Source organism: Hevea brasiliensis, chromosome 14, assembly GCF_030052815.1.
Source record: "Hevea brasiliensis isolate MT/VB/25A 57/8 chromosome 14, ASM3005281v1, whole genome shotgun sequence".
Classification (NCBI taxonomy): Eukaryota; Viridiplantae; Streptophyta; class Magnoliopsida; order Malpighiales; family Euphorbiaceae; genus Hevea; species Hevea brasiliensis.
The window spans coordinates 87,182,876-87,254,964 of NC_079506.1; the positions used below are offsets into that span (position 1 = coordinate 87,182,876).

Sequence of the window (72,089 nt, forward strand, 5' to 3'; positions counted from 1 at the left end):
AGGATAATGGCAATAGGAGACTTTTTGTGTTTCTTTCGCTCGATGGGGCAAGCTAGTAGTTGCAGTTCTGGGATACCTCCACAAAGATTTTTGTTTCCAACAAGTGAAACTGCTATCATATTGCTGAACACTCCATTGATTGGTACCTCACCCTCAAGATTATTGAAAGAAAGATTTAGATATTGCAAAAAAGGAAACTTTTCTATCTCTTTTGGAATATTTTCTGATAAGTTATTTCTTAACAGTTCTAAGGATTAGAGACCCCTCAAGGAAGTAAGGGGTGAAGGAATGGGTCCTTGGAGAAAGTTACCCTACATGTAAAGGAATTCTACTCTCAAACATTCACCTATTAACCCAAGAATTTCACCATACAATTTGTTCTCTAAGATATCTTATGCACCAATATTTTTCAGGTGGCCAACTTCTTGGGTTAACGGACCTGTCAATGAGTTATATGACAAGTTAAGAAGTTGTGATAGAAAGGACAGACCAAGAATTTGTTGGGGTATGATACCAGTCAGGTTATTTTTTACAACATTTAGCCAAAGCAGATTTTTACAGTGAGCTATACTTGATGTTATATTCCCTTCTAATTTGTTTTTTTCCTAATTGTTGCAGGAATCCGCAAGTATACGGGTCGTCTCAAGTAATAGGATGATGAGTCAAGTATCGTTCCCATGAGGATTTACCGTTTGAGTACCAAACTATAAATGAAGCGATTGTTTGGGCTAATGATTGATGAATAAATGGTAAATGTAAATGAGCAAAGTAAATTGATTAATCTAATTGGAATGGGTAAAGAGCAAACAAATAAATTCTAAATCTAGTTTTCAATTAAACTAAATTAATAACGGGTAATTTAAATCAAAGTCTAATTATGTTAAAAGTGATTCTAGAGTTGGGGGTTTATGCATAAATTAATTGGGATTTGTCTTGGGTATTCCAATTTTTAGGGAAAAATAGAGTTTGAAGGCGATTTATTCTAAATTTCTTTGATATCTTTTTCAAGCAAATCAAAGTGTGTTATAAAATAACCAAACCTACTTTCGTATGTTATTTGATTACTTTAAAACCCATTAAGTTTTGTAACCAATAATTAATTCCTCTTAAAATCCTAGTTTATTTCTAAATCTAGGTAATTTTAAGTTTCAATCCTTGATTATCTATCAATGACATTCATCTTTTGGTCTTTCAATCAAAGATTAACACAATACCTAATGGGTACCAACATTAGGCAAGTAAATCAAGCATACAAGGAAGGAATCAAAACTCATATTTATATAAAATATGGAAATAACCAGTCCAAATCTACAAATTAATCTAAAAAATATTTCTCCAACTTTGAAATCCAAAGAGTTTACTCACTCATGTTGGTATTTACAAGAGAAATTGATGGAAAAGTAAAGAAAAACATAATAAGAGGACTAAAAATAGAAAAACCCAGGTAGAAGAACCCAAAACTCTGATTTTTGGAGCTTCCAGAGATTGTTGCAGTAACTGCTCTTCCTCAGAAATAATGGCATCCTCCTCCTCTCTATCTTTGTAAACTTTTTTTCCCTTTTGTTTCTTATTGTTTCCTCTTGTGGCAAAAGCTAGAAAATGATGCTTTTATATGGTCCCAAAGGTTACCCTAAAAATAGATAAGAGCCAAAGAGTGGATAGGAAATGAGGTGTAAAATTATCCAAGTCAGCAGTATTATTCACATCTGGGCAATCTACTTAGGGTACTACTTAACCCTAAGCAGCTTCTTCAACAAATTTCAGCCTCTGGTTGCACTGTCTGCTTAAGGTTAAGCAGACCCTTAGCAAATCTCAGCAGGCTTGGAATAAAATGGGTTTTTCTACTCATGCTTGACTTTCAGCTTGACCTGTGCTGCACCTTAAACACTGCTGCTTACCCTAAGCAGGATCTTAAGCAATTCTTGGCAGGTTTTGGGATGAAAGCTTGAATGTGTAGGATTTAAGCCATGCTTGACTTGCGGCTTGACCAGGCTTAAGGTTAAGCAATATGACATATCCTAAGCAACATCATAAGCAAAGTCTCAAGCAAATTTCGGCTAACTTGATCTTTCAAGGCTTGATTTCTTTAACTTTCTTCCATACTCAAGGAGCTCCAAATTTCTTCAAATCACTTTCTAATGTACTCATTGACCCTCAATTTGCCACAAAAACCTATTAAAAATAATAAAATTACAAAAATCAAATATAAAGTAACTAAAGTTAACAAATAAGCTAAAATAAAGCTAAAAATATAAAATATACTAAAATATAAGGGCAAAATGGATGCAAAACTACCATAAAATGCCTATATGAAATGAGTGCAACACTAACCAAAGCTGATACAGTTGGGTGATGTTACCTGTGGCTGGAGTGATTTGTCCTAACAACTTGTTTGAATGCAAATACAATCCTTCAAGCTTTTGAAGCCTCCCGAAAGAAATGGGAATGCTGCAAGAAAAATGATTTTTCTCGATGCTTAATCGATACAAATTAACAAGATTCCCAATATCTACTGGAATTCTATTGGAGGTTTGGTTTCTTCTTATAGTTAAATCCACACGGGTAGACATATTAACTATGGTGCTAGGTAATTCACCATCAAAATTATTATCAACAAGGGATAATTTTTGGACATTGCTGCAGTTTGACAGAGACGTTTTGAAAGCCAAATCAATCCTGACTTGAATTATTGCCCAGAAAATTGAATTTCAATTTCAGCCGTTGAAGACCATTCAAATCTCCCAGATTGATTGGGATCGCTGTGAAACTGTTGAAAGAGATGTCAACTATTTCAAGCTGAGAAGCATTCATCAATGAAACTGGAATACTTCCATAAAATTGGTTCAAGCTGATTTGCAAAATTTGCAGGTTAGGAAGAGTGAGCCCTATGTTTGCTGGGAACTTCCCATGCAATTGATTCTGTGCTGCAAATAGAGCAGCGATGGATGAGATGTTGTAGAGGTTAGAAGGAATTGAACCAACCAGATTATTGGCTCCTATCACGAGCAAAGTTAAGCTTATTATTCGTCCCAATTCATTTGGAATTTTTCCTTCCAAATGATTATATACTACAGAGAAACATTGGAGGGATGAAAGGTTTCCAACAGATTGTGGGATCTTTCAGTGAGGTTGTTTTTACCGAGGAAAAGTGTCACAAGCTTCTTTAAAGAGGCTAGCTCGGCAGGAATTTCCCCACTAATCCATTTAAGGCCAAATTTATAATCCTGAGACCTGAACAAAAGCTGATGTTGATATATGAAGCGCCCTATTTATTATAGGAGGGTGGTGGATATCTTGATGAATTGGTTTTTTTTTTTTTTGTTAAATGTAAGACATTAAAATTTCAAAGATGACTCTAGTATTATTGAGTTATGATAGAGTAAGCATAAAAATTGATAGCACATACCACATAATATGGAAAAAAGAAGAAAAATTGAATAGCTAGATTTATGTGGTTTAACTATAAAATTTTCAATTTTCACAATTTATTACAATAGATAAAATTTATAATACTTATACCGGCTCATATTTTGCTGATGTTGCCCCTTACACCCTCCAGTAAGGTTAGTAATGGAATATGGTCGGACAATCAACCTAATCTCTCCGCTATCTTGTACTTTTAATTCATTTCAAATCTAATTTTAATCATATATTTTTATTTTTAACTCTAATTTAGGATGTAATAACCATTAATTAAGAAAATGAACTAATCAATTTGGTTTGATTTTATCAATTTTTTCATTAGAAAACCAAACAAAACGGTTCATTATATCGAAGCTTGTACTTTGTGTATTAGTATGCATCTTTGTCAAGGAAAAAGACCTTGTAAAATGATATATTTTTAAGCAATTTGGCTTGAAATTTCCTTCACTATCATTTAAGAAATTATACGTATACTTTTACACTGTTAAATAAATAGCTATAAGTTTCACCTTTTCCACTGAGAATTGAATGACTGCAAGTTTGAGATCTTATAATAGTTACAATTTTACATTTTTTTAAGTTCTTGCCAACTTCAAAGGAACAGAGGCAGAGATTTATGCTGAACTGATGCACTAGCCAAGAGTTTAGGTAAATCAATTATCTTGACTTGTAACAGAGTAAATCTCTCCTTTTCAAGACAAGCTGGTATTGCCAAAACAAATATTATGGCCACTGTAATGTGCCAAAGTTCAAGTTTCTGTTTAATATTATTCATAGATAAACACTGATTCTGTATGAAGATGTAAGATTGGATACTAATCATGCAGGTAATATTTCAAGCCATTGTTCTGCATATATGTAAATCTAAATATTCTCTGTGAAAGAGTAGCTGAGGTCAATTACAAAATTCCGCGACATATGAAAATATTCATCCTTAAGTCTTTACTATTTTCCAAAGTGTGTTATATGGTTATTATCTTTTCAAATTCCACCGCTAGTTTTATATTTATTTAATAAATAGATCTTCTCATGTTCATAGCAGTGGCTTTGTTGTCCTAAAATAGTCCAAGAGGGGGGTGAATTGGACTTTACAATTTTTCGACCCTTGCTTGTAGCCGAATGAAAAATTGTGGCTTTGTTCAACTAGGTGCTCCTTTATATATAATGAAAGAGATATGTGTTTCAATAATGTGTCCCTAAATCGCAATTCAAGCTTTAATCAATATTTATAGCAATTTTTAACATAACATGCATCACAAAATATTCAACTAATTTCTCAACTTACTCAATGTATCCTCAATTATATCAACTCAATTTATTCAATCAACATTCAATATCATGTATAAAATTAAATTGCACAAAAGTAAGGAGGTCAAGGTTAGAGAGATCAAACACAATGATTTTTATAGTGGTTCGGCTTAACTAGCCTACATCCACTCTCTCAAAGAACCCTCTTTGAGTCTTCTCTCCACTATTAGCTCTTTTAAAGGCAAGAGACCAAAAGCCCTTTACACTTTTTCAACACCAAGCTTTTACTAAGGTAGCTTGAACCCTTCACAAGTGCTATCTCAAGCACTCACACTCTCAAGCTTCAATAGGTGCTTGTACAACCTCTCTTAAATGCAATTCAATGTTGTAACACTCACTCTTACTCAATACAAATCAAGCTATAAAGAAGAAATGAGTTGATTTGCCAATGGTAGCTCAAAAACTTTAAAGCTCTTGAATGAAAGCAATAAATGAAAAATCAAAATTGGAGTTCAAATGTAAGCTTTCATCAAATGTAAAATGGAGTAAAGAATGTGTATTTATAGTCCCAAATCATTTTAGACCGTTTGAAAACTTTTTGGAACGTTATACACACTGCTCAAGACAAAATGGCCATTATTTTGTCTTTTTATGCGAAGTTAAGCAGCTCTGATCATTTAGCAAACTAATAAATTTTGGCAACAGCAGTAAACTAGTTAGTAAACTAATGTTTTAGCAAACACATTAGCAAACTAATATTTTAGCAAAGCAGTTAACAAACTAAGTCAACAGCTGCATGTCTCAACTTATAATATTTAAAAACAAAGATTTAGACCTTAAGAAGAAAAATAAGTTCCAATAGCAGTATCCAAGGTCATGATGAGAAAAAGTGATCAGAAAATAAAGTTTCATTTTTGAGCTCCATTCGACTAAACTCTCATATATTCTTTTCACATAAGACCTAAGACTCAATCTCTACCTCTATGACTTTTATACCTTTATCTTGAGTCTTGTCTTACATAATCTTGTCCTTTCTCATCTTGGATTTGACTTGAGATACCTTTGAGTACTCTTCCTCCTTAGATGCAACTTCAAAAATTCTTTAGGAATAAGAAAGGGAATCTACACATCACTTTTAAAGTTGAGTTAGATAGATTCTGTCTGAGTTTTGTTATCATCAAAATCAATGCTCATTTTGAGCTACACGGGGTCAACAATCTCCCTCTTTTTGATGCTGACAAAACTCAATTGAATCATCAATAAAGAAACAATAAAAATGAGCGTAAGATTATGTATATCCAAGCAAGTTAGTATGCAGAAAATGCTCCTCCTAAATATATGCACATAACTTCTAAGACATTTATCAGCTATACAAAAGCTCCCCCTGAGTTTATGCTATAAAGCATGTTCATAAGATATTTACAATATTCAAAAAAATATGCACATAAACATGCTTCCATTTTCAATGTATAAACACATATCCATCCTATCACATATCCATCCTATAAAAGTATAAACACAAGTATAAACACATATCCATCCTATTCTCCCACTTTTTGTCATCATCTAAAAAGGAAACAGGAGAGATTAACCCAAAAAGAATCAAGTTAGCCCAAAGTTAAACGCAGTAAGCTAAACAGTAGCAAACTAAAAAGGCAGTCAACAATAGTAGCAAACAGACTAGTAAACTAAAAATGCAAATAGGAAACTAAAAATCCAGATTATGTGCTAATCATTTAAGTCTTTTGCTCCTGCGAGTGGCTTTGGAAGGCACCATCTTCTTCCTGGTGGGTTTAGCAGCAGGTGGCTGAGAACTTTGGTCAGCCAACTGGTCATGTGTCTGTGCTTCATCTTCATCAGATGGTAGTTGAAGGGCAGCAGCTAGGGACTGGTATGGATTTGACATGGTAGATTTAGATCTTTTTCTACCTTTCTTGGCTGGAGGTGCAGCAATTGCAGATAGTTGAGATGAAGCACTCTCTTGATGATCCTTTAGAGAGGCTTCTTTCTACTGTGTAGAGGCAGCTGCAGGTTCCAGAAGTGGTTCACTTGGAGGTTCAACAGTTGGCTCACTTTCAGGTTCTATAACTTTTTCATTGCCATGCTCAATAGGAACATCAGTTTCAGGTCCAACTTCAGGTTCAACAACCTATTCACTAGTATGTTCAACAGGGGCTTCAGCTGCAGGTTCAATTTCAGATTCAACCATTTGTCCACTTTCATGTGCCACAGCAGCTGGAGACTCACCAAGCTTAGTACCTTCACCCCTATCAGTACCATGAGCAGAGACTTGAGTAGCTGGAGATGAGGCATCATTTGCAGGTACAGCAGTCTCAACTTTCCTTGGCCTGCTGAAGATCCACAATCAGCTTCTTCAATTCCTCATTTTGAGTAAGCAAGTGACTCACTTTGTAGTCAACCACATCCACAAATTTTCTCAGAAGTTCAATGGACTGATGGATTGAACTAAATTACTCAGTAATAGCAGTTTTTAGCCCTTGAAGCTCACTCATAAACTCACTTGGAGAATCTAAACCTACTTTAGCTGAGATAAGAACCACCTTTTTCAAACCTTTTCTTTCTGCCATCAGTGTCAGAGTGAATTTCTCTAAGCATAATCAAATCTGTCCTAGAACTTTCCTTAGAAACATTTATATTCAGCTCTTTAAACAAAGCAGTCAAGAGATGTGCATAAGGCAATTTTCCAATCCCATAAGCTTTGCACATGTTCTTGAAAATCAAATAAGCCAAATTCGTCCTTACTTTGTTAACAATGTGCCACATGATGCAAATATCCAGGTAACTCAAATAGCCATAGCTGCCAGACTTAGGATAAAAAATGTACTTCACCATACTGTGAATGATTTTAATATGTTGAAAAGCTTTTGTGCTAGTGGACTTTTCATTGGTGGTAGTGTTAGCAGGGAAGACTTCATTTTCAAACTCAGCCAAGTTAAAGCCTGGAACCCTAGCAACATCTCTATGAGTGGAGATTTTATTTCCATCATTAGGCAATTTCAAAGCCTTCGCAATCAACTCAACAGAAACAACATACACACTATCATTCAAAACAACTTCAAATTTGTCTTCATTATCAACTGTTCTTAAAGTTCTATAAAAGTCTTGAACCAGTCTAGGGTAATACGCATTTGTACACTCACAAACAGTCATCCATTCTTGAAACTCAAAAAGTTCTTTGAATTGAAAATTTACCTGACCAAAGTAATCCCATTTGATGAATTTACAATCAAGCAGCGCTTTATCCACTGAACCCGAAGATTGGGCAGCACCCTTTTTGTGTTGGGTATCAATCTCGTGCATTTTTCTCCCCTTTTTCTTTTCTGGTGCCGATACAACGGGTTCAACAACCTTAGATGGGTCGGAGGATGCGCTAGTTGATTCAGGTTCAGGTGAGTTCTTCTTTTTTTTTCAATTCTTTCGTAATGCGGCAACAGGGATATCGCCAGATGCCGAGGAGGAGGACGAACCAGCAGCAGCAGCAGGGATTTTGCGTTTAGTGCGAGCCATCGATGGGAAATGAAGAAAAAAAATGGTGAAATCTAAAAATGGCTTTTCAGTGCAGTGAAAAAAATGAGAGAGATAAGTGGTCTGATGAAAATGGGTTAGATTTGCCGGAAAAGAAATTTTTGGAGGTGTAATGCCGTAAGCCAATGCAGAGGAGAGAGAGGAAAAATGGGTGACGGTTTCGTGTAGTAGAGGTCTTAAGTTTTCTTGAGTCCCGCGCTTTTCTATTCTAGTATACTTTATCTGAACTTATTTCCTTTTTTTTTTTAATTTCAAATATGTCTACCTATCTTTATATGCACACACACACACACACATATATATATATATATATATATATATATATATATATATATATATATATATATATATATATATATATATATATATATATATTTCTACATGTCTGACACAGCACTGAGAATGTGATACCAAATGTGAATAGGTAAGTGCATTGCTGGACACGCAGAGAGTTTCAAGCACAATCACTTTTTAGTTTGAAATTTGAACAGTACACGATACAGCAAACTAATTTTAGTCACACAACATTAGCATACAACTTAGTAAACTAATTTCTCGAGTACATAAACAAGTTAGCTAATGTTCTTTAGAGTTTTCTCAGCAAACTTATATTATAGCAAATTACTCACATATTGGATGAAATGCAAATATATTAAATTACTATGACTTAAATTTGAAGCAAGTGGTTCACTCATGCCAATTTTCCTTTTAATTTTACAAAAGGTTTCCTCATTAAGTGGTTTTGTAAAAATATCAGCAAGTTGATCTTCAGAGGCAACAAATTCTATTTTGATATTTCCATTTTGGACATGATCTCTAATAAAATGATGTCTGATCTCAATATGTTTTGTTCTTGAATGTTGGACTGGATTTTTGATCAAGTTTATGGCACTTGTGTTGTCACACCTAATTGGAACAAGATTATATTTTAAACCAAAATCTTCCAATTGTTGTTTCATCCATAAAATTTGAGTAACACAACTACCAGCAGCTATATATTCTGCCTCAGCTGTAGATAAAGCTATTGAAGTTTGTTTCTTACTGTGCTAAGAGACTAGTGTAAGACCAAGAAATTAACAAGTACCTGAAGTACTTTTTCTATCCAATCTACTTCCAGCAAAATCGGAATCACTATAACCAACAAGATTAAATGATTCACATTTTGGATACCATAAACCAATTGAGTATGTGCCAATGAGGTATCTAAAGATCCTTTTAACTGCACTTAGATGGGATTCTTTTGGACATGATTGAAATCTTGCACACAAGCAAACACTAAAGTGTATGTCTGGTCTAGATGCAGTAAGGTACAAAAGAGAGCCAATCATACCTCTATAAAGTTTTGGATCTACTTCTTTACCTTTTTCATCATTGTCCATTTTAATTGTTGAACTCATAGGAGTGTCCGTGCTCTTCAAATCTTCCATTTTAAATTTCTTTAGCATATCCTTGATGTACTTTGATTGATTGATGAAGATGCCATCTTTCATTTGCTTAATTTGAAGTCCAAGGAAGAATGTGAGCTCACCCATCATGCTCATTTCAAATTCATTCTGCATAATCTTAGAAAATTTCTTACAAAGAGATTCATTAGTAGCACCAAAAATTATATCATCAACATAAATTTGCACAATGAGCATATCATTATGATGCTTCTTAACAAAAAGTGTTGTGTCCACTTTGCCTCTTTGGAAATCATTTTGTAAAAGAAATTTACTAAGCCTTTCATACCATGCTCTAGGAGCTTGTTTTAAACCATATAAAGCTTTAGTAAGTTTATAAACGTGATTTGGATGCTCATGATTTTCAAAGCCTAGAGGTTGTGCAACATACACTTCCTCATCAATATAACCATTTAAAAATGCACTCTTGACATCCATTTGATAAAGCATAAAATCCTAAAGCATAAAATCCTTGTAACATGCAAAGGTACACAACATTCTAATAGCTTCAATTCTAGCAACCGGAGCAAAGATTTCATCAAAATCAATCCCTTCCTCTTGGTTGTAGCCTTGAGCCACTAGTCTAGCTTTGTTCCTAACAACATTGCCTTTTCATACATTTTGTTTCTAAAAACCCATTTAGTACCAATAATTGAATGATCTTTTGGTTTAGGAACTAAATTCTAAACTTTATTTCTCTCAAATTGATTTAGTTCTTCTTGCATGGCAAGAATCCAACTTTCATCATTTTGAGCATCTTCAAAACATTTAGGTTCAATTTGTGAAACAAAAGTAACATTATCAAAATATCTTCTCAACTGTGCTCTAGTCATCATCCTCTGAGATGGATCATCAATTATGTCTTATTGGGGATGATTTCTATGGAATCTCCATTCTTTAGGTAAATCTTCATGTTGGGGCTCATTTACTTGTAATTCTTCCAAATTTGGCATTTCTTCATTGATTTGATTATCATTGGCATTATGGACATCTATTGTGGTATCTCCTTGAGTTTCTTCATCTTTGCCATCAATTTGTTCCGTTTCTTGACTTGATATTATATTTTCTTTTTCAAATACCTGCTCATTATTCTCATCACAAACATTTTTCCTTCTGATAGAAGGGTTAGTCTCATCAAACAAAACATGAAAAGTTTCCTCAATAACTAAAGTTCTTCTATTGAACACTCTATAGGCTTTACTCTTTGTTGAATACCCAAGAAAGATTCCTTCATCGGATTTAGCATTAAATTTCTTTAAATTATCCTTCTTGTTATTTAAAATATAGCACTTACAACCAAATGCTTTGAAATATGAGATATTTGGTTTTCTTCCTTTCCACAGCTCATAGGGGGTCTTTTTCAAAATTGGTCTAATCAAAATTCTATTCAACACATAGCAAGATGTATTAACAACTTCAGCCCAAAAGTACTTTGGCAAATTATTTTCATTCAACATAGTTCTAGTCATTTCTTGCAAAGTCCTATTTTTCCTTTCTACTACCCCATTTTGTTGTGGTGTTCTAGGAGCTGAAAAATTATGGTTGATTCCATATTTATCACAATATTTCTCAAATAAATGATTTTCAAATTCAGTTCCATGATCACTTCTTATAGATGTGATGCAAAAACCTTTTTCATTTTGAACCATTTTACTAAAAGAGGTGAATTTCTCAAAAGTCTCATCCTTGTGAGCAAGGAAGAATGTCCATGTATATCTTGAATAGTCATCAACAATAACTAAAGCATATGACTTCCCACCAAGACTAGTGGGAGATACAGGTCCAAATAAATCAAGATGAAGCAATTCTAATGGCCTAGTGGTAGACACAATATTTTTAGATTTAAAAGATGCTCTAGTATGCTTTCCTAGTGTACATGCTCTACATTGAAATTCATTTTTATAATTAATCTTAGGAAGACCATTAACAAGTTCTTTCTTAGACAATTTTGAGAGTGTATGCATGCTTGCATGACCTAGTCTTCTATGCCACAAATAACTAGAGTTATCAAAAGATACTAGATGTGTACCATGATTAGTTTCAAAATTATTCATGTCAAGCAAGTAAACATTATTGGATCTATTGGCAATGAACAATGTGTCATTATCTAAGTTATTGATTGTACATAGAGAAAAAGTGAACTTTACCTCAAAACCTTTATCACAAAGTTAGCTTACACTTAGCAAGTTGTATTTCAATCCTTCAACAAGCGACACATCTTCAATACAAGGTTTGGTTCCAATTGTGCCATTTCCAATTATTTTTTCTTTCCCTTTATCTCCAAATTTTACATGTCCTCCATCTTTCATTGTGATTTTTGAAAACTTGTCCTTTTCACCAGTCATGTGCTTTGAACAACCACTATCTATACACCATTTTTCACTCTCCTTCATCCCTTTGAAACAAACCTGAAATTTAATTATTGAGCTTTAGGAACCCAAGCAACTTTGGGTCCTTGGGGGTTAGTGACCTTAGGTAAGGTTCCCTTTGGCACCCATACCTTCTTTACCTTAAGAAGACCTTTTCTAAGTGCACAAGAACTAATCATATGACCTCTTTTATTGCAATAATAACATGTAACATTAGGCAAGGAGGATGTTGATGCTTTAATGAAATGATTCTTATATTTACCATAGTTCATGAAACCATCAAAACCAATTCCATACTTCTCATTTGAAATTCTTTGGTTTCCAAGAAGTACATCTAGAGTTTCTTTTCCTTTTGTAAATTTTGCCAAATCATTCGTCAAAGACTCTACTTTAGCTTCAAGAACTTTATTTTTCTCAATGAGCATTTCACAAGTCTCTTTTGAGATTTTCAACTCTAAATCTAGTTCTTTAAACAAGGCAATTTGTCCTTTGTAAAATTCATTTTCTTTATACACACTGGACATGGCAATATTTTGTGATTTCAATGATTCAATCTCTAAATTCATTTTAGTGCATTTTCTCTTATAATTTCTATACTCATCATATACTCTAGCAAATGCAAGTTCAAGTTCTTCTACATTTGGAGATTCATAAGAGTTTACCTCATTGTCACTTTCTTCTTCCTTTTGTGAACTCTCGACTTTCTCTTCAATTGCCATCATACAAAGAAGAGCAGTCTCTTTGTCACTTGATTCATCATTTGAAGATTCTTCATTGTTGCTCCATACTACTTTCATAGCTTTCTTGCTCCTATCTTCTTTTCCTTTCTTCTTTTTGAGTGATGGACATTTGGGCTTGATATGTCCAGGTTTGTGACACTCATAATATACAATTTCTTCTTTTGAATCCCTGAAATGTTTATCCTTGGGAGTATACTTTTTCAAGAATTTCTCGTATTTGCTTCCTCCCTTCTTGAAAGCTCTTTTAAATTTTCTTGCAAGCATAGCCATTTCATCATCATCATCACTAGAAGCACTTGAGTTGTCACTTGAGTCAACTTTGAATGAAACTCTTTTCTTCTTATCTTCATCCTTATTTGACTTGAGAGCAATGCTTTTTTTCTTCTTTTGCTCATTCTCAACTTCATCTTTCTTGTATACCATCTCATGTGCAATGAGAGATCCAATGAGTTCATCATAAGTGAATGTTTTAAAATCCTTGGTATCTTGGATAACTGTAGTCTTTGCTTCCCAAGATTTTGGAAGTGATCTAAGAATTTTCTTCACAAGTTCAGCTTCCTCAAATCTTTTACCAAGTGCTTTGAGAAGATTTACAAGATCGGTAAACCTTGTACTCATATCCGCAATTGATTTTCCTGGCCTCATTTCAAATAGCTCATAATCTCGAATAAGAAGGTTTGCTTTGGACTCTTTGACGACATCAGTTCCTTCATAAGTGACTTCAAGCTTATCCCAAATTTCCTTAGCAGATTGACATCCTGAAACACGATTGTATTCATTAAGGTCAAGTGAGCAATGTAAAATATTAATAGCTTTAGCATTTATAGAGATTTTCTTCCAATCATTGTCATCATATTCATCTTCATGTTTTGGAACTTTTGTAGTTCCTTGACCACTCTTTTGAGGAACATGTGGACCATTTTTAATATTTTTCCATGCATCAATATCTACAGATTGTATGAAATTTCTCATTCTTACTTTCCAAAATGAGTAATTAGTGCCATTGAAGAGTGGTGGTCTAGTGATTGAGTAGCCTTCAGCTGGTGGTGCAGGTATACCGGCAGTATTGCTAGATGAACCAGCCATTATGGATCACTCTAAGGTTGTAACACCCTAAGCAAGAGAGACAAGCTTTGATACCAATTTGTTGTCCCAAAATAGTCCAAGAGGGGGGTGAATTGGACTTTACAATTTTTCGGCCCTTGCTTGTAGCCTAATAAAAAATTGTGGCTTTGTTCAACTAGGTGCTCCTTTATATATAATGAAAGAGATATGTGTTTCAATAATGTGTCCCTAAATCGCAATTCAAGCTTTAATCAATATTTATAGCAATTTTTAACATAACATGCATCACAAAATATTCAACTAATTTCTCAACTTACTCAATGTATCCTCAATTATATCAACTCAGTTTATTCAATCAACATTCAATATCATGTATAAAATTAAATTGCACAAAAGTAAGGAGGTCAAGGTTAGAGAGATCAAACACAATGATTTTTATAGTGGTTCAGCTTAACTAGCCTACATCCACTCTCTCAAAGAACCCTCTTTGAGTCTTCTCTCCACTATTAGCTCTTTTAAAGGCAAGAGACCAAAAGCCCTTTACGCTTTTTCAACACCAAGCTTTTACTAAGGTAGCTTGAACCCTCTCACACTCTCAAGCTTCAATAGGTGCTTGTACAACCTCTCTTAAATGCAATTCAATGTTGTAACACTCACTCTTACTCAATACAAATCAAGCTATAAAGAAGAGATGAGTTGATTTGCTAATGGTAGCTCAAAAACTTTAAAGCTCTTGAATGAAAGCAATAAATGAAAAATCAAAATTGGAGTTCAAATGTAAGCTTTCATCAAATGTAAAATGGAGTAAAAAAGGTGTATTTATAGTCCCAAATCATTTTAGACCTTTTGAAACCTTTTTGGAATGTTATACACACTGCTCAAGACAAAATGGCTGTTATTTTGTCTTTTTGTGCGAAGTTGAGCAGCTCTGATCATTTAGCAAACTAATGAAATTTTGGCAACAGCAGTAAACTAGTTAGTAAACTAATTTTTTAGCAAACACATTAGCAAACTAATATTTTAGCAAAGCAGTTAGCAAACTAAGTCAACAGCTGCATGTCTCAACTTGTAATATTTAAAAACAAAGATTTAGACCTTAAGAAGAAAAATAAGTTCCAATAGCAGTATCCAAGGTCATGATGAGAAAAAGTGATCAGAAAATAAAGTTTCATTTTTGAGCTCCATTCGACTAAACTCTCATCTATTTTTTTCACATAAGACCTAAGACTCAATCTCTACCTCTATGACTTTTATACCTTTATCTTGAGTCTTGGCTTACATAATCTTGTCCTTTCTCATCTTGGATTTGACTTGAGATACCTTTGAGTACTCTTCCTCCTTAGATGCAACTTCAAAAATTCTTTAGGAATAAGAAAGGGAATCTACACATCACTTTTAAAGTTGAGTTAGATAGATTCTGTCTGAGTTTTGTTATCATCAAAATCAATGCTCATTTTGAGCTATACGGGGTCAACAGGCTTCAAATACTAAATTGCTACAAATGGCAATGTTGGTATTATGGACTAACAGGATGGCTAGTTAGAGCTGATGAGTTTTCCATCCTCCATGATCTTGGATACTTCCTTTCCTTAATTTAATTCATATCTGTAATCTATGGGCATTTCTCAAGTATTATATTACCCTCCTATTTTTGCTTCCTGATTTGTTAGGAACAAGTTGTCTTCCATTATCAAAAACCAACAAGAGAATCATAAAAGATGAAGTACTGCAACACAAATTTGAGACATATATTGAATTACACATTCTAATTTTAGATTTGGCTGAAAGAAAAGTATAGAAAAGGCCTCACAAACAGTTCACGAGGCAGAACTTGAGGTTTATTTGTTGAAGAGTTAACGCTTGTTCTTGAAGTTCAGAGAGGTGCACAAGCTCAGGTTAGTGGGAATCTTGATGCCTGAATGCCACATATTATTCCTCTGCATTTCAATCCAAACCAAAGTATTCTTTGGGCTGTAAGCAAATAAGAAGATAGGATAATATTCATCAATCAGAATGTGCGCTAAAAAAAAAAAATTAATACCTATTTGTGGTTTACAATTTGTCATTCTCTACGAGTCCTTGCATGAAGGAAAGACTCTGTGATGATGTTTAGTTTTCTTGTGATGTCACCCATATTCATTCGATCACTTGGTAGTTCTACTGAGCATGCGAGTCCTATATTGAGGACTGATACAACACATTTTTGCACATTGCTTCCCTGTAATTTCAATCTTTCAGTATTGACATTATTTTCTTGGATTTCTAATTGACCATCATCACTCTCATTGTCTTCAATGATTTCTTCTACTCCCACTTCTTCTATTGCAATAAGCTTAAGATCCAGAACCTGCATTACTTGTCCTGGCAGCTTAGACCTAACAAAGTTGTGGAGGTTCAAACCATCTGTGAACACTTCATCCGTAGGTCTCCGTCCTGTGAAAATCTCCAACAAAATTATTCCAAAGCTGCATACATCTCCATATGTTGTTGCCTCGCTACCTATTCCATATTCTGCAATGAAAACATATCCGATTCCACTTTTATTGTATACATGACTAGTGTTGTTTTTGGATAAATAAGAGCATGTAAGATTTTAACTGGAGGCATATAGCCTACTGTTGCCTTTATCCCAATGGAGCTGGTTGGTTCTGGAAAAGAATTATTTGTGGTTTTGGAAAGGAGCCTTGCCAATCCGAAATCACCAACAAGAGCAGTCATGTCATTGTCAAGCAAAATATTGCTTCGCTTCAGGTCGCAGTGAATGATTGGAGTTTCACAAAGGTCATGAAGGTAATGCAGTGCAGATGACAAATCAATGGCAACATGAAGCCTTTGAAGAAGGTTTAAATTCCTTGACTGAATACTACCATCTTCTTTTGAATGCAACCACACATCCAAACTTCCATTGGCCATGAAATCAAGCACAAGAGCTTTGAATTCGTTGCCTTTAAAAACAATGCTTGAGCAGCATGTCAAGATCTTCACTAGATTTCGGTGCCTGATGTTTCTCAATGCTCTGCACTCAGCAATGAAGCAATTGGAAGCTCCGTGTTGTTGAAGGTTGAGTACCTTTACAGCAACTATCCTTTCACCTTGTAGATCAAGACTTCCTCTATATACAGAGCCAAAACTACCTTGTCCAATTAAGTTTTCTGAAGAGAATCCCTGAGTTGCTTGGAAAAGCTCCTTATATGAAATTCGAAGGAGCTTATCCAAAATAAAAGGACTGGATGATGGATTCTTTCTTTATTTTTTTTTATTTTCGCCAGTAGAATACCCTTAAGGATGTTATTGTCATGAAAAGCACAATTGAGCTAATGATTGTTGCTAGGATAATGGCAGCAAGAGACTTTTTTTGTTTCTTTCGCTTGATGGGGCATGCTGGTAGCTGCAGTTCTGGGATAGCTCCACAGATTTTTGTTTCCAACAAGTGAAACTGCCGTTATATTGCTGAACACACCCTTGGTTGGTACCTCACCCTCAAGATTATTGAAAGAGAGATTCAAAAATTGCAAAAAAGGAAGCTTTTCTATCTCTTTTGGAATCTTTCCGGATAAGTTGTTTCTTGACAGGTCTAAGTATTGGATACCTCATAAGGAAGCAAGGGATAAAGGAATGGGTCCCTGGAGAAAGTTACCCTGTATGTAAAGGATTTCCAGACTCAAACATTGGCCTATTGTCCAAGGAATTTCCCCAGATAATTTGTTCTCCGAGACATCTAATGCACCAATATTTTTCAGTTGGCCAACTTCTCTGGGTAACGGACCTGCCAATGAGTTATATGACAAGTTAAGAATTAATGATAGAAAGTTCAGACCAAGAATTTGTTGGGGTATGATACCAGTCAGGTTATTTTCTGCAAGATTCAGAGTATGCAGATTTTGGCAATGGGCGTCCTGATAACATGTTTCTATGCAAATACAATGCTTGCAGCTTTTGAAGCTTCCCAAAAGAAATGGGAATGCTGCCAGAAAATAGGTTTTCCTCAGCGCCTAATATATACAAATTGACAAGATTGCCAATGTCCGCCGGAATTCTACCGGATATTTGGTTTCTTCCTAAACTTAGATCACCAAGGGTAGAAATATTAACTATAGTGCGAGGTAATACATTGCCAAAATTGTTATCAGCAAGAGATAGAGCTTGGAGATTGCTGCAGTTTGACAAAGATGTTATGAAAGCCAAATCCTTACTTGAATTATTGCCCAGAAAATTGAGTTCCAAGTTCAGCCTTTGAAGACCTTTCAAATCTCCAAGATTGATTGGGACTTGTCCAGTGAAACTGTTGGCAGAGATGTCAACTATTTCAAGATGAGAAGCATTCGTCATTGAAAGTGGAATACTTCCACTGAATTGGTTCATGCCGATTCCAAAAATTTGCAGGCTAGGAAGAGTGAGTCCTATATTTGCTGGAAGCTTCCCATGCAATTGATTCTGTGAAACAGATAGCACAGTGATGGATGGCATATTGTAGAGGTTAGAAGGAATTGAACCAACCAGATTATTAGGTCCCATCGCGAGCACAGTTAAGCTTGTTATTTGTCCCAATTCATTCGGAATGTTTCCTTCCATATGATTATATGATACATAGAAACGTTGTAGGGACGAAAGGTTTCCAACAGAATGTGGGATCTTTCCGTGAGGTTGTTTGGACCAAGGAAAAGCGTCACAAGCTTCTTTAAAGAGCCTAGTTCGGCAGGAATTTTCCCCACTAAGCCATTATCGGCCAAATTCATAACTGAACAAAAGCTGATGTTGATTGGAATTTCTCCTCCCAATGTGTTGTTCCTCAGGTTGAGATGTCTTAGACGAAACAGACGGCCAACTTCTTGGGGAACTTCCCCATAAAATCTGTTGCCAGCGAGGTTGAGGAACCTTAAGAAGGTGAGGTTCCCTGCATATGAAGATATGGTCCCCGCCAAGCTCAGCCCGTGCAGGTTTAGAGACGCAACTCTGTGGTGTTTTCGGCCACAAATAACGCCTTGCCATTTGCAGAAGTTGACAGAATCGTTCCATGAGCTCAAGATTCCATACGGATCAGCGGCTATCTTGGCTTTGAACTCCAAAAGTGAAATCCGATCAGTCTCATTTCCCAAATTATTACTGAGACAAATCTCAGGTCGCAAGCAGAGAATGCTTATAGAAAATATGAAAATGAAATGAACCTGAAGGATTGAAGGCCAAGGTGCTACCACGTTGGCTGGACGTGCCATCTTAATTTGTCGCCTGGAAGTGTAAGTGGCACACAGATGGAATAACCAGGGCTGTTGGACGAGTAATTATAGTGTAAAGCCAGCAGTACTGGGCCCGAAGTGTTGTGACTATTGCCTAATGTGTAACGTGCCTGAGAGAGATGTTCCACACTACCAGACAAAAAATTCCCCACTCAACAAAAAACGACTAATCAAATAAATTAAAAAACAAATAAATAAAGATTTTATAATAAAATATTATTAAATAAAAGACTTGATTATATATATAAAAATCTGTGTATAAAAGTATATAAATAAAGTAATTTTATAAATTTTATGTACTTTTTTTATGTGCAATGTCTTTTTAGCTATTTATAATTTGAATTTTAAAATTTATAATTTCTTTTTCTTCTATTATTATCATCCAATTAAATACTATCAATTCTCTAACCTATCATGTTCTACCAGTTATTCAACTAATAAGAGATCATCCCACCATTTATTTAATCTATCAAAGTCTACCATTATTATAACTAATAATAGCACATTTCAACCTCTAATTCCATAACTTATTCTCAAGTAAGAGACTCCATATCCATCTGAAATATCTTCTTCATGTATCCATTTCTATTTTTTTTCCGAACTAAATTTATATTTTTTTATCTCACATACATTTCAAGTTCTACAAAAATGGGGGACAATCCAATTTTCACAAGAGGGAAGAAAAAGGAAAACTACTATGTTGTCTCCAAAATCAAACCAAATAATCCAAAAAATTCAAAAATAAAAATTGAATCAAACTGAATATCTATAAAAATTAAATTAAATTTTATAAATTAAATTGGTCCGGCTGATTATTTCAGTCTGAATTGAACAATGTTCACTCTTATCTAATTGATTAATTATAATATACGTAATCATAGTTGCTTGATTTATAATTTATTTGACTAATAGTTACTTAATTAATTGATATAATAATTAATAGTTACTAGATTAATTAATCTAATTAATTATGATCTAATTTATGATCGTTACTTGATTTATGATCTAATTGATTAGGTTGTTCGATTTTTACAAGAGGGAGGAAAAAAGAAAAAATATTATGTTATCTCCAAAATCGAACCATATAAACCAAAAAATTCAAAAATAAAAACTGAACCGAACTAAATTAATTATGTTTGATCAACTAGTTATTTTGGTCTGAACTAAATAATGCTCATCCCTATCTAATTGATCATATTGTAATTAATCATGGTTGATTTATGCACTAATTGAATATAATCTACTTGATTAATTTACAAAATACTTGATAGTACTTGATCTAATTGTTAATAGTTATTTGATTAATCGATTTAATTGATTATAATGTAATTGATTATATTTACTTGATTTATGATATACTGATTGTGATATATTTGATTAATTGATAAAATATATGATAATACTTAATTATGATATAATTGATCATAATTAATTGATTTAGATCTAATTGATTATGATCTACTTGATTAATTAATAAAATATCTGATAGTACTTTATTATAATCTAATTGATCATAATTAATTGATTTGAAATTTAATTGATTAATCATCACTTGATTAATTGATCTAATTAATTATGGTGTGATTGATAATAATTACTTGATTTATAATCTAATTAATTAATAGTTACTTGATTAATTAATCTAATTATTAATAGTTACTTGGTTAATTGATCTAATTGATTATGATCAAATTTAGCATATTTACTTGATTTATGATCTAATTAATTAGGTAGTCCGATTTTCATAAGAGAGAGGAAAAAAGGAAAAAAAATATAATGTTATCTTCAAAATCGAACTGAACAAACAAAAAAATTCAAAATAAAAAATTAAACCGAACTAAATTTCAACAAAAGTAAAATCAAATTTTCAAATTAATTTAGTTTAATCAGTCGATTATTTCAATCTGAATCAAATAATGCTCATCCCTAATTAATTAATTAATTGCTTATGATATAATTGATCATAGTTACTTAATTTATGATCTAATTAATTATAATCTACTTGATTAATTGATAAAATATCCATTAATACTTGATTATGATCTAATTGTTAATAGTTATTTAATTAATTGATCTAATTGATTATGATATAATTGATTAGGGTTACTAAATTTATAATCTACTTGATTAATTGATAAAATACTCGATAATATCTAATTGAAATGTAATTGATCATAATAAATTGATTTATGATTTAGTTGATTAATTAATAAAATATCCTATAGTACTTGATTATGATTTGATTTATCATAATTATTTGATTGTGATCAAATTGATTAGGTGATCCGGTTTTCACAAGAGGAAAAAAAATTATGTTATTTCCAAAACCGAACAAAATATATTGAAAAATTTATAAATAAAAATTAAACTGAACCGAATTTCTATAAAAACCTAATCAAAATTTTGAACTAATTTGGTTTAATTTGTTATTTCAATTTGAACCGAATAATGCTTACCTTTATCTAATTGATTAATTGATTATGATATAATTAATCATACTTACTTTATTTATAATCTAATTAATATAGTTACTTGATTTGTGATATAATTGATTGTGATCTACTTGATTAATTGATAAAATACACTATAGTACTCAATGATGATGTAATTAATTATAATTATTTGATTTATGAGGTAATTGAATATTATATATTTTATTAATTGATAAATATTTAATAGTACTTGATTACGGTGTAATTGATCATGGTTACTTGATTTATGATCTAATTGATTATGATATAATTGATAAAATAACCGATAATATTTAATTATGATGTAATTGATTATAATTACTTGATTTATAATCTACTTGATTAATTGATAAAATATCTGATTGTACTTGATTATGATTTAATTAATTATAGTACTTAATTTATGATTTACTTGATTGATTAATAAAATACTCAACAATACTTTAATATAATCTAATTGATCATAGTTACTTATTTAACATCTAATTGATTAATTGATCTAGTTATTAATGGTTAATTGGTTTAGTACATCTCACCTAGGCATTGAGATACTAAGTGAAAAAACCTGAAACAAAACAAAATTGCAGCAAATAGATGACAGCAATCAAAAACCAAAAGCGGCAACAAAACAAAACAGATGACAGCAATCAAAAACCAAAAGCAGCAACAAAACAAGACAGAGGACGACAACCAACCAAACTGCCGCTGCCAACGAACCAAACCCGTGGGAATAACAACCACAGTCCATCAAAGCCAAAGTTCAAGTTATTGTTTAATATTATGCATAGGTAAACACTGATTCATGCAGGTAATATTTCAAGGCATTGTTCTGCATATATGTAAATCTAAATATTCACAGTGAAAGAGTAGCTGAAAGCTTATGAAGCTAAGGATAGAGGGTCAATTACAAAATTCCTTAACATATGATAAAATTCACCCTTAGATCTTTACTATTTTCCAAAGTGCATTATATATATTTATTATGTTTTTGAATTCCACCACTGGTTATATATTTATTTAATTAATAAATCATCTCGTACTCATATTAGTGGCCCTCCTATTTTTGCTTCCCGATTTGTCAGGAACAAGTTGTCTTGCATTGTCAAAACCAACACCAGAATCATAACAGATGAAGTACTGAAACACAAATTTGTGAGTTTAGCTGAAAGAAAAGTATGGAAAAGACCTAATAGACGGTTCACGAGGCAAAACTTGAGGTTTATTTGCTGAAGAGTTATGTTCATAAAGGGGAAAAATACCAGGACAACACTTGTTCTTGAAATTCAGAGAGGTGCACAAGCTCAGGTTAGAGGGGCATAGATGCTTGAATGCAACTGCTTATTCCTCTGCAATTCAATTCAAATCAAAGCAGTCCTTGGAATACAAGCAAATATGAAGACAGTATAACATTCATCAATCAGAATGGGCGTTAAAAATAGTATAAGATTCATCAATCAGACTGGATGTTAAAAATTAAACTCATACCTATTTGTGGTTTATAATTCGTTGATCTTAACGAGTCCTCGCACGAGCAAAAGCCTCTGTGATTATGTTAAGTTTTCTCGTGACATCGCTCATATTCATTCGATCTCCTGGTAGTTCTGCTGAGCATGCTAGTCCTATTTTGAGGACTGATACAACACATTTTTGCACATTGCTTCCCTGTAATTTCAAATTTTCAATATTGACATTATTTTCTTGGATTTCATTTTGACCATCATCACTTTCGTTGTCTTCAACAATTTCTTCTGCTCTAACGTCTCCTGTTGCAATAAGCTTGGAATCCAGAAGTTGCATCACTTGCCCTGGTAGCTTAGAGCTAACAAAGTTGTGGAGATTCAAACCATCTGTGAACACTTCATCAGTTGGTCTCCGTCCTGTAAAAATCTCCAACAAAATTATTCCAAAGCTATACACATCCCCATATGTTGTTGCCTCGCTACCTATTCCATATTCTGCAATGCAAACATATCCAATTTCATTTTTATTAAATACACGACCAGTGCGGTTATTTGATAAATAAGAGCATGTAAGATTTTACCTGGAGGCATATAGCCGATTGTTCCCTTTATCCCAATGGAGCTCGTTTGGCCTTGAGAAGAATTATCTGCGGTTTTGGAAAGGAGCCTTGCTAATCCGAAATCACCAACATGAGCAGTCATGTCACTGTCGAGCAGAATATTGTTTGGCTTTAGGTCGCAGTGAATGATTGGTGTTTCACAAAGGTCATGAAGGTAATGCATTGCAGATGACAAATCAATGGCAACATGAAGCCTTTGAAGAAAGTTTAAATTCCTTGACTGACTAATACCATCTTCTTTCGGATGCAACCACATTTCCAAACTTCCATTCGCCATAAAATCAAGAACCAGAGCTTTGAAGTCGTTGCCTTTAAAATCAATGCTAGAGCAATATGTCAAAATCTTCACTAGATTTCGATGTCTGATGTGTCGCAATGCTCTGCACTCAGCAATGAAGCTCTTGGAAGCTCCTTGTTGTTGAAGGTCGAGTACTTTCACAGCAACTATCCTTTCACCTTGGAGATCAAGACTTCCTCTATATACAGAGCCAAAACTACCTTGTCCAATCAAATTGTCTGAAGAGAATCCCTGAGTTGCTTGGAGAAGCTCTTTGTATGAAATTCGAAGGAGCTTTTCCAAAATAAAACGATTGGATGCTGGATTCTTTCTTGAATTTTGCCAGTAGAAAACTCTTAAAGATGTTATTGTCATGAAAAGCACAATTGAACTGATGATTGTTGCAAGGATAATGGCAGTAGGAGTGTTTCTTTTGCTTGATGGGACATGCCGGTAGCTACAGTTCTAGGATACCTCCACAAAGATTTTTGTTTCCAACAAGTGAAACTGCCGTTATATTGCTGAACACTCCCTTTCTTGGTACCTCACCCTCAAGATTATTGAAAGAGAGATTCAGATATTCCAAAAAAGGAAGCTTTTCTATCTCTTTTGGAATCTTTCCTGATAAGTTGTTTCTTGACAGGTCTAAGCGTTGGAGACCCCTTAAGGACGCAAGGGATGGAGGAATGGGACCTTGGAGAAAGTTACCCTGCATGTAAAGGATTTCTAGACTCAGACATTCGCCTATTGTCCCAGGAATTTCTCCAGACAGTTTGTTCTCTGAGACATCTAGTGCACCAACACTTTTTAGGTGGCCAACTTCTCGGGGTAGCATTCCTGCCAATGAGTTATATGATAAGTTAAGAATTAGTGATAGAAAGGGCAGACGAACTGGGGTATGATACCAGTCAGGTTATTTTTGCCGACATCCAGAATAAGCAGATTTTGGCAGTGAGCAATGCTTGATGGTATATTCCCTTCTAATTTGTTTCTTCCTAACCGAAGCTTAAATAGTTGGGTGATGTTACCTAGGGATGGAGGGATTTGTCCTGACAACATGTTGGTATGCAAATACAATAGTTGCAGCTTTTGAAGCTTCCCGAAAGAAATGGGAATGCTGCCAGAAAAAAGGTTTTTCTCCATGCCTAATCCATACAAATTGACAAGATTCCCAATGTCTGCTGGAATTCTACCGGATATTTGGTTTCTTCCTAAAGTTATAGACATAAGGGTAGACATATTAACTATTGTGCTAGGTAATACACCGCCAAAATTATTATCAGAAAGAAATAGTCCTCGGAGATTGGTGCAGTTTGACAAAGATGTTATGAAAGCCAAATCCTGACTTGAATTATTGCCTAGAAAATTGTTTCCCAAATTCAGCAATTGGAGAACATTTAAATTTCCCCGATTGATCGGGACTTGTCCTGTGAAACTGTTGGCATAAATGTCAAATATTTCAAGTTGCACAGAAGCATTCGTCCACGAAACTGGAATACTGCCATGGAATTGGTTCATGCCGATTTCAAAAATTTGCAGGTTAGGAAGAGTAAGCCCTATATTTGCTGGGAGCTTCCCTTGCAATTGATTCTGTGTAACAGATAGCACAGCGATGGATGAGATATTGTAGAGGGTAGAAGGAATTGAACCAACCAGATTATTGACTCCCATAGCAAGCAGAGTTAAGCTTGTTATTCGTCCCAATTCATTTGGAATATTTCCTTCCATATGATTACTTGCTACAGAAAAACGTTGGAGGGACGAAAGGTTTCCAACAGAATGTGGGATCTTTCCAGTGAGGTTGTTTGAACTGAGGAAAAGTGTAACAAGCTTCTTTAAAGAGCCTAGCTCCGCAGGAATTTTCCCCACTAAGCTATTAAAGGCCAAACTCATAATCCTGAGCTCTGAACAAAAGCTGATGTTGATTGGAATTTCTCCTCTCAATGTGTTGTCCGACAGGTTAAGAAGTCTTAGACGAAACAGACGGCCAACTTCTTGGGGGATTTCCCCATAAAATCTGTTGTCAGCAAGGTTGAGGAACCTTAAGAAGGTGAGGTTCCCTATATATGGAGATATGGTGCCTGATAAGCTCATCCCTTGCAGTTTTAGAGACGCAACTCTATGGTGTTTTGAGCTACAAGTAATCCCATGCCATTTGCAGAAGTTGACAGAATCGTTCCATGAGCTTAAGATTCCATACCGATCCGTGGCTATCTTGCTTTTGAACTCCAAAAGTGAAATACGATCAGTCTCATTTCCCATGTTACAGAGACAAATCTCAGGTTGCAAGCTGAGTATGCTCATAGAAAATAAGAAAATGAGATGAACATGAAGGGTTGAAGGCCAAAGTGCTAACAAATTGGCTGGATGTGTCATCTTAATTTGTTGCCTGGAAGTGACACACAGATGAAATTATAACCAGTGTCGTTGGACAAGTAATTGTGGCGTAAATTTAGCCAGCAATTGGGCTAAGAAGCTTTTTAATTAACTAATGCCTAACGTGTAACACCCATTCAAAAAACGAGTAATCAATCAAATAAAATAATAAAAAATTAAAACACATAAACAAATAAAAAAGTTATTGTATTTCTAGTCAATGGCTCATTTTATATTGCGTGATTAAAAAAATATGAGGATTAATCTGTTAATTTTGAGTCTATGTTTTCATATAACTGATCAAAACAAATGGTCAAATTTTATTTTATAAAGGACATACTTTATTTTTTTTTAATTTATTATTAATATTTTATTTTCAGAAAAATAAAGGGTGTCTCTCTCATCAATGTGTTTTATGTATTTTATGTATATTAGTTTTTTTTTTTTTAACTTGCATTGCACGTTTTTATTTTTTACTTCTTGTGTATATCCGTAGTTTAATATTTTCATATACAATTTTTATTAATTTTTATCAAATATAATATTATTATAATATATTGATATTAATATGATAATATAATAATTTTTCATTTTTCATTATAAGTTTGTTGTATATGTATTTATTATTTTTAAATTAAATTAATGAAAATAAAAATATATTAATAAAAATAAGAAATTATAAATATAAAATTTATTATAAAAAATTATTATTATAATATAATTTTGTAATTGTTAGTGCTTTATAAATATATAAATTTAATTATTTATTATTTTGTTAGTTCTTATATTTTCATTTTAAATTTTTTCAATAATGAAGTATTGAATTTATCAAGATTAATTAGCTTTTAGTATTTTATAATTCTTATAATATATATATAATTAGCGTGAAAAATTTAAACTTTTTTAATAATATTTAAGAATTTGTAAACATAATAATAAAATAAATTCAATTTGGTATAGTTTATATAATGTTGATTTTTTTCCTAATTATTTTTATTCTTTTTTTTTTAATTTTATTTGACACTCATATCAATAACTATTATTATCATTAATTTTTATTTGATATATAATATTTTACATCATTTTATATTTTCTTATGATAGGGAGAAAAACCTTAAAAATAAAATTAATAAATATATTAACACTAATAAATTATTTATAAATAATAAATTAATAACTAAAATTTTCTTTTTATATAAAAAAAATAAAAAAAGATGCTAACAGAATAAAAAACATTGACGTTAGTATATTATTATTTTAACTAAAATGATTATAGTAAAAAATATATAGACAATTATTTGATTTATGGTAAAACACTTTATGAAACTAACGAATAACATATTTTTAAATAAAATTTTTTATAATTATTTTACTACAAGTAAATATTAAATTTCAATAAAGCAACTTGTTGAATTTAAATAAATAAAAATTCTATTAAATGATGTAATGTTTGTATTCATGTGAAAATTGGACTCTTTTTAAATTAAAATATTAATTTGCATTTATATTTGAACATAAATTTATTAAGTTAAGAAAACAATTTTATATTTAAAGTATGATTTCTAATTCTTTTTATATGTATTCATTATTTGTCAAGTCAGGATAAGATTACAATATTAAAAAAATTAAAAAATCATTATTTTTTTTTATATATACACATACTAGCATTTTTAAATTTTTAATAATGTATCGTTTTAAAAAAAAATCAGTATTATAAATTCTAATCATCCTATTAATTATATTAATTTTATAATAGAACTCAAACATAACATAGTGTTAATTATTAATTTTTAAATAATACATATTTATCTATTTAAATGGTTTTTCTTATATATATAATTTATTTTATATGCATAATTATATATTATTTAAAAAAATTTTAGATTCATATATTACATACAAATTAAATATTTTTTTATAAATCAACGAATATGAAATTTTTTGTAATGTTTGAAGTAACTTATATATTAATGTCATAATTAAGAATTTTAAAAATATATCTATAATTAAAAAAATATAAATTTATTTTAGATGAAATATTTTTTAAAGAACTTAAAGAAATTAAATTAAAAGAAAATTTCAAAAACATTAATAAAAAAATCGATATGTTTGGTTGACAAAAATTAATTTCTTTTCTTATTATTTTATGTAAATTCAAATGTAATTATATTAAAATATTTTTACATAAATAATTATAAGATACTGATAGAAATTTATTATGATTCATTAAAAAAGTGATTCATATAAATAAATGATTTCTTATTTTTTGTGAATAATATTTTTACAATTTTTTTTAAAATTATGTGATAATAAAAATTTAATTAAGTAGAATTTAAATACAAGTAGAACTAAAAATTTTAGATTTATATAAACTCTAAAATTATATAGACAATTAAATTTTGAGTCTTAAGTATTTTAAATTTATATAAATTCTAAAATTAAAATAACTAATAAATAATGTAATTGTAAATACTATAAATAATGAAGGATAATTTGGGCAAATCTAATGTTCTTCTCTCTTCTCATATTTATATATTATACAGATACAAAAAAAGTATTTTATATATTTACCTAAAAATATTAAAAAATAGCTAAAAAATTAAGAAAAAAAAAAAAAAGAGAACTCACCCTTTGCTCTCCTTCACTTCAAAACTACCTTGTCTATTTGGTGGTGTGTGCTTTTGAGCTAAAATTTTTGTAGAGGAATAAAGGATTTCACTTGAGATGGTTGTAGAGGAAATTAAGACAAATTTGAGAGAAATTTGCTTAGTTGATTAAAGAGAAATGAAAAGGTGCTAAAAAAATGAGCCAAGATAGTTTTATGCTAAAGAAAGCTTCTCTATTTCATTTCACATGAAAGAGGTAAATAAGAGTAAAAAATTCTCAGCTAGAAAAGTACCTACAGTCATTACTTAATAGTTGATAATGGTTGTTATTTTTAAATAATGACTGTAATGACTTTACACTTATAATTTTAAAATAATTTTTAAATAATAATAATAATGGTAATGATATGTCAAAAATCTTTTAAATAATGCCGTTAAATAATGTAACGTGATGGATGTTATTTAAAATCATATTATGAGGTTTTGAGATATAGTTTCAATCAGAGTCAATTATAAAAAAAAATAAATTAAAAATTAAAATATGTAAATAAATAAATAAAATTAAAAATAATTAATATAATAAATTTTATAGTGAATAATGCCATAATAATTATTAAAGGTGAATATAATTATAAAAATTAAATAATAATATGCAAAATTTTATGATGAAAAATGAGTCATTATATTATTATCTGTATTAGTGATCTTCATAGCCAGTCCTTACTCCAATTATTTTCAAAATAAAACAGCCCATTGAAAAGAGAGTAGTCAATAAGTCGATAAGTCATCCCCAGCAAAACACGCGAGCCATAATCGTCATCATCATCGTATTATTATATTATATTATATATTACCAAAAGAGAACGTAAAAGTAGGTTGTCATCTATTTAAACCTAAATTTGGGCCATCCATAATTCACGAAATTATTAGGAGCGTGACAGTTTAGAGGTTAATTTAATAAAATAGTTTTATTTTATTTAGATTTAATTTTTTATATTAATATAATAATTAAATATTATCTTCATTTAGGAGTGTGATAAAAGGTAGTAATAAATTATTCAATAATTTATCTCATTAAGTGTCACTTCAAATTTAATGATAGGTCATTTCCTGTGGAATTAAGTTAAATAAAAAATGTAAACTAATGATCTCGACTCTCAAATTTAAAAAAATTATGACTATCATATTCAGATAGCTCTATTTTTTATTTAAAAAAAAAACTCACGAAATTCTGTTTGATGTAAAATAATATTTTTTAGTAGAATCTGTTTTGATTATAACTTAATGTCTTAGTAACTCGATATTTTAAAGTCTTAATTTAACTTATTATTTCTTTTTTTTTTCTAATATTAAATAAAAACCACTATCTTATTATATATATATTCAAATTATTTTTTCACCTTAATTTTTATTTTAATTTTAATTGCTTTTAAATTATTTAATTATTATTTTTCATTAAAATAATTTTAGAGCATTTTATTAACAAAGTGTAATTTATTGTTCAAATAATAGTATTGTGATCATTTTATGCAGCTCATTATTTTAAAAAAAAAAATTATTTTATTATTAAAATAAAGATTTTCTTTTTAATTCTTACACATGGTATATCTTGGAATTTTTTACATGCTATCCTATTTTTTTTTCTTCCTTTTCAATTAGTTGAATCTTTTGAACTAGAATGAACGCTTGAGTTCTTTTCAAAATTTTATTTTGGTGTTTTATTTTATTAATTAATTTTTTTAATTCCTATTTATTTTAATTTTAACCCACTTGGGCATTTCACGTATGAATTCAAATTGTTATTTTAATTTTTTTTTAATTATTTAACTTCATTTTATGATAAAATAAATTTTACATTATACATTAACAACATATTGATAAAATGTCAAGCTGTCATCTCATTACAAGGAAAGTATAATAACAACGAATACTACTTTTGCTAACTTCTGATATGGGTAGAATCTTTGATAAATGAATGTGGAAAGGTCATTCGGATAATGTTATTTTTGTGGCTTGAAATTTGGATATGTTTTTCATGGATTTGAATTGTGAACTTGACCTGGAAGTTTCGCGTTAGGACCCCGATTGGGATAAAAAGTGAAATCTGTGGTGGTAGCGGAGGGCACGGGCTGATAGGCTCGAGGTCGAAGTCCACCACTAATCTCCTTAGGGGTGCGGGAGCAATGCCCCCGTGATATGGACGAGTATAAATATTGTAATATTCTACCCTTTGCGGTGGAGTTGTGAGATATTTGGAAAATACGCTGGGGTTAGGGTTTGAGAGTTCTGAGTGATTGCATCTTACTCTTTTCATTATAGTGGAACTTTTTACTCTTGTTTTGCCCGTGGATGTAGACCTTACGGTTGAACCACGTTAAATCCTGTGTTGTTCTTATTCTCTATTCTATACTGTAGGATTATGCGATTTATGTGCGTCTCTTAGATTTGCGTGCTTGTTATAACAGAAAATACAGAGGTAGGCTACAACTGATACGATTGCTTGGACACTTCAGACAATCGCTCCAAGCTCTCAAGAAGAGGGTTAGATCTCCTATGACCACTTTATTTGTAAGAGAACACAAGTTTAGAGGGCCAAGGGATTTCTCCCACTTGGCACTTTGAAAGTTAAGTTGGAATAGGAGAGGAGAATGTAAGAATAAAGAACTCAGAGAGAATAAATGTAGCGAATATGAATTCAAAGAATATATTTAACTGTTATAGTCAATGCTTATATACTTTTTCTCATCCAATAAAGTAATGCCATGTATCGTAAATTATACAAGTAAGCCTGTAATATTTAGGGTACACTTTGAAATGACATAAAATATCTCTCATAAAGTGCTATCATTATTCTGACTCTTCTGAAATGGCAATTATTGGGAGTCTAACACATGTAAGTTTCCTACAACTGCCAAGTTATAAACCTACGGCACATTAATGATCGACAATCAACCTGTATTGATTTAGTCAGCTAAATAGCTTATCTGGAGGCATATAGTCGATTGTTCTCTTTATGCTAATGGAGCTCGTTTGATCCTAAGAAGAGTTGCTTAAGGTTTTGGAAAGGAGCCTTACTAATCTGAAATCATCAACAAGAACAGTCATGTAATTGTCAAGCAGAATATTGCTTGGCTTCAAGTCGCAATGAATGATTGGTGTTTCACAAAGGTCATGATGGTAATGCATTGCAGATGACAAATCCATGGCAACATGAAGCCTTTGAAGAAGGTTTAAATTCCTTGACCGACTACTATCATCTTCATTTGGATTCAACCACATTTCTAAACCATGAATGAAGAAGAATTAAGAAGAACCTAAATTGTAATATGAAAGGTGATGTGGTGTAATCCGCAAGTGCACGGGTCACAGTAGTATAGTTTTAAAAAATGATATCGATCCCACAGGGAATTGTGCTTAAATTAGAAATAAAAGTATAAGCTAATTAGAATGACAAAATTTAAAGATGTAAAATGAAATTTGGAATTAAAATTGGTATTTGAGGAATTAAAACTAAATCAAACAATTAACTAAAATTAATTAAACTAGATTACCAAAATTCAAATTGAAATTGCTATTTATGAGATTTGGAGGATTTAAATATAAAATCAATAAAAATTAAAGTGATTCTAGAGAATGGATTTTCAATATTGTTTGCATGTGGTTTATCCCTAATTTAGCCAAACACATAAGAATTGCAATTTTGAGGGAAATCAATTCTTAAATTTTTGAAACCTTTTTCAAGCATCTCAAAGTTGGTTTTCATTGAATCAAACCCTGTTTTCACGGTATTTCAAACCTAACAAAAACCCAATTAATGCTCTAATTGATTTTGGAAAATCCCCTTTATCCTCTTAGCTTATCTCTAACACCAAGAAAATAAAGTTTATTGCAAGATTATCTATCCCTAATATTCACTTTTCAGTCCATCTATTAAGGATTAAAGCTTAACTTAATGAGGGCCCATTCATCAAGCAAGGCAACAAGCACACAAGCAATAAATGAAAATGTAACAAACCTCATTTAAATGGCTAAATCAGTTCAAAACCACAATACAAAACAATATTTACAAACCCATCTCTAGAATCTCAAATAACTACTCAAAAATCATAGTTTCTAAACAAACCCAAATGTATAAATGAAGAAATAATAGAAATGTAAGCTAAGGAGTAGAAAAACCCAGAAAAATGCAGAAGAATCTGCTGCAGAAAAGTGCAGAACGAGCTCCCTGCTGCTGCTGCAGAAATGGATCCCGTGCTCCCTCTTTCTCTCTTTCTTTTCTTGCCAAAAATTGCCTCCCTTCCTCCTTATGGAAAGAAAATGATAAAGGAGACTTTATATGGGTTAAGGGTCTGCCCTAGAATGGGTAAAAAGGGGGAAGGTTCCAGAGAAAGTGAGGTAAAAAGTCAGAGTAACGCAAATGCCACGTCAGCCATTTCCAGTAAAAACGACATAAGCTGGACCAGTTGTGTCGCGGGTTGTGTTGCGAGTTGTGTAGCTCTCGGCCTGAATATCTGACGATTGACACAACCTGTGACACAAGCTAGTTCGGTTGTGCTGCAGGTTGTGCAACAATCTGCCTGAATATTTGACGATTCGACACAACCTGCGACATGAGCTAAATCGGTTGTGCTGCAGGTTGTGTCGCTCTCGGCCATTTTTTTTTACTCAACTTCAAAAATTTTTGCAATTCAACTCTAATCTCCTCCAAATGGCTACTCTGATCAAAATACATCAAATTTCTCAAAATTTAACCTACAAAACAAATAAATTCCAGAAATTAAACTAAGAAGTGTGAAAATTGTAATGTTGACTAAATATGTGCTAATATCTATAATAATAACTATAAATAAGGGTAAATTATGTGCAAAAATTACACCTAAATGATGATATTAAATGCATGCATCAAATTCCCCCATACTCAAACTCTTGCTTGTCCCCAAGCAAAATTTCATTGAAACTCATTTGGAAGGGAATAGAATCAGTCTTTGAAAACACAAAAATCACTAATCTAAACCACCAACTTTCTCTAGCCACCAACATTCCAAGTTCCCACCAGCAAAAGCACAAAGAATGAAGCAAGCACTCTCAACAATTACAGAATAGCTAAGAATTAACTAATCAACCCAAGCAACAAATACCAACCAACTACAAGAGTCAATTGTGCCAAAACAAACCTAAATGAAATAGATAGCCAATGTGTCTCAAATAGATGGTGAGTAATGTATGGAAGATTATATTGCCAAACCCATATGCAAGCATAAAAGATCTAACTCTACTAATGTAACAAGCATTTTTCAAAGAATCATTAGGTCTTTTTAAGGGTTGTAATGGGGTCAAATAGGGTAAAATTGTGGTTAACAAAGAAAGGGAATAAGGTAAACAAAATATGAGAATAATATTAATCATGAAACTCAAAATGCATCCAATATTCTTTTTTTTTTTTTTTTTTAATCAAGAGGAAAGAAATTCACAATGAATCTCAAGTGCTATCACAATGATTATACAAAGGGACTACTTTTTATACCTTTTTTATTTTATTTTATTTTATTTTAATTTTGTATGTGTCCCTATTTCATGTCACACCCAAAATTACCTTTGGGATATTTTGGTGACCTCTTTTTATCAACTTTTCACAATTACTCTAGCACTTTTCAAGATGTTTCAATCCTCCATTTTTTTTTTATAATTTTTATGCACTTAATTGCTAAAAATATTATTCTCATAAATAGGTGGTAGTGTTTAGGTTTTATGGCTAGGTAAATGATTTGGGTTCCAAAGAAATTAGGGAATTAAGGTTCAAGGGGGTTTGCAAGGATTGAAATGAAATCAAGGTAGGTTAAGGCTAAATTTGAGGTTTAAAATATGAAGGAATGCCTAAATCATATTCTTATCAAATGCAAGTTAAAAATTTCACTTTGAAAGATCTAGGATGCTTGTTCTAGGAATGGTGAGATGACAAGGACCATTTTCTTCCTTAAAGGCTTATTCAGACACTCAAAACTCAAAGTAACTAATCAGAATCTGCATACCTAGATAAATATATTAATTTTTAGCTATTAAGTAAGAGAAAGAATAATGCTTAAGACTTTGTACCCAGCTGGAACTTTCATTCCACTAACCATCTAAAGGCAAGTTGGATTACTTGAATAAGTGGCTTATGGACTTCAAAGACTGGTTTAAAAATTCAAAAAAATTTTAAATGAACAAATGAAATGCATGAATGTATAAATGTATAGTCAACCTATATGTAACTAAGTATGTATAACTAAGTGTGTGAAGCTATATGCAGTGTATATAGGTGAATATGTACAAGTATGAAGTAATGAGTGTGTCGCTATATGCAAATGAAAAAGGAAAAAGCAATTTTTGCAAAAAATTTACCCTCTCCCCCATACTCAGAATGAACATTGTCCTCAATGTTAAGAGAGTGCAAGGAATGGGATAATTTGCCTATATGTGCAGAAAATGGGGGCTCATATGTGGATAAAGAATTATTATCCTATTGCATAAGCGATAGCACAACTTTTGTTGAAAGTGACACAAGCTGAGATGAGAATTGTTACCTCATTGAAGTGCAGCCAATTTAATTAGATAAAATTTTGGACAGCTGCTGCACTTATTGCAAAAGAAACAGTGCAATGGAATCCATTAGATCAATTAAACTCAAAAATTTGGAATAGGGAAGTTAAGCGCAAAAATATAATCATCAAGTGTAAATTCCGAAGGAGCATATCAAAGCAAGTGAGCAATGAACTAAAGATATAAAAGAAAAATGTATTTTATGAGGAACTAAAAAACAAAACTGAATAAGTAAATGGTTCAAGTAAAGGAAAAACAACATAAGCAAAATATTAACTAAATAAGTTCAAAATACTAATTAATTAAGCAATGAAATTAAAGACATGAAATGTAAATGGAGAATAAAAGCTGGTCAGTCAGGTATGAGAACTCCTTTGCCCTTGCCATCTTGTGGAGGTGGTGGTGCTTTTGGTGGCTGCTGTGGAGAGATGATGCTCAAAATCAGTGCCTGGTTTGTTTCGATCTTCTCCAGCTTAGCTCGCATGACTTTCAACTCGTCTTGCATTTCAGCACTTCTATCCAAATATATGTCAGCTAAATCTCGTAGTGTCTGAAAAGAGACATTCGTCATTTGCCGAAAAGAATAGATCTCATCACTGAGATTCTCCAGGAATGTTAAAAGAGTTGCTATGGATGGTCCAGAAGCTGTTGATGAAGCAGGTTGGGCAGCTGGTGGAGCTTGGCGTGAAGGTTGTGTAAAAGGCTGCTCAAATGGTCGCTCAGATGCTGAGGAGGAGCTAATTGCAGTGGGAGAACCAGGGTGTGGTTCTATTAGTGCAGGAATCTCATACAGCTTGGTAGCCTCATTTTTGATACAAAATTTTTGGTTGGCCAAATGAGGTCCATCCAAAAATAACAAAACAGTTGGAAGAGCAAGACACTTGTGCATTTGAGGATTAAAACCAAAATAATGTGCAATGGGTGTGACCAAACCTCCAAAGACAATGTTACCAGTACCCCTAGTGGTCTGGCGGATCACATGTCGGCAAAAATAATAACCAGGGGAAGCTTTTTTGCCAGTTTCTGCACACCACAAAAAGAATAGATCATACTGTGACATTGTGCCAACACTAGATCCTCTGCCTAAAATTGTATTTGCAATTAGTCGTTGAAGCAATCTCAAGGCATGATTCTCAATCTTGGAGGCCTTACTGTGCCCCGGTTTGAAGGTACCTGCTGAAGGTGCAATTCGCTGCCAAAATTCATACGCATTATAGTCCCTTTGGCTAGCAGGTATTTTGAACAGACCATCAGGTGGAAAGCCAAATATATGGTGAAAATTATCCATAGACAACACCCTATCTTGACCAAGGCATCTAAAATGGATTGTCAAGTCATTGTCCAAGGCAATTTTATGCTCATTAGTGGACAAAAAGGCCATAAATTCCTGCACTAAAATGGGGTAAACCAGTTCTTGTTTGTGTGCAAAGCGCACCCAACCTAAAGCATCTAACAGAGTCTGCATTTCATCATATATCTTCAAGGATTTAAGTGTAGACACATCCAAATACCGAGTTTGAACCATTTGTCGAGCTACAACTCTTGCCTTATTTTTCTTCATATCGGCAGTAGGTAATACCCAGTGTGTAGCAGTAGGCAAAGAGGAAGGGAATGCAAGGTTACCTTTAGATGTACCGGGGCGCTTGGCCACCGACTTCGGGATGCCACGTCGGACAGCAGGTGCGGCCGGCATTGGAGGCGGGATTGGGGGTTGTTGTGTGGCCGGTTCGGGTCGCTTCCTCTTGACGCCGCTCGTTGATTTGTGTGGCTTAATATTTTTCACCTTTTTCTTCTTGAACGTGGCGTCATCAGAATGGGTCGGCGATGGGTCGGCATTCATGGGCGGGGTGCCTTGGGGCTGCGGCGACTGTGAGGAGTGGGGAGGTGAGTTTTCGAAGGATAGTGGGGAGTCGGACATGGTGAAATGGAGGGGCATGATCGGAAAAGGAGAAATATGGGAAGAATGGTGGGTGGTGGAGGCGATGGTGAAGATGAAGGTTACGGCGGGAGGGGAGGGTTGTGTCAGGGGTGATGTCGAGAGGAAGAAGAAGTTAGTGGGTTATCGGGTTAGATCTTTAAGTTTGGGTTGTGGGCTTTGGGTTTTAGTCGGTTGGGCTACGGGAGGTTAGTGGGTTAGTCGGTTGGGTTTTAGGTTTAATTTCGGGCTTGGGCTTATGGGGTACGGTTTTTAGGGCTTTGGGTTTGCTGCTGGCCCATTCTGGTGAAGGAAGGCTTTATCCTGCAAAACAAACAGGCGACACAAGTTAGAACATAAGGATAGGGGGATTGTGTCGGAAGTTGTGCAACAATCTGCCCAAAAGTGTGCCCAGCGAATATAAGCGACGACACAAGCAAACCCGGTTATATCGCAGGTTGTGCAACCTGCTGCCCAAATTTTGACCAGATTTCATAGCACCTAAAAAATTAAAACAAATTAGATTTCAAATGATTAAACCTTCATAACCTGAATTCTAATTGTTCAACTTGTCATGTTCATTAAATACTCATAAAAAATAATTTTTCAAAGCACCAATTCATGCATCCACATTCAAATAATTTTCCTTTTAGTCCAAGATGTCAAAATTTGAAAAATTTTCTCTTAAAATTAACAAAAGAGGGCAATGAACCCAGCAAGAATCACCAGCAAATACTCAACAAAAGAAAGATGAAAATTATAAGAGAACAAATTTAAAACTAAAATTTAAAGCTAAAATTTAAAGCTAAAACTAAAGCAAAATTTTTAATGCTCATTTGTTTGCAATGCATTGTATCCCATCTGCACAAGGAAATTAGAACAATGTTAAACTCTGAATAAGGAGTATAGAAAAACTTAAAACAAATGTATACATGAAATAAATAAAGAGTCAACGAAAAATTATGAGTTATGCACAAAAATGCTAAGTTTAGGTCTTTAGCTTGACCATACTCACTCAAAATTTCATGGAGAATGAGAGAGATAGCAAGTTGCTATCTTCTCAATTGGCTCACCAACTGAATAGTGCCTCAACCTTTGCCCATTTACCTTGAAATTACCAAATTTTTCACTACAGATTTCCACAGCACCATGAGGGAAAACTTTCACAATTTTAAATGGACCGGACCACCTTGATTTTAATTTTCCTGGAAAAAATTTTAGCCTTGAATTGAATAAGAGAACCAAATCTCCTTCTTTAAAGTCCTTTTTCTTGATATGCTTATCATGCCATTTTTTAGTTTTTTCTTTATAGATCCTAGCATTTTCATAAGCATCAAGTCTCAATTCTTCTAACTCATCAAGTTGCAAAAGTCTTTTGTGTCCAGTAGCTTGTAAATCAAAATTGATTGCTCCAATGGCCCAATAAGCCTTATGTTCTAACTCTACGGGCAAATGGCATGATTTCCCACAAACTAACCTATAAGGTATAGTTCCTATAGGGGTTTTAAATGCTGTTCTATATGCCCAAAGAGTGTCATCTAATTTAAGGGACCAATCTTTTCTGGACTTATTGACAGTTTTCTCCAAGATTTGCTTGATTTCTCTATTTGTGATTTCTAGTTGGCCATTTGTTTGTGGGTGATATGGTGTGGCAATCCTATGCTTTACCCCATATTTTCTCATCAATTTTTCAAATTGGTGGTTGCAAAAATGGCTACCACCATCACTGATTATGGCGCGTGGGGCACCAAATCTGGTTAAAATAAATTTTTTCAGAAATTTTACCACAACTTTTGCACCATTGGTAGGTGTAGCAATAGCTTCTACCCATTTAGATACATAGTCTACTCCTACCAAGATATATTTATTCCCATAAGAAGATGGAAATGGCCCCATGAAATCAATTCCCCACACATCAAATAATTCAACTTCTAATATGGATTGTTGGGGCATCTCATCTCTCTTGGAAATGTTGCCTACTCTTTGGCACCTATCACACTTGCTTACAAAGTCTCTCACATGTTTAAACATATTAGGCCAATAGAAACCTGATGTCAAGACCTTTTCAACAGTTTTTGAAACACTAAAATGACCACCATATTCAGAGGAATGACAATGGTAAATAACATCATGTATTTCTTCCTCTGGTATACATCTCCTAATTATTCCATCATTACATCTCCTAAACAAAAGAGGTTCTTCCCAAGAATAAAATTTAACATCATGCAAGAATCTTTTCTTTTGCTGCCAAGATAAATCAGGTGGCAAGACACCACAAGACAAGAAATTCACAATATCGGCAAACCAAGGAAGTGAAGATTTCAACACATACAACTGCTCATTCATAAAAAATTCATCAATTGGCACAATATTATCATCTTTATTTTCAGTTTTTATCCTAGAAAGGTGATCAGCCACCACATTCTCAACACCTTTTTTATCTCTTATTTCCAAATCAAATTCTTGAAGTAACAAAATCCATCTAATCAACCTAGATTTAGCTTCTTTCTTGCTCATCAAATACCTTATTGCTGCATGATCAGTGAAAACTATTACCTTTGAGTTGACCAAATAAGAACGAAACCTATTGAGTGCAAATACTACTGCAAGGAACTCCTTTTCAGCTGTGGCGTAATTGACTTGAGCTTCATCAAGGGTTCGGCTTGCATAGTAAATGGCATAAGGTTTTCTATCTTTTCGCTGGCTAAGGACAGCTCCAACAGCAAATTCGCTTGCATCACACATGATTTCGAATGGCAAACTCCAATCCGGGGGTTGCATGATAGGAGCTGTTGTCAATGCCGTCTTCAACCTGCAAAAAGCAACCATACAATCTTGATTAAAATCAAATTTAACATCATGATTCAAAAGATTTGTTAAGGGTTTAGCAAGTTTAGAAAAATCCTGAATAAATCGCCGGTAAAACCCGGCATGTCCAAGAAAACTCCGCACTCCTTTGACAGTGGTTGGAGGGGGCATTTTTTCAATAATTTCTATTTTGGCTCTATCCACTTCAATTCCCCTATTTGAGATTAAATGCCCTAAAATGATCCCCTCTTGGACCATAAAGTGGCATTTCTCCCAATTCAACACTAGATCATTATCAGCACATCTCTGCAAAATTTTAGACAAATTAGTCAAGCATGAATCAAAATTAGTACCATATACTGAAAAGTCATCCATGAAGACCTCCATAATTTCTTCAATAAAATTAGAAAAAATGGCCATCATGTACCTTTGAAAGGTTCCAGGCGCATTACACAATCCGAATGGCATCCTTCGATAGGCAAAGGTGCCATAGGGACAGGTAAAGGTAGTTTTTTCTTGGTCATCAGGATGTATTGGAATTTGAAAGAAACCAGAATATCCATCTAAGTAACAAAAGAATGAATGCTTGGCTAATCTCTCTAACATTTGATCCATAAAAGGAAGGGGAAAATTGTCTTTTCTTGTAGCATTATTTAACTTCCTATAGTCTATGCACATTCTCCAACCTGTAACAGTTCTAGTGGGTATCAATTCATTATTCTCATTTTTAACAACTGTCACCCCACCTTTTTTTGGTACAACATGCACAGGACTAACCCACTCACTGTCAGAAATAGGGTAAATAATTCCAGCAGCTAGTAATTTTAGGATTTCCTTTTTCACAACATCCTTCATTGTAGGATTCAATCTTCTTTGGTGTTCAATGGAAGGTTTACTATTTGGCTCAAGGAAAATCCTATGCATACAAACTATTGGACTAATTCCCTTTATATCATCAATTGCATAACCCAAAACTCTTCTATATTCTCTCAAAACTCTCAACAATTTTTCATTCTCAATATCAGTCAATGATGCATTAATTATAACAGGATATATTCCATTGGGTCCAAGAAAAGCATACCTGAGGTTGGAAGGAAGAGGTTTAAGATCTACCTTTGGGGCATCCTCTACCTTTAATGATGGTGGTTTAATCTCCAAATTTTGCACTCCTTCAAGTTGAAAAATTGTGGCTTCAGGATGTGGTGGAGAGCTCTCCAAGTGTTGTGCAAAAGCAGCTATGTTGTGATTGTCATCATCAATGCTCCCACCATGGACTAAGCAATTTTCAAGTGGGTCTTGTGGATAGCTTTTTCTGAAATGCTCTTGAACAATCTCATCAATAATGTCTACCCGCAAACAAGACTCAACTTTTTCATGTTTCCTTTTCATGGCTGGATTGATGTTGAATATCATTTGATCATCTCCCACTCTAAGTGTCAATTTCTCACCCTTTACATCAATTAATGCACCAGTTGTTGCCAAAAAGGGTCTTCCCAATAAGATAGGAACTTTTGTGTCTTCTTCCATATCCAAAATGACAAAGTCCACCGGAATGTAGAATTTCCCAACCTTGATAGGCACATTTTCAAGAATGCCTTCCGGATACTTAATTGAACAGTCAGCCAATGAAAGATACATGTTTGTGGGCTTCAACTCCCCCATATTCAACTTCTCATATATTGAAAGAGGCATTAGGCTGACACTAGCTCCAAGGTCACATAAGGCATTTGCCACACAATTATCACCAATATGACAAGGAATGGAAAACACACCCGGATCTTTGAGTTTGGGAGGTAACTTCTTCTGAATTATAGCACTACATTGCTCTCCCAAGTTGATGGTGTCATAATCTTCTAGCCTTCTCTTGTTGGAAAGAATCTCCTTCAAAAACTTGGCATAACTTGGCATTTGGGATAGTGCCTCAGTGAATGGCACATTGATATACAACTTCTTTAACACTTCAAGGAATTTGCCAAATTGTTTGTCTAGCTTATGCTTGATGAATCTTTGAGGGTAGGGAAGGGTGGGCTTGTAAGGTTCAGGTGGGATGTATGGTTTCTCTCCCTCATCTTGCTCACTTTTGCTTTCTTCTTCTTTTTCATTTTTCTTGCTCTCAGCTGAATTTTCTTCTTTTGTGCTCTATTTTTCTTCTCTCTTGTTTTCACTCTCTTGACCAACTTTCTTACCACTTCTCAAAGTCACAACCTTACATTGTTCATGAGGTTTTGTGGTTGGCTAGGTAGTTTCCCATAGGATTTGCTTCCCGATGAGCTTTCTTGTTGAGCCAATTGAGTTTCCAACATGCGGTTGTGGACTTGTAATTGATCCATGGTTTGTCTCATGTGTTGCATTTCTTCCTCCAATTTGCTATTCATTTTGCTTTGTTCAGCAAAAAATTTCTCCATCATGCTTTCCAAGGTTGGCTTCGGTTCATGAGGTGGAAGGGATTGTTGTGCTCTTGCTTGATATCCCGGTTGTGGCTACCTTGGGGGCTGAAATTGAGGCTGAAACTGAGGCTTTGCTGCATAAACTGCTGGTTATGAGCATAATTTGAGCTTTGACCTTGTTGAGCAAAAGTTGCTTGTGGTCTCCATGTTGAGTTGTTCACATTAGAGTAAGCATTTCCCATAGGTTTCTGTTGATAACCTCCTGCATAAGCAGCTTGTTCTTGCAAATAATCATCACCATAAGAAGAGTAATCAACTCCACAACTTTGGCTTCCATCTATGAAGGCAACTTGTTGCATAGTTGTAGGAGTTGAGGTTGTTGCCTTTGTGCAAAAATCACTAAGAAGCTGAGTCAACTGGTCAAATCTTGCATTCATGTAGCTAACTGAGTCAAGTTCATAAATTCCAGCCTTCTTTGGCTCAAGTGCTCTAGGATTTCCCCACAAATGGGTGTTATGAGCAATCTTCTCTAATAGATCATAGCATTCTTCACTTGTCATTCTCATGAAATCTCCTCCTGCTTGTGAATCAATTGTGTTTCTTATGGCTGGAATAACTCTGGTGTAGAAATTCTGAACAATCATCCATTTCGGTATTTCATGATGAGGACATTGCCTTTCAAGCTCCTTAAATCTCATCCAAGATTCATACAAAGTTTCATCATCCCTTGGCTTAAAAGCTACCATCAAATTCCTCAAATGAGTGGTCTTCCCAGGTGGGAAAAATTGAGATAGAAAAGCTTGAGATAGCTGCTCTCAAGTAGCTATAGTAGCTTGTGGAAGTGAGTCATACCACTCTAATGCTGAATCCCGAAGAGAGAATGGAAATAAGGTGAGCCGAATCACTTCATCTGAAACTCCAGGCTGCCTTTGTGTACCACATATCATCAAAAATTTCTTCAAATGAGAATGAGGATTTTCAAGTGGACTACCTCCAAATTGTGAATTCTGAACCATTTGAATGAGACCAGTCTTTAACTCAAATTGATTAGCTCCAATAATAGGTCTGTTATCTCTCACATCAGCACATCTAGGAAAAGCATAATCCAACATGGATCTTCTCTGAGGATCATTTTGATTAACAACTTCATTTTGTCTATTTTGCTCATTTCCTCCATTGTTTCCACCAATAGCTCTATTTTGATTCTCCATATTTTCAATTGTCTCCTCTTGCTCAAATCTTTGTTGTTCTTCTTTTTCTGCTTCCTTTCTTCTCTTGTATTCCTTTTTGTTGGCTCGACAGAATTTTTCAATTTCAGGATTGAACAACAATTCAGTGTTACTTGTGCTTTTCGATCGTCTCATAAACAAGGAAAGTACCTGAAAAACACAAGGAGTAGTAGTGAAAATAAAAGAAAATAAAAATTCTAATTAGCTTAAAACAATTAAAATCCAACTTAAAAACAAACAATTCCCCGGCAACGGCGCCAAAAACTTGATGTGGTGTAATCCGCAAGTGCACGGGTCACAGTAGTATAGTTTTAAAAAATGATATCGATCCCACAGGGAATTGTGCTTAAATTGGAAATAAAAGTATAAGCTAATTAGAATGACAAAATTTAAAGATGTAAAATGAAATTTGGAATTAAAATTGGTATTTGAGGAATTAAAACTAAATCAAACAATTAACTAAAATTAATTAAACTAGATTACCAAAATTCAAATTGAAATTGCTATTTATGAGATTTGGAGGATTTAAATCTAAAATCAATAAAAATTAAAGTGATTCTAGAGAATGGATTTTCAATATTGTTTGCATGTGGTTTATCCCTAATTTAGCCAAACACATAAGAATTGCAATTTTAAGGGAAATCAATTCTTAAATTTTTGAAACCTTTTTCAAGCATCTCAAAGTTGGTTTTCATTGAATCAAACCCTGTTTTCACGGTATTTCAAACCTAACAAAAACCCAATTAATGCTCTAATTGATTTTGGAAAATCCCCTTTATCCTCTTAGCTTATCTTTAACACCAAGAAAATAAAGTTTATTGCAAGATTATCTATCCCTAATATTCACTTTTCAGTCCATCTATTAAGGATTAAAGCTTAACTTAATGAGGGCCCATTCATCAAGCAAGGCAACAAGCACACAAGCAATAAATCAAAATGTAACAAACCTCATTTAAATGGCTAAATCAGTTCAAAACCACAATACAAAACAATATTTACAAACCCATCTCTAGAATCTCAAATAACTACTCACAAATCATAGTTTCTAAACAAACCCAAATGTATAAATGAAGAAATAATGGAAATGTAAGCTAAGGAGTAGAAAAACCCAGAAAAATGCAGAAGAATCTGCTGCAGAAAAGTGCAGAACGAGCTCCCTGCTGCTGCTACAGAAATGGATCCCGTGCTCCCTCTTTCTCTCTTTCTTTTCTTGCCAAAAATTGCCTCCCTTCCTCCTTATGGAAAGAAAATGATAAAGGAGACTTTATATGGGTTAAGGGCCTGCCCTAGAATGGGTAAAAAGGGGGAAGGTTCCAGAGAAAGTGAGGTAAAAAGTCAGAGTAACGCAAATGCCACGTCAGCCATTTCCAGTAAAAACAACATAAGCTGGACCGGTTGTGTCGCGGGTTGTGTTGCGAGTTGTGTAGCTCTCGGCCTGAATATCTGACAATCGACACAACCTGCGACATAAGCTAGTTCGGTTGTGCTGCAGGTTGTGCAACAATCTGCCTGAATATCTGACGATTCGACACAACCTGCGACATGAGCTAAATCGGTTGTGCTGCAGGTTGTGTCGCTCTCGGCCATTTTTTTTACTCAACTTCAAAAATTTTTGCAATTCAACTCTAATCTCTTCCAAATGGCTACTCTGATCAAAATACATCAAATTTCTTGAAATTTAACCTACAAAACAAATAAATTCCAGAAATTAAACTAAGAAGTGTGAAAATTGTAATGTTGACTAAATATGTGCTAATATCTATAGTAATAACTATGAATAAGGGTAAATTATGTGCAAAAATTACACCTAAATGATGATATTAAATGCATGCATCAAAAGGTTAACTCTAGGAAGATTCCTATGCGTATATAACATTATATTAGTCTTTCCAATTCCAATGTTTACCCAATATAATTTCATATCTACACCTAATGAAATTCCATATTATATTAAGAAACTTCATATTCAATATACAGATACTAATAATGATTAGCATTTTTCTATTAATAATAATGTGTTAGCTTTGGTAAGTTAATTTACTTGCCAGGATTCAAATTCTTGAGTCAGGACCTTGGAATTGATCTATTTCCATCAGAATTACATAGTAGAATGGAATTAGAACATGGAACTGCAATTTCCATTAGAATTGAAATTGGGGATTCTAATTTTATTTCCATCTCTGTGTGCCAATTAGGTTAGAGATTTTAAAGATGCTTTGTTTCATTGCTGGATTTTACACTATCCAACGAATTTACCTCTTCTTTCCCCCAGTGCTGTTTTTTCTGGACTGGATCCGGAAAGTTATGAACTTAAGTCTGCTTTACATAGGCAATGGCCCATGTCTTTATCCAATTTTTTTACCGCTGTAAAACCCTGTTTTTTTTTTTTTTCTAGATTGGGTCGGATGGGTGTGGACTTGGGTCTCAATCTCGTCCATCTTTAAGCTGTTGGTCTTGCTCTCTCTTTAGGCTCCACCTTGTTTGTGGAAATGGCTAATTCTGATTCAAGCTGGGCCTCCATTTTACGTTCATGTTTTTGTCTCATTCCCCGCCAGACTTGGGACAGCACTACATCCTTGCACTCTTCCATGTGAGATGGAAAAGTCTTACTCTCAAATTGGCAATTCATTTCCAAGAGAATTGTTTTTACTTCCGTTTCTAAGGCGAATAAAATTTTTGTTTTCACCAACAACAGAATCATAACAGTTCATGAAATATTTACGCCGATTTGAAAATTTTGCAGGTTCGGAAGAGTGAGCCCTGTATTTGCTGGGAGCCTCCCATGCAATTGATTCTGCGTAACAGATAGCACAACGATGGATGAGATATTGTAGAGGTTAGAAGGAATTGAACCAACCAGATTATTGGCTCCCACCGGGAGCATGGTTAAGCTTGTTATTTGTCCCAATTCATTTGGAATATTTCCTTCTATATGATTATATGTTACAGAGAAACGTTGGAGGGAAGAAAGGTTTCCAACAGAATGTGGGATCTTTCCTGTGAGGCCGTTTGAAAAGAGAAGCGCCACAAGCTTCTTTAAAGAGCCTAGCTCGGCAGGAATTTTCCTACCATGTACCTCTATTTAGAAAGCGGTGAATTAATAGAAGGTAAAAGCAAATAAGAGTAAATCCTCTCTTATTGTTCAAATCTCAATTTTTCTATATCCAAAGGATTCAAATCTTAATTTTTCTCAAGGAGTGGTAAAAAAGAGGAGCTAAGAACTATGACTAAATTTTATTTAAATAACCCTTAATTCACCTCTTCCCAAACATTAAATTTTTTTTTTATTGTAATCTCTCTTACCCTTTCTTATCCTTTAATTGTTTACATTTTCCTCACTCCATCCAAACAGATCATAAGCCAGAGGATAAACTCACAATCCTGACCTCTGAACAATAGTTGATGTTAATTGAAATTTCTCCCCCCAGTTGGTTATACGACAGGTTGAGAAGTCTTAGACGAAATAGACAGCCAACTTCTTGAGGAATTTCCCCTAAAATTTAATTTGTAAAATAAGTCAAGCTACTTACGAGCTGCTTGAGACTCAGTTTGATAGAATCTTGGCCCGAATTGAATTATTTAGAGCTTGTTTTCTAAACGAACCAAACTTAAACTTATTGATATTCGGTTCAAATTCAACATGAACTAGCTCAAACTCGAGTAAAATCTTGATAAACTAAGTCTAAACTCTTCAAAACTCAATTCGGCTTCGTTCGTTTATACTCCTAACTATAATAGTTAATTTAAAAAATTTGTTTAATTAATTATTTTAGAATGTATTAAATTTAATTTTAAATTAATAATGCTAAACATATCTCAACAATCAACACCATATCAATAAAAAAAAAATTACAATAGGGTGTGTAAAGATGACAAATGTTAATTAAATTACTATACAGAGAACTACGCTTATTTGGCAGAGCGTGTAGACTTGGAATTACAACAGCATGTGGAAAGATTACAAAGGTTAATTAATTCAATCACCAAGGATAAAGCATTTAGACTATGCTTTATTAGCTTGGCGTCTAGAGTTAAAATAATGGTAATTAGATCATAACTAGGAGATCCTTCAGAAGCATATATGATGTGAATATATGATAGGCGTAGGTCTGAAAACGACGACGATGCTTTGCAGATATATATAATATAATTGGTCTCGTCAAAAGTTGGTTCGTTGATTGACCATGAAGTCTTCTTTTTTTTTTTTTTCTTTTTTTTTTCTCAGAGAAGACCATGGAGTCTTTGCCAAAAGCAAAAGGTAAAAGAAGCAGTATTGTGAAATCATATAAAATATCTCTGTTATTGTTGCATGCACGTATGAAAACTTCAATAACTTTTACAAAAGTCTACTTTCGTAGTATGTATGAAAAATCATATCTTATGCAGTGGAGGATGGTGGATATCTTGTTGAACTGTTGTGGCATTTTTTTTATTTGCTTGTTTTCTACTGAAATCGGAATGTAAGATTTTATAATTTTAAAGAAGACTTTAATATTATTGAATTATAAAATAGATATACAAATCCATGATACATCTATATCTTTATGGTATATGATAAAAGTGAGTTCGTCAAAGAAACAGTAAAATCAAATTGATTTTGATGTTTTGAATTATTGAATTGCTCTTGTGTTTTGTCAACATAAGTTTACACCAGCAGGATTCTTTTATCTTTTGCGTGATTTTAGATTTGATTAGCGGTTCTCAATAGAATTAGCTTGAAATGGACTTCCACCTCCACCCCAAGTTCTCTATTTCATACAACATGACATAGAAAAGAAGAAAAATAGAAATAGTAAATTTATGTATCTTTTTCCAATTACGGATAAAACACGAGCAAAAATTTCATTATGATGAAAATTTAGTTGCAAGCTTTTAAACTCTCCAAATCCTAATACCAATAGCTTTTTCCAAATCTTCCAATTTGTTATTATAGGTAAAATTTATAATATTTATGTTGGCCCATGCCGCAAGCACGCATTGTCCTCTATACCCTCCAATGAGGTCAATAGTAGGCTACAGTCTCAGACATATTTGACTTGATTCTTTCACTATCATTATATACCTTGCAAAAATATCCAATTCAAAATATACCATAGAATTTTTGGATTGAATTGTAATTCAAACTAATGAAAAAACTTATCTAAATGTAAGTCACATCATGGCAAGTTGAAATTAATCACTTTATGACAAGCACATGACCTACATAGCCATGCAAAATCATATAAAGCCAAAAGGTATATAGCTTAAATCAAAGGTTACATCGCTATACTAGAAGACATATGTTTTGGCTAAAAGGTGGTTTTAGCTATGGGTCTATATACAAAGGCTTATGAAAATTCTTTTGTGTGTCTAACAAAAGGACAAATGACTGTACATTTGTAAGTGTGCAATGATGCATTCTCATTTTATAGGTATTTAGGATTCATTTTGCACATATTTTGCCTTTGTATATAGTTTATTTATATATTTCTAGCTAGTAACATTTTAGTTTAGTTTAGTTTAATGATTTAATACTTATTGTGTTTTTCTTGCGTTTTAGGTTGATTTGAAGTTAAAAAAAAGGTGTTAAAAGTAATAATGGGGAGAACAATGTGTATTGATTTAAAAACCATAACAATTAAATACAGAGGAGAATTTCAAGTTTCGAAAGAGTAAAAGATTGAGTTTTTGGTTGTGTAAATGCGGAAGATATCATTACATAAGTAGTGCTTTTGTTTACACAAATGGTGTAATCTTCAATTTTGAGGTAGTAGAAGGAGACACTCAAAACACGAGAGAAAGCATAAGTGGTGTTTAGGTCGTGTAAAGACATGCTACAACACTTACATCAACCTTATGTGAAGATTACATGCTTATGTTTCTCCAAGTTTGATGAGTTTTGCTAAAGCACGTCTTTACACGGTTATGTAAATATTTACATGATCATGATGTTGAACTAGAATGTACAAATTATGCTCTTTTAAATTCTTCTTATACTATATTTTCTGACCTGATAGGGTTAAAAATTCGTAGTATATAAGCTTTTCTTTCATAATTTTTGCTACGTTTGGAATTTTGGAAAAGTACAAATTGAACTAAATTTCTGAATTAAATAGATTCTGTTGGTTTTTTGGTTTGAATAAAATTCTACTCCCCTCAATGTACAAGCAATGAATATTATCTATTATTAAATAGTAAATTTTATGATAATATTTAGCTTATGAGATTTTGCTTCTCTCTACGGTTCATATTACTATTTGAAATCTTTTTTTCTTATCATTTCAATAGAAAAATATAGCATTTAAATTCTCATATTTAATTATCCTTGGTATAATTTCAAATTTTGTGAAAAATATTCACGGTTCATACTCATAGTAGTGGCTTCAGTGGCTTAAAATACTAAATTGCTACAAATGGCAACGCTGGTATTATGGACGACTAAGTATATATTATCAAAAACCGAAACCAGAATCATAAAAGAGGAAGTATTTCAATATAAATTTGTGACATTTATTGATTTACACAATTGGATTTTAGATTTAGCTAAAAAAAAGTATGGAAAAGGCCTCGCAGATAGAACTTGAGGTTTATTTGCTGAAGAGAGATGTTCATTCAGCGGAAAAATACCAAAGAGAACACTTGTTCTAGAAATTCAGTGAGGTGCACAAGCTCAGGTTTGTGGGGCCCAGATGTAATTGCTTCCTCTGGAAATCAATCCAAACCAAAGTAGTATCTGGGTTGTAATTAAGCAAATATGAAGATATTGTAAGATTCATCAATCAGAATGGGTGCTAAAAAATTAAACTCATACCTATTTGTGGTGTACCATTTCATCAATCTTAGAGTGTCCTTGCACGAAAGAAAGCCTCTGTGATGATGTTTAGTTTTCTTGTGACATCTCTCATATTCATTCGATCTCCCGGTTGTTCTGCTGAGCATGCGAGTCCTATTTTGAGGACTGATACAACAATTTGCATGTTGCTTCCCGGTGATATCAAATTTTCAACATCGAAATTATGTTCTTCAATTTCTGTTTGACCATCATCACTCTCCTTGCCTTCAACAATTTCTTTTGCTCCCACTTCTCTTGTTGCAATAAGCTTGGGATCCAGAACCTGCATTACTTGTCCTGGTAGCTTAGACCTAACAAAATTGTGAAGATTCAAACCATCTGTTAACACTTCATCAGTTGGTCTCCGTCCTGTGAAAATCTCCAACAAAATTATTCCAAAGCTATACACGTCTCCATCTTTTGTTGCCTCGCTACCTATTCCATATTCTGCAATGCAAAACAAATCCGGTTCTATTACTTCATGTGTGGCCAACTTCCATTTTCATTAACTATATGACTAGCGTTGTTAGTTAATGAATTGCAGCGTAGAAGATTTCACCTGGAGGCATATAACCAATTGTTCCCTTAATCCCGATGGAGCTTGTTTGGCCTTGAGAAGAAGTGTAAGTTGTTTTGGAAAGGAGCCTTGCTAATCCGAAATCACCAACATGAGCAGTCATGTCATTGTCAAGCAGAATATTGCTTGGCTTCAGGTCACAGTGAATGATTGGCGTTTCACAAAGGTCATGAAGGTAATGCAATGCAAATGACAAATCAATGGCGACACGAAGCCTTTGAAGAAGGTTTAAATTCCTTGACCAACTATTACCATCTTCTTTTGGATGCAACCACATTTCCAAACTTCCATTCGCCATGAAATCAAGCACAAGAGCTTTGAAGTCATTGCCTTTAAAATCAATGCTAGAGCAGTATGTCAAGACCTTCACAAGATTTCGATGCCTGACGTTTACCAATGCTCTGCACTCAGCAATGAAGCTCTTGGAAGCTCCGTGTTGTTGAAGGTTGAGTACCTTCACAGCAACTATCTTTTCACCATGTAGATCAAGACTTCCTCTATATACAGAGCTAAAACTACCTTGTCCAAGTAAGTTCTCTGAAGAAAATCCCTGAGTTGCTTGGAGAAGCTCCTTGTATGAAATTCGAAGAAGCTTATCCAAAATAAAAGGACTTGATGGTGGATTCTTTCTTGATTTTTTTGATTTTCTCCAGTAGAAAACCGTTAAGGATGTTATTGTCATGAAAAGCACAACTGAACTGAAGATTGTTGGAAGAATAATGGCAGTAGGAGACTTTTTGTGTTTCTTTTGCTTGGGACATGCCGGTAGTTGCAGTTCTGGGATACCTCCACAAAGATTTTTGTTTCCAACAAGTGAAACTGTCATTAGACTGCTGAACACTCCCTTGGTTGGTACCTCGCCCTCAAGATTATTGAAAGAGAGATTCAGATATTGCAAAAAAGGAAGCTTTTCTATCTCTTTTGGAATCTTTCCTGATAAGTTGTTTTTTGACAGGTCTAATTGTTGGAGACCCCGTAAGGAACCAAGGGAAGAAGGAATGGGTCCTTGGAGAAAGTTGCCCACCATGTAAAGGAATTCTAGACTCAAACATTCACCTATTGACTCAGGAATTTCCCCAGACAGTTTGCTCTCTGAGACATCTAATGCACCAATATTTTTCAGTTGGCCAACTTCTTTGGGTAACGGACCTACCAACGAGTTATATGACAAGTTAAGAACTAGTGATAGAAAGGATAGACGAAGAATTTGTTGGGGTATGATACCAGTCAGGTTATTATTTCCTAATTCCAGAGTATGCAGATTTTGGCAGTGAGCGATGCTTGATGGTATATTCCCTTTTAATTTGTTTCTTCCTAACCAAAGCTCATACAGTTGGGTTATGTTGCCTAGGGATTGAGGGATTTGTCCTGACAACATGTTTGTATGCAAAGACAATATTTGCAGCTTTTGAAGCTTCCCTAAAGAAATGGGAATGCTGCCAGAAAAAAGGTTTTCCCCCATGCCTAGTCTATACAAATTGACTAGCTGCCCAATGTCTGCTGGAATTCTACCGGATATTTGGTTCATTCCTAAGCCTAAATCACCAAGGGTAGACATATTTGCTATAGTGCTAGGTAATACACCGCCAAAATTATTATCAGCAAGATATAGTTTTTGGAGATTGCTGCAGTTTAACAAAGATGTTATGAAAGCCAAATCCTGACTTGAATTATTGCCCAGAAAATTGCGTTCCAAGTTCAGCCGTTGAAGACCATTCAAATCTCCGAGATTGATTGGGACTTGTCCTGTGAATCTGTTGCTAGATATGTCAAATATTTCAAGCTGAGAAGCATTCGTCAATGAATCTGGAATACTTCCGTGGAATTGGTTCACGCCGATTTGAAAAATTTGCAGGTTAGGAAGAGTGAGCCCTATATTTGCTGGGAGCCTTCCATGCAATTGATTATCTGCAAAAGATAGCGCAACGATGGATGAGATGTTGTAGAGGGTAGAAGGAATTGAACCAACCAGATTATTGGCTCCCACCCCAAGCTTAGTTAAGCTTGTTATTTGTCCCAATTCATTTGGAATATTTCCTTCCATATGATTATATGTTACAAAGAAACCTTGGAGGGACGAAAGGTTTCCAACAGAACGTGGGATCTTGCCCTGAAGGTTGTTTGAACCGAGGAGAAGTGCCACGAGCTTCTTTAAAGAACCAAGCTCCGCAGGAATTTCCCCCACTAAGCGGTTAATGGCCAAACTGATAACCCTGAGCTCTGAACAAAAGCTGATATTGATTGGAATTTCTCCTCCCAGTGTGTTGTTCTTCAGGTAGAAATGTCTTAGGCGAAACAGACGGCCAACTTCTTGGGGAATTTCCCCATAAAATTTATTGTCACTAAGGTTGAGGACCCTTAAGAAGGTGAGGTTCCCTGTATATGAAGATATGGTCCCTGATAAGCTCAGCCCATGCAGGTTTAAAGACACTACTCTGTGGTGTTTTGGGCCACAAATAACCCCTTGCCATTGACAGAAGTTGACAGAATCGTTCCATGAGCTCAAGATTCCAAATGGATCACTGGCTATCTTGGCTTTGAACTCCAAAAGCGAAATACGATCAGTCACATTTCCCATATTATTGCTGAGACAAATCTCAGGTTGCAAGTTGAGTATGCTCATAGAAAATAAGAAAATGAGATGAAAATGAAGGATTGAAGGCCACGGTGCTACCAAGTAACAAGCCATCTTAATTTGTTGCCTGGAAGTGGAACACAGATATGAAATAACAAGTGTTGTTGGACGGGTAATTATGGTGGATGTATGTGTATGGAAGTGATGGTCAGATTTCTATTGCTAGGTACCATATATAGCATGAGCACAGCTTTATAGATAGAAGTGTCATTCAATCAGCAAAATATGATATATATAATATTACAGAATAAAGTAAATCTCTTAAATTATTTTGATATCTTAACGTGGTGGGATTACGCTTAATTGGCAGAGCGTGTGGACATGGAATTACACAGGATGTGGAAAGATTACAAAGTTTAATTAATTTAATCACTACAGACAAAGCATTTAGACTACGCTTAGGTTGGCGTCTGGACTTAAAAACATCAATAGTAGTTCATTTACCATCGTCCGAAAACGACAATTATGGTTTAGCTAATTAGTCTTGTCAAAGGTCAATTCGTTGATTGACCATGGTCTTATCTAAAAGCAAATTGTAATGTGTGAAAACATATAAAGTGCTTCAATTATTGCAGCATCATGCACCTACGAAAACTTCAACAACTTTTACACAAGTTAGACCTTATTTAGAGGATGGTGTTATATATATATATATATATATATATATATATATATATATATATATATATATATATATATATAAAATTTCTATGATATGTAATTATATTTTAATATTTATAAAAATTAGTTATCTTTTAAAATTAAATAAATTACTCAATTCAAATTCAAATTTAATTACAATTCTTAAAATTTAAACTTATTTCAAACTCAATTAAAATTTAATATTAACTATTTAAATTTGTGCTTTGTGCTTAATTATTATTACTTAAAAAATATTTGAATTTATTTAATTTTATATATATTAATTGATCATTTACATAAAAAATAATTTTTATTAACAATTTTTATTTTTAAATTTTAATAATTTCATAAAATATTTAAATTTTATTTTATTTAAAATAAAATAAATAAAATTTATAAATATTATTATAAAATATATATATTTTTTATATTTAATTAAATATTTATATAAACGGATTTGATATCCGTTACCCTACATGTAAAATTCAAAACCAGTACAAGTATTATTTTACAAACTTAATCCTATTCTAAACCTCACTATTCAAATTATTCTTACAAAGATCCAATAAGATTGGCTATAAAAAAAATAAAAAATAAAAGATAAAAACTTAGTTATATTAATTATAATCTTGTATGTGATCATGATACACAATTTTAATTTATAGTGCTAGCTGTGTTGGCTTACACTAGTGCCTTGTAAAGAATACAATTAATTGTCTGTTAATTAATAAAGGAAAATTTTCAAAAGCATATGATTTAGAATTAGAGCATTTGGAAAGTCTAAATTAATGAAAAGATAAGCTCAATAAAACACCTTTGTGAGGTGGAGATTATATCATAATCTTTGTCGGAAAATTTTCCATTAGAATAGAAATATATACATATATATAGCGTGAATGATATATGGTGGGTTTCCTGTTTTTATTTTTTAATTTTTTTAATTTTTTTTAATTTATAAGATTTAAACTCTTATATTTTATATGACACTTTGTTTGAATATATACTTATACTAATAGCTAAAATAATTTATATTACTTTTAAATTTATGGCATGTTATTATTTCATTATTTTTTAAATGCAAACAGTATCGATTAATAAAATTAATTCACTTTTAACTAAAATCAATTACCATTATTAAAGTAAAAAAAGTTAGTTATCTTACCATGGATTAGCAATGGATTTTTTCCATTGCTAATCTATCGATTTCTATTTGTTGCAAAAAGTCTTGTTGTTAATTCATTTAGTGAATTAAAAAATGAATTAACAATGTTCCGTTGCTAATAATAACGAACAATATTTTTCATTTCTAACTAAAGTAATTTTATATATTTATAAACAAAAAATAATATAGTGACATTTATAATCGATTTAGCAATAGACTTTCATCGTTAATTACAATCAATTTATAATTCCTTTACAAATTTAATATAATAAAGTTTTAATTTTAATATTATAAACTGATTTATAAATTTTAATTGATACATAAATTTTCACTAATAGTTATTATAGATACATTATAATGAGAGTAAAAATTATTATTTTAAAAAAATTATGGTGAAGAAATGAATAGAGGAAAATTTATATTAATGAAAATAAAAAATAAAAGATCAATGATAAAAGTGAAGAAAATATGAAATTAAAATTATATTAATATATAGTGATTTCCTTTTAAGATTTTCCATGATGGATAAAGTTTTGAAGAGTTAATTATACATAAATTTTCACTAATAAGAAAATATGAAATTAAAATTATATTAATATATAGTGATTTCCTTTTAAGATTTTCCATGAAGGATAAAGTTTTGAAGAGTTAATTATACATAAATTTTCACTAATAATTATTATAGATACATTATAATGAGAGTAAAAGTATTATTTAAAAAAAATTATGGTGAAGAAATGAATAGAGGAAAATTTATATTAATGAAAAAAAAAAAGAAGATCAATTATAAAAGTGAAGAAAATATGAAATTAAAATTATATTAATATATAGTGATTTCCTTTTAAGATTTTCCATGATGGATAAAGTTTTGAAGAGTTAAATTGATTGGTTTTAAAACTATAGAGAATAAATTATAGGTTTAATCAAATTTTAAGGATTAAATTATAGTTAGTCTAAATATTAAAATGATGATTGGACATTAAGAATGTTATTTAATAAAATTTAAACATTATAAATATTTTTATGTATATCTTAAACCTTTATAGATTATTGAAAATATTAAAAATAAATTTAATTATATATATATATATATATATATATATATATATATATATATATATATATATATATATATATAATTTCAAGACAAAAAGTTGACCTTAATTTTGTATTTATTATTTTTAAATAAATTAATAATTGACGCATTCGTAATTTATTTAGTATTACTGTTAAAATTATTATTAAGAAAATATATATATATATATATATATTAGTTAGAAACTATTAAGTAATAGTTTAAAATTAAATTTGATAAATTTTAATTATGAGAATAATAAAATAATCTTTTCAAAATTTTTTTTCAACATTATTTAAAATGGTACTTTATTGCTGAAAAGCAGTTTTTGCAACTAATTTTACCATCAGTCCCTCAACTTTTAAAGTTATTACATTTTCGTACTCCATTTTCAGTTTGTTACTACAAAATCTTTTAATTTGGGGATTTGTTACTATAAAACTTCTCAACTTTAAAATTTGTTACACTTTAACCCCTCATGCTAGAAACCCCTCATTTCTCTGGCTAACGTTATATGTGGCAGTGTCACAGTGTAAAATAAAAGAAAATAAAAAAAAAAACAAATTCTCACGTATAAAATTCATATCACCCTCCCTCCCTGCACGCTATCTCTCTTTTGACTCTCTATTTAATCCTCTTAGTGCTCTTTTTTATTATTTTTCCTCTCTGTCCTTTATTTCGATGAAAACAAAAAGTAACTCGCTCTTTGTTCCCTCTCTTTTCAAACTAAAAAGAAAATCCCTAAAATAATTTTTTATGGTTCCTTTTCTAGTCAATTACAGGTAAAGAGAATTCTTTATTTGTTTGTTATCTTTTAATATGATTTTCTGTTGCTTTTCAAATTTGTTATTGGCAATACCTAATTAGAAAAATAATAGGAAAGTATTTTGGAAGACTAACAAACAAATAAAGATTTCTTTTTACTTGTAATAAACTGGAAAGGAACCCTAAATATTTGTTTTTGAGATTTTCCTTTTTGGTTTGAAAAGTTGAGGGATTTCAAAATTAAAAATTTTTATAAAAACAAGTTAGAAATACAAAACAAAAATATAACAATTTCAAAAGTTAAATTAGCTCAATTATATCCTCCAGCCACAATTCCAAATGGGGCTCTCAATTGAATGTGGCTTCGCCATTGTCTCGAAGGCACCACCACCACTCCAACAAACTCACATCTTTTCCTCTCTAGTTTTTTTTTTTTTTTTTTTTTTTTTTTTCTGAATTGACCTGAGGGGCACAGATTAGATTAACAGAATTTGATTTAAAAAGTAATTGATCAATAGTTTTAATTTAAAAATTTTGTTTGTTATTTTTTTTTTATCTCAAGAAATTTGATTTATTTTGTTCCGATTAATTAGAGGAAAAAAAATTGATAGAACTAAATCTAATAGTTTTTTTTAATTAATTATTATTAAATCTGAAATCAAAATTAAAAATAGAAAATATAAAAAAAAAATTACATTTGAAATGAGTCTAAGATAAGCTCAAGATAAAGCCCAAATCGATAAATCAAATAGACTTGATTCAATTCAATTTAATTTTTTTTTGTTTTCTCCCTAATTTGCTCCATTTCAATTATTTCAATTATAAAGTTTGGTTTATTTGATTTTTCGATTTTTCAAACTGAATCTATCGATACTTAGCCATAGTATAGACATGGGCCTTCCATTTTTCTCTACATTAGACCTGGCCAAAAGATTGGCTTGGAATAGGAATTGGAACAATTCAATCCAAAATTGAGACCAATTAAAATCAAATTGAAAAAAAATATCTTTGAATTAGATCAAAATTAGCTGGTTTGATTCCAAGCAAAACTGAATTAAAAAAAAAAAAAGATAAAAAAATTTTAAAAACATCAAATTGAAACCAAACTGAATCAAAATCTTTGGGGAGTCCTGCGATTTGACTTCGCCAAAACTTTGAATCAACGCCTGACCGCTGTAATATTGTTTTTTTTTTAAGGACTAGGCCTGAGAGAATGTAAAATTGGGCGTCAATCTCCTATCTTTGAGATATTGGGCTTACACTCTCTTTAGGCTCCAGCTTTTATGTCAAAATGGCTAACGTTGATTTTAGCCGGGCCTCTATTTTTTTGCCCATGTTTTTGCCACATTCCCACCTGATGTGAAACAACATCATCCCATGTGAGATGAAATAATCTTACTGTCAAGCTAGTAATTCATTTCCAAGAAATTTGCTTTCACTTCCTTTTCTAAAGGGAATGAAATTTTTGTTTTCACCAACAACATAATCACAAACAAAAGAAATTTAGTTATTGATTTGCACATTCTGATTTTAAATTTAGTTGAAAGAAACGATTAGAAAACGGTTAACGAGGTAGAACTTGAGGATTTTCTGCTGAAGATTGATGGTCATAGAACATTTATTGTTGAAATTGAGTGAGATCCAAAAGCTCAGGTTAGTGGGGGCCTAGATGCTTGAATGCCACAGCGTATTCCTGCAATATCCAAATGATCAAAGTAGCCTTTGGGCTAAGCAAATATGAAGATAATATAAGATTCATCGATCAGAATGTGTGTTAAAAAAAAAAAAAAAAACTCATACCTAATAGTGGTTTGCGATTTGTCGTTCTCTATCCTTGCACGAAGGAAAGCCTCTGTGATAATGTTTAATTTTCTTGTGACATCGATCATATTCATTCGATCTCCTGGTAGTTCTGCCGAGCATGCGACTCCTGTTTTGAGGACTGATACAACACATTTTTGCACATTGCTTTCTTGTAATTTCATATTTTCCATATTGACATTATTTTCTTGGATTTCTGTTTGACCATCATCACTCTCATTGTCTTCAACAAATTATTCTGCTCCCACTTCTCCTATTGCAATAAGCTTGGGATCGAGAACCTGCATTACTTGTCCCGGTAGCTTAGACCTAACAAAGTTGTGGAGATTCAAACCATCTCTGAACACTTCATCAATTGGTCTCCGTCCTGTGAATATCTCCAACAAAATTATTCCAAAGCTATACACATCCCCATATGTTGTGGGCTCGCCACCTATTCCATATTCTGCAAGGCAAACATATCCAATTCCATTCTTATTATATACTTGACCAGTGTGGATATTTGATAAATAAAAGCATGGGGGATTTTACCTGGAGGCATATAGCCGATTGTTCCCCTTATCCCAATGGAGCTTGTTTGGTCTTGAGAAGAGTTGCTTGAGGTTTTGGAAAGAAGCCTTGCTAATCCGAAATCACCAACATGAGCAGTCATGTCATTGTCAAGCAGAATATTGCTTGGCTTCAGGTCGCAGTGAATGATTGGTGTTTCACAAAGGTCATGAAGGTAATGCAATGCAGATGACAAATCAATGGCAATCTGAAGCCTTTGAAGAAGGTTTAAATTCCTTGGCTGGCTACTACCATCTTCATTTGGATGCAACCACATTTCTAAACTTCCATTCACCATGAAATCAAGCACAAGAGCTTTGAAGTCATTGCCTTTAAAATCAATGCTTGAGCAGTATGTCAAGATCTTCACCAGATTTCGGTGCCTGATGTTCCGCAATGCTCTGCACTCAGCAATGAAGCTCTTGGATGCTCCATGTTGTTGAAGGTTGAGTACCTTCACAGCAACTATCCTTTCACCATGTAGATCAAGACTTCCTCTATATACAGAGCCAAAACTACCTTGTCCAATTAAGTTTTCTGAAGAGAATCCCTGAGTTGCTTGGTGAAGCTCCTTATAGGAAATTCGAAGGAGCTTAACCAAACTAAAAGGACTGGATAATGGATTCTTTCTTGATTTTCTCCAGCACAAAACCCTTAAAGATGTTATCACCATGACAAGGACAATTGAACTGATGATTGTTGAAAGGACAATGGCAATAGGAGACTTTTTGTGTTTCTTTCGCTTTATGAGGCATGCTGGTAGCTGCAATTCTGGGATACCTCCACAAAGATATTTGTTTCCAAGAAGTGAAGCTGCCGTTATATTGCTGAACACTCCCTTGGTTGGTACCTCACCCTCAAGATTATTGAAAGAGAGATTCAGATATTTCAAAAAAGGAAGCTTTTCTATCTCTTTTGGAATCTTTCCTGATAAATTGTTTCTTGACAGGTCTAAGAATTGGAGACCCCGTAAGGAAGCAAGGGATGAAGGAATGGGCCCTTGGAGAAAGTTACCCTGCATGTAAAGGATTCCTAGACTCAAACATTCCCCTATTGTTCCAGGAATTTCCCCAGACAGTTTGTTTTCCGAGACATCTAATGCACCAATATTTTTTAGGTGGCCAACCTCTCGAGGCAACGAACCTTCCAATGAGTTATATGACAAGATAAGAATTAGGGATAGAAATGACAGACCAAGAATTTGATGGGGTACGATGCCAGTCAGGTTATTTTTTCCTAAATCCAGAGTTTGCAGATTTTGGCATTGAGCGATACTTGATGGTATGTTCCCTTCTAATTTGTTTCTTCCTAACCAAAGCTTATATAGCTGGGTAATGTTACCTAGGGATGGAGTGATTTGTCCTGACAACATGTTTGTATGCAAATTCAATGATTGCAGCTTTTGAAGCTTCCCCAAAGAAATGGGAATGTTGCCAGAGAAAAGGTTTTGTTCCATGCCTAATCCATACAGATTGACAAGATTCCCAATGTCTACTGGAATTCCACCAAACATTTGGTTTGTTCCCAAAGTTACATCGACAAGGGTAGACATATTTACTATAGTGCTAGGTAATAAACCACCAAAATTATTTTCAGCAAGATATAGATTTTCGAGATTGCTGCAGTTTGACAAAGATGTAAAGAAAGCCAAATCCTTACCTGAATTATTGCCCAGAAAATTGTGTTCCAAGTTCAGAAATTGGAGACCGTTCAAATCTCCCAGATTGATTGGTACTTGTCCTCTGAAACGTAAGAGATGTCAAGTATTTCAAGCTGCATAGAAGCATTTGTCAACGAAATTGGAATGCTTCCATGGAAATCGTTTCCGCCGATTTCAAAAATTTGCAAGTTAGGAAGAGTAAGCCCTATATTTGCTGGGAGCCTTCCATGCAATTGATTCTGTGGAACAGAGAGCTCAGCGATGGATGAGATATTGTAGAGGTTAGAAGGAATTGAACGAACCAGATTATTGGGTCCCATCGCGAGCACGATTAAGCTTGTTATTTGCCCCAATTCATTTGGAATATTTCCTTCTATATGATTAAATGATACAGAGAAACGTTGAAGGGACGAAAGGTTTCCAACAGTATGTGGGATCTTTCCCGTGAGGTTGTTTGAAGTGAGGAAAAGTGTCACAAGCTTCTTTGAAGACCCTAGCTCGGCAGGAATTTTCCCCACTAAGCCATTAAAGGCCAAACTCATAATCCTGAGCTCTGAACAAAAGGTGATGTTGATTGGAATTTCTCTTCCCAATGTGTTGTCCGACAGGTTGAGATACCTTAGACGAAAAAGACGGCCAACTTCTTGGGGAATTTCCCCATGAAATCTGTTGTCAGCAAGGTTGAGGAACCTTAAGAAGGTGAGGTTCCCTGTATATGGAGATATGGTCCCTGACAAGCTCAGCCCGTGCAGGTTTAGAGACGTAACTCTACGGTGTTTCGAACCACAAGTAACCCCTTGCCATTTGCAGAAGTGGACAGAATCGTTCCATGAGCTCAAAATTCCATGTGGATGGGCTATCTTGGCTTTGAACTCCAAAAGTGAAATACGATCAGTCTCATTTCCCATTCTGTAACTGAGATAAATCTCAGGTTGCAAGCTGAGTATGCTCATAGAAAATAAGAAAATGAGATGAACACGAAGGATTGAAGGCCCAGGTGCTACTAAGTTGGCTGGACGCGCCATCTTATATAATTTGTTACCTGGAAGTGACGCGCAAATCGAATAACCAGCGTTGTTGGACGAGTAACCTATATATTTGAGGATTTTTCTTGCATGATATAAACATGTAAAACCATGTATTTAACCGGTTGCCTTGCATATATTTTGTATTTTGTATTTATAATAAATTAAATTTAGAAAAGAAAAATTTTTATAACAGTATATGTAATTTTTTTGACAATTAATTGTAAATTTAAATTTTTTATTAGAAAATTTAAGTATTTTAAGAAGTTCAATTAAGAAAATAAAAATCTCAAATGCATTAATTAATTTTTAATATAAAATATATTAATTTGATAAAACACATTAATTTATTAACATATTAAAATATATTAAAAATATTTTATAATATTAATCAATTAAAATATAAAATATAATATTTTATAAAATTTATATATTATATTTAATAAATTAATATGTTTTAATAAAAATATATTTTTAAAATATTAATTACTTTTTATTTTTTATATTTTAAGATATATTAATTCATTAATATAAAATTTTTTTAAATTATATATATATAAAAAAAATTAAATCATAAATGCATATAACCTACATAAATAACATTAAAAAAAAAACTAATCAAAATAAAGGGCGCATTGTAAAGCGCGTAGTCAATAAGTTCTCTGACTAATTCTTTTAAAAACTATAATTTATTTTAATATATTTTTTTATTTTTTATATATTTCTAAATTTTATCTGATATATAATTATAAGATAATACTTAATATAGTAGTGCTATTTATTTTTATTATAAGTATCATTAAGCTTTAATTTAATTTAATGATATTTAAATCATTTCTAAAATTATGAAATTAAATTTAATTAGAGTTAATTATATAAAAAAATATTTTTTAATTAAATTTAATATGTTTTAATTATAAAATTATAAAATAATTAAATAACTTTCAAAATTATTTTTAATAAAATTTAAAATTATAGTTTCAAAAATAGAGTAAATCATAATATCAAATACCCTCTCGCAAGCATAATGAATAGTGAAACTAAGAAATCTCACACTATCAAACAAAAAACTCTCTAGAGAAGATCGGGTACAAATTAAAGATTGTCCCTCTCCAGAAAATAGACTGAATATTTGGATCAGCTATAAAATTTTACTGATCTGAAACAGATAACAGACAGAGAAAACGTGGTTTGAGCTAATGCTCAATGAATGATAATTGTAGCACACAACAGAACAGAAATAAGCAGACGCTTGATTAATTTCATAATAAATTTTCTATTCAATAAAATCATATTCATGCTATCAAATCATTAATAAAAATAATTTCATAAAACATATATATATATATATATATATATATATATATATATATATATATATATATATATATATATATATATATATATATATATATAAAAGAAATTCATTCAATAATATTTTATGGTACAGTATACCAGGGTGATGATACCCCACATCACCAAAGGTCAGATGGTAAGCGCACTACCAGATATTAGATATATTCTTACTCTTTCACAGATATCAATGCATATGATACTAATGCAAACCATAAACTGCAATGATGCATGACTCGATGATGCAACCTAATACCGTGATAGTCCACATGGTGGGGCTAGATAATAGAAATAGATACTTGGCAAAACAGAAAATCAATTTGTACAAATCAATAAAAGTCAACAAAAAATTTCAGATAGCAAATAATAACTGATAGTGCAATTTTAATAGTTTATTTCAATAATTTCAAAGAGTCAATAAGATCAAATCAATCTCAAATAAATTCAGTGTAACACATTAATAAAATTTATAGTCAGATATCAATTAATATAAATATACTAAAAGCCTGTTCCTGGAATCCTAATGGCTCTAATGCAGAAATAATTGACAAAATTAATTATTTAATCAAAATCGAAATAAAATTCAATAATAAAATAAAATTCTAGAAAATCACATATAAAATAATTGTTAAAATATTGATTTAAGATTTTATTTAATAACAAATTTAATGCTAAGAAATTTTAAAATAGACTAAAACGGTGCCATGTACTATAATTACCACTTACCTGGAACCTTCAAGACAATAGCTATATTCAATAAAAGAGAGAGAATTTCAGCTGACAGATTGAATAGTCAAATCTCCTACATACCCAAAATATAGCAATTATTTGATCAACTAAACTAATATGACAGACCCATTAAATATATATAAAAATTTTATTTCAAAACCAAAGTTGATAATAATAATAATAATATTAATAATAATGAAATTAATAAAAATAGGTCCATTTAAGAAATATATAAAAGTAAATTAAGGAAAAAGAAAGATAAAAAAATTAATATAATAATAATAACTTTAGCAATAATATATATATATATATATATACTTAATTAAATATTTTAAGAAGTTCAATAATACTTAATTAATAAAATAAAAATTTCAAAGATTTTTTTCTATGGAAAAATTTTCAAGGATTTTTACGATAAATAAATTTAAATAAAGTTGGGGACATTTTGTGTAATAATATATGAAAAAATTGATGGAATAATCTATTTAGTATTGAAACTTAAACTCAAGATTGTACATCAATGGAATTGTTTTTGGTCTCTTTAGAGAAAGAATAATTTTCTTTATATATTTTTTATCAGTGTTAATAATATATATCAACATTTAACCTAAAATTAAAAAGGCAAGTAATGCCTTGAGAATTCATCTAATTAAATGATCGTGGAAATAAATGTCATGAAAGTTATGCTAATTAAATGCTCATGGAAATAAGTTTCTTTGAAATTACGTGTGAAAAATGGCATAGAAGATGGAGAAAAGAATAGAGTGAAGTCATTAGTAATTGATTGAAATCTCTCCAATAATCGAAGAAAAACAATGTCATAAATTGTATTTAATTCAAATTAGAAAGTCTAATAATCAAAGAAAAATAAAGTCAGAATATTTGTTTAACTTTAATCTGTATACATAAAGAATTTGGAATACTATTTCCGGGTTAATTATAATCATTATCCTAACAATGCTATTCTCAAATTAAATTTTATAGCATAAAATTCACCTGATTTTAAATTAATGCAAAATAAACTCTTTATTAACTATGGTAGGTGGATTGTAGGTAATTAGGTGACTTGATATGTCCACACTGACAAGTCATAGTCTCTCTCCTCCCATCTATCTCCTGCATAGTCTCTTCTCTTTTCTATTCATTATTTGCCCTAAATGTATTAGAGTGCTGTGGGATGATTGATTTTAAGATTTCTATCAAAGAGGAAAATTAGTATCAGTATGCAAAAACTTACCCAAAAGTACTCTTAATCATCATAATGCCAAAACAAAAATTTTTATACGTGATTTAAAAATTGGGTGAATAAAAAAGTGAATCAAACAATCATTCAGTCTTTAATAAAAAAAAAAAAAAAAAAACTTTGGGGCCTGCTTTCTAAGTGAAATGATGGATATATGTTTCAAATTAGTCCTTTTTACTAACTATAATAAAGTTGGATTGATACAATTAGGTTTAATGTTTATACCATTCCCTAAAAATAACAGCAAAATAATACCCTTCCTTTATAATTCCACTATACCAAAGAGAGCTTATGGCTTAACACATGGCAATCTAGATCACTGGTGGGCGTTTTTTTCCCATCCCAAGAAATGGTGTGGAAAGTTGCCAAATGAGTAGGTGTATGAATTTTTTTTTTGAAAGTTATTTGAGTAGATTTAAATATCAAGGTATTGAAATTTGATATTAAAATTTTATTCAAAACATAAATTCAAATCCACGACAATTTCAAATACACACCCTTAGAATTTTAGCAAAATAACTTTTGAATATATAGGAAGTCTTCAACGGATTAAGATTGGAGACGAATTGATTGCAAAGCACAAGTCAAGTCATTGTCTTTTATCTCTGAAAATGGACAATGATAAATAGAGTGTTTAAGCCTTTAAAATCCATGCTTTGGTCTTCATGGCCACACTTGTCTCGATGGAAGCAGTAGACTGTTATTATGTATTTGTATACCTTTTATTTTTGTGAACCCTTGGAAAGTGATACTCCCCAAATTTATATTCATTTGGTGTGTAGTGAAAAGCTTAGATTGAATTGAGATTAAGGATGACAATTAGGTAAAATATTCACAAAAATTACTTTATATAAATTCAAATTTGACTAATTTTTTAAATATTTAAATTCGCTTCAAACCTGATTAAAATATATCATAAACTACTTGAATTCATGTTAAACACAAATATTATTACTCGAATAATATTTAAATCTATTTAGATTGACATATTAATTAATAATCTATACAAAAATATATTTTTATTAATAATTTTATTTTATAATTTTAATTATTCTATAACATGTTTAAATCTATTTATTTAATATATAATATTATAAAAAAGTTTAATAATATTAATATAAAAATATATATTTTATATTTAATTAATTATTTATATAAATAAGTTTATATAGCTAGTACTCGATACATGAAACTCACACTCGACCTAAACTTAATACGGATATTATTTTTTAAATTTAAATTCATTTTAAACCCAAATATATACTCGACCTAAACTTAATACAGATACTATTTTTTAAATTTAAATTCATTTTAAATCCAAATATATACTGTACAAACTCATTCTAATAGAATTTTGTTAGATTAGTTATTCAAAAATATCCATCCGTTCTCGTTTAGATAGGAATTGTGGCAACCCATAGACTTAGAATTTCATTTAAATTTGAAATTTAAATTTAAGTTCTATACGACAACGATTTTGCACCTAATTTCTACGATCTACCAAGCTCTTGAATGTTAGGAACCATTTAGAAAAACGTTTGTGGAATATATACAGTAAATCTTCAATGAATTCTGGGAGATGAATTGATTGAAAAGAACAAGTCATATCGCTATCTTTTATTTATGCAAAATGGACAAAGAAAAATAGAATAGAGTGTTGAAACCATTAAAATCTATTGCTTATTTTTCACGGCCATATTTGTCTTGATAGAAGTCGTCAACTATTATTATTATTATTATTATTATTATTATTTGTGAATTCTTTGGTAAGTGATGCTCCCAAACATTATATTCATTGGTGGTTATAAATGTTTTTGAGTAAATATATAAATTGGAAATGATTCAAAATATATATATATATATATATATATATGAGTGATATACTATAAAATAATTACATATAACACATATTTCTTTAATTATGAATATGCCTTCAAAAAATATTCTTTAAAATATACTTTTATCACTTTTCTTTATAAATAGGGTCAGGTAAGGATGGAAAGGGGTTCCTCTCCCTCTGACTTACTCTCTCTCTCTATTATATTTTTACTATACTATTACCCATCTAACCTAGTAGACTTCTGACCATTTTTCCCTCGCTTGCAGATTCTTTATAGCTGAAATGATAAAAATGGAATCATATTAGGGAAGTAATAATTTCAGGTTTCATTACTGAGTTACTTAATACAAAATTTCTTTAATTTTATATCGTAAGTTTTTATTACCTCAATTATGAAGGAGAAAAAAAAAATGTTAATTTTAAAATGGAGAGAGTAAGAGAAAAGAGTGGAAAAATGAGAATGAGTGAATAAAGAGCGAAGAATGTGAAGTGATGTTTAAGAAATCTAAGCATCCAGAAAATATGATAGGCAATAGATAAAATATACATGAAAATCATTTCATTCAAATTCAAATCTGTCCTAAATTAAATTAGATTAAAATTTATCATAAATTACTAGTCTCAAATTAAACTCGATAAAAATTTATCATAAACAATCTGAATCCATTATTACTATTCAAATAATACTCGAATTCATTTAATTTTATATAATTTAATTATAATTTTAAAAAAATTATTTTTTTTTCAATTTATAATTTATATTTTAATTTTATAAAATGTTTAAATATTTTTTAAATATAATAAATAAAAATTATAAATATTATTATAAAAATATATTTTTTATATTTAAGGGTAAAGAATACACAAGACATGATATTTTTTTTTTCTAAATCAAAAAAATCCTAAATTAATTTTAATATAAAATATATTAATTTAATAAAACACATTAATTTATTAACATACTAAAATATATTAAAAATATTTTATAATATTAATTAATTAAAATATAAAATATAATATTTTATAAAATTTGTATATTATATTTAACAAATTAATATGTTTTAATAAAAATATATTTTTAAAATATTAATTAATTAATTTTTATTTTTTTATATTTTAAGATATATTAATTAATTAATATAAAATTTTTTAAATTATATATATATATATAAAATTAAATCATAAATGCATATAACCTACATAAATAACATTAAAAAAAAAACTAATCAAAATAAAAGGGCGCATTGTAAAGGGCGTAGTCAATAAGTTCTCTCTAGCAAAACACGCAAGACATTATATTTATATAATTTCACAAAATGACTAATTCTTTTAAAAACTATAATTTATTTTAATATATATATATATTTTTTATTTTTTATATATTTCTAAATTTTATCTGATATACAATTATAAGATAATATGTAAAATAGTAGTGCTATTTATTTTTATTATAAATATCATTATGCTTTAATTTAATTTAATGATATTTGAGTCATTTTTTAAATTATAAAATTAAATTTAATTAGAGTTAAATATATAAAAAATAAATTTTAATTAAATTTAATATGTTTTAATTATAAAATTATAAAATAATTAAATAAATTTTAAAATTATTTTTAATAAAATTTAAAATTATAATTTTAAAAATAGAGTAAATAATAATATTAAAGACCCTCTCGCAAGCATAATGAATAGTGAAGCTAAGAAATCTCACACTATCAAACAAAACACTATGTAGAGAAAAAAAAAAGTACTTGATCAAAAAATTTTAGCTTAATATTTTTAAAATTTTACATCAAAATAAGAAAAACTTAAAACATAAAAATAAATAAAAAAATGAAAATAATTAATATAAATAGTGAATTATGTCATAATAATTACAAAAATTATGGCTTGTCATTACTCCAATTATTTTCAAAATAATAGGGCCCATTGCAAAAGAGTAGTCAATAAGTCATCTCCAATCGAACACGCAAGGCATGATGTTTATATATTTTCATAAAATTCACTTTTTTTTTTAATATAATTTATTTTAATATTTTTATTATTTATATATATATATATAAATTTTTATCTAATATTTATATAATTATAAGATAATATTTAAAAAAGCAGTGTTATTTATTTTTATTTGTGACACAATAAATATATCTTAAATTAAAATAAATACTTAATTAATTAAATTTGTTAATAACATATTTGCCATATTTATACTTACATTTATGGGATATCATTATTTTACTTTTTTAAATCAAAGTTATTTTACCTTCATTGTTTATTAACTAATATTTAATTGAAAATTAATTAAAAAATCGCAAAAGGGTTTTACATAAAAGTAACACGACATAAACATATAAATATTATAATATAAATAATATTTAATACAAAGCATTTATAATTTTTTTTTGCATACGTAACACCCATCTTCCTAACGAAAACTCGTCCTTCCTTTGCTTGTCAAGACCGTAGAGTTTAGGCAATCGGAGCTCTATAACTTCGATGTTCTTATTTTCTAATAATAGTTGCAAAACCGATGAGTTGAAAGAGGGTAAATATAATTATTTAGTGAATAGATAAATAAATAATAACGAGGAAAATAAATAAAAATTTTTATATTTAATAATAACACATATTATATTAAAATACATAGATTCAATTAATATTAATTATTTTAAAATCACATAATTTATCTAAAATAAATTTCAATCTATAAAAGTATTGTTGAATTAAACTTGCTGATATATTATAAAATCTATAATATTTTTATATATTTGCAATATTCTTCTTGTGGATAATATTTATATCTTAAGTGTATAAAATAAATTTTAACAACCTGAGAGTAATGCTTGTATTTTCAGCTCAATGATGACTTACAATAAAAATGTTAATCATATATATATCCAAAATTACCTCAAAAGGCGATCACCTGTTATATGCTCCAAAAGTCATATGTATATCATTCAATTTTTATTTTATTTTGAAAAAAAGAAAAACTCTAATAGATAAGAGAAGATTTCTTTGTAAAAAAAGAGAAAATATTATTATTCTCTCTTTTCCAAAAAAAAAAAAAAAAAAATTCACCCCTCCCCCTTTCTTTATTCTCCTTCTGTATGCTTAATTTCTTACGACTAAAATTATTGTATTCTTGATAAAATTTTTATTTATTAAGTTTATTTATAAATTATTTATCAAATTATTTTTTTTTCTATTTGTTATGAATTTCAGTTTTATGAAACTTTAATTTCAATTTTAACGAAAATGTTAATTTTTTATTAAAATTTAATTTTAAAATAATATATATTTATGTAATTTTCAAACCAGATACTAATTTTCAAAATAATTATCTAATGAAAATCAATATTTTTTATACTATTTAAATTTATTTTTCAATTTAATAAGAATTTAAATTTAAATTAAAGTTTTATAAAAATTAAATTAAATTAATAATAAATTAATGACAAATAGATAAATATAAATGAATAAATACTTTTATTAATACAAAATTATTAAAAATGAACCAATTGTTAATTTGACCATAAAAAATTTTAAATACGAGAGGAGGAGAAAAAAAAAAGAAAAGGAGCATAATAATAATTTTATAAAAGAAATATTAAAACAATAATTTCTTTTATTTTATCTATGTTAGAAGAAAGAATACAAGTAATGAAGGAAATGATTGTATATTTGTCTGTGTCTTATTTACAGAGATATTACATCTATTTATACATGAAAATATGAGCTAATTTAGACAAGAATAATAATTGCTGTAATTATGTTACACAAATCTCCTATAATCATGCTAATTGTTATAATTATGCTACACAAATCTCCTATAATCATGATAATTGCTGTAATTATGCTACATAAATCTCCTATAATCATGCTAATTGCTGTAGTTATACTAACATCCCCCCTCAAACTCAAGGTGGTAGCACAAGTGCCAACTTGAGTTTGCTTAAGAGATCCTGAAAACGAGCAGGAGGATACATTTTGGCGAACATATCAGCGATTTGGCTGACAGAGGAGACATGAATCAAACATATGGTGCCATGAGCAACATGATAACGTACAAAATGACAATCAATTTTGATGTGTTTGGTACGCTCATGAAATACATCATTATGAAAAATCTGTATGGCACTTCTATTATCGTAATGAAGCATTGTGGCAGAAGAATGAGTGACACCCAAATCAGTTAATAACCACAGTAACCAAAGTAATTCAAATGTAGCATCAACAAGAGCACGATATTCAGATTATGTGCTAGAACGTGTAACAACAATTTGCTTTTTGCTACGCCAAGAGATAAGAGAATTACCCAAGAAGAAACAATAATCAATTGTAGAGCGATGATCTGTCAGATCACCAGCCCAATTAGCATCAGAGTAGCCAGATAATACAAGGGAG

The 72,089-nt window shown here is 31.6% G+C and overlaps 3 protein-coding genes, 1 non-coding gene and 2 pseudogenes across 4 annotated transcripts; 1 reads left to right on the forward strand and 5 right to left on the reverse strand.

Annotated features, from left to right (window-relative positions):
- Window positions 1-15,895: 15,895 nt before the first annotated feature.
- LOC110666981 (probable LRR receptor-like serine/threonine-protein kinase At3g47570) lies at window positions 15,896-17,502 on the reverse strand. Its single transcript, XM_058134713.1, has 3 exons — window positions 17,471-17,502; window positions 16,536-17,077; window positions 15,896-16,344 (listed from the first exon to the last, which is right to left on the reverse strand). Exons 1-3 carry the CDS (start codon window positions 17,500-17,502, stop codon window positions 15,896-15,898), a joined length of 1,023 nt encoding a protein of 340 aa, XP_057990696.1.
- A 180-nt stretch (window positions 17,503-17,682) lies between these two features.
- Window positions 17,683-19,060, reverse strand: LOC131173060 (LRR receptor-like serine/threonine-protein kinase EFR; annotated as a pseudogene).
- A 3,969-nt stretch (window positions 19,061-23,029) lies between these two features.
- On the reverse strand, window positions 23,030-26,157 carry LOC110653791 (putative receptor-like protein kinase At3g47110). Its single transcript, XM_058134714.1, has 5 exons — window positions 25,672-26,157; window positions 25,318-25,485; window positions 24,423-24,439; window positions 23,580-24,226; window positions 23,030-23,493 (listed from the first exon to the last, which is right to left on the reverse strand). The coding sequence occupies exons 1-5, from the start codon at window positions 26,155-26,157 to the stop codon at window positions 23,051-23,053; spliced, it is 1,761 nt and encodes a 586-aa protein (XP_057990697.1). The 3' UTR covers window positions 23,030-23,050.
- A 17,063-nt stretch (window positions 26,158-43,220) lies between these two features.
- Window positions 43,221-43,327, forward strand: LOC131173655 (small nucleolar RNA R71). Its single transcript, XR_009143968.1, has one exon. It is a non-coding gene; the product is annotated as a small nucleolar RNA R71 (small nucleolar RNA).
- Window positions 43,328-50,248: 6,921 nt separating this feature from the next.
- Window positions 50,249-54,044, reverse strand: LOC110651624 (putative receptor-like protein kinase At3g47110; annotated as a pseudogene).
- A 4,835-nt stretch (window positions 54,045-58,879) lies between these two features.
- LOC110651623 (putative receptor-like protein kinase At3g47110) lies at window positions 58,880-62,579 on the reverse strand. The gene is given in 4 exon segments (XM_058133700.1): window positions 58,880-59,409; window positions 59,412-59,728; window positions 59,815-61,557; window positions 61,560-62,579. Coding segments are annotated over 4 exon segments (3,165 nt in total). The 5' UTR covers window positions 62,518-62,579; the 3' UTR covers window positions 58,880-59,262.
- Window positions 62,580-72,089: the final 9,510 nt, after the last annotated feature.

Excerpts from the sequence above, each read along its gene's own strand:
- LOC110653791 (XM_058134714.1), bottom strand. The coding sequence starts at position 26,157 with ATGGGAAATGAGACTGATCGTATTTCACTTTTGGAGTTCAAAAGCAAG. Across the intron at positions 25,486-25,671 it reads CTGGAAAGATCCCACATTCT|AATCAATTGCAAGGGAAGCT; the intron begins GTTGGAAACCTT and ends TCTGTTACACAG. Across the intron at positions 23,494-23,579 it reads AATCGGCTATATGCCTCCAG|AATATGGAATAGGTAGCGAG; the intron begins GTAAAATCTTAC and ends TTTGCATTGCAG.
- LOC110666981 (XM_058134713.1), bottom strand. The coding sequence starts at position 17,502 with ATGTTTGAGTCTGGAAATCCTTTACATACAGG. Across the intron at positions 17,078-17,470 it reads GGAAATCCTTTACATACAGG|AAAGAATCCATCATCCAGTC; the intron begins GTAACTTTCTCC and ends AAAAAAATAAAG. Across the intron at positions 16,345-16,535 it reads TGACATGACTGCTCTTGTTG|AATATGGAATAGGTAGCGAG; the intron begins GTGATTTCGGAT and ends TTTTCATTGCAG.